A 59,591-nucleotide genomic window follows, 5' to 3' on the forward strand; every position below is an offset into this window, starting at 1 on the left:
ATCTTGTATGAGGTGGTCCAATTGTTTTGCAGATATACTGAGTGGTTTAATAACCATGCAAACATTTGTGAGACTGTGCACATGTATCTCATTGTATTGCTTGATGCTGCTTCTTTAGAGCTAGCAAGAGATGAATAAATGTATCCATTCCCACATAAGTGAGTAACTGCAAACGCTTCTTTATTTTTAAATTATTGAACATTATTTATCTGCAGTGAAGCTAGTCTCTCTTCATAGTTATGATTATGAAAGCACAAAAGACTTAAGATATAGTTTAATTATCCCAAAACTTGTGAAATTACTGTTACATCATCCTTGGTTAATACAATAAAAACAACAGCACAACATAGCCCAGAAAGGTATAAATAAATAAATGGAGCACAGTTAAATATACAAAAAAGTGCTCAATAAATAAAAATCTAATACTCAAAATCTAAGACAATAAGAAGCATAGGAAATAAATGCAGGCATTGTGCAAACGATGCCTGCATAAGATTTAAAACTCAACAGTAGTTTACATGTTGAGCTGTTATCAGTTCAGTCATTTCCTTTCCTTTTCTACAATATTAGATTTAGTGTATCCTCCACATGAGGAGATTAAAAAAAGTAAATGAAATGACCTTTCCTCAGCATATACAGTTCATTTCATCAAGTTCACTCAGCTGTAACCATGGAATAATAACACTGATAAGTTCTATCTATAATACAAGCTCCCAATCTACCCTGACTATACTTTAACTGCGCAAAAGATATGGAATTACTCAACGCATAAAACAAATTGAGGAAATTCACCTTTTATTTTGCAGTAAATGTAAAGAATAAACAGACAAGTTATCAGAGACAGTCACACATGACGATGAATGTGCACTGACATACATTTGTTTAAATACTAGGATGTCACATTTGTTGTTTCATTAGTGTTAAAAATGGAGAATATGATCTCATCAAGGCAATCCAAAGAGGGTGTTCATGTACGACATCAGGTTGTACAAGGTTATAAAAGGTTGTGATGGAAAGAAATTAAGCTAACAAAGGCACTACTACCCTGTACATGCGCTCTATCGATGAAGATCACTACTAACAAACTAAGCCAGCGATTACTAATGGGAAAATTATTTGGTTAAATTAAAATGTGCAGTTTTTGTCACAGCTCAGAAAGAAGTTAGTGCTAGTGATAAGAATAGTCATAGTTTCTAGTTTACAAAATTATGAATTAAAATTAGGACAACAATAATACATTTTTAGAAAGTTGCTAAAGTTAGTAGATCCCTGGTCACCTGTGGATTCATGAAACTAAGTCAGCACGTTAAATACATTTACAAATGCATCATCATGTAACTAATAACAGATAAATAATAACAATGTGATCTTACGATTATTAGACATCACTGAACATTTAAGAAAATGTATTTTATATATTTTACATTCTTTCAGTCTAAGGTAATGGCTTAAAGTTTGGGATTTACTGAATATATTTGCAGGAGGGTAAATCAGATATTGTAGACTGTTTTCATTTCCATTCTTTCATATCCAGTTATGTATGTGTTTGCAGTTTAATAAATATAAAAGACAATGTTATTAATTCTTTGTGCTTAAAAGGCTGGATTTGCAGCTTTAAAAATTGTTGCAAGGTAATGTTTTTAAATACAAATATATGAAAAATGAATGATCATTTTCGACAGAAAGATGATCATTTCATGGTGGAAATCTCTCGAGGAGCTGAGTGATTTAAGGAAGACAACTTCTGTAATGCTTTGACTGGGTTCAAAACCTGTTCCTGTGGTAACTTTATGTGATACACTGGTCCTACTTTTCAGAGACATCAACAACTTAAAAAAATGCAAAGTTCCATTGAATGAGAATCTCGTTGACACTCCACATTTTACAAACACAATAACACACACACCGCATACACTTACTACTATATTTCATTTCATTTCCCTTATTAGTACACAAACTCTACACTAGTAATTAAGAAAATACACCAGGACATTTACTTACTCATAGTTGATAGGTAGCTATGCAAAAATAATAGCTTGAATTACAAAGTGTGAGCGGCTGTAGTGGAAAATGTTCTTCTTTGGCAAAATCTTCAAATAAATAAAATGGCACCTGAAATGTTGTGAATCGCTGTTAGAGTTTAAATCACTTTTTCTGGGCTCTACAAAGCCGACAAGTTCCATTTGCTCGGTAGAGAATGGGTTAAAGAGAGTCAGGGTAAGTTCCTGTTCAATTAAACCTGAAACAACACATTTTGTGGCACTTTGCATTATAGCAGAGAGTAAGTGAAAAAAACACTGACATCCTTACTGAGTTTGTTATGATGAACTTTAGCAAACCATTGCACAATTTATACATTTAGCAGAAATCTCAGCTCAGCACCAATTTGGAGTCATGTCTAATTCTAAATTTAACTGTTAACCATTTCATTTACACAAAAATTCCCATGTAGAAACTTTGCTGTTTGCCTCAGCCCTGCAGACAATCAGTGTCTTTGCTGCTCCCTGTGCTGCAGATAGAGCGCAAAATAAACAAACTGACTGTAAAGAGCTTGTTAAAAGTTCATCAGAGATCAAAGAGCCAGAGAAAGATCTCTCACTCACTAATGGTCTGTGTTTCAGTAAATGCTGCTAAAATGTCCACAATGTGACTAATTAAAAGAAAAGAAAAGGGGAATGTAGTGATATCACTTGCATTTACACTTAATCTTACCATATGCATTTTCTACAACAGGTACTAATAATGTATATTGTTTGTTAAATTTTTACTATAATCAAGGAGCGATATGGCACTCGTGCAAGAGAATAACAGAAATCAACAAGACCGTCAGCTCCTGCAGTTTATCTCAACAACCAAAACAACGTGCCTGACCAGGTTGCAGAATAGTTTATCAAAATTTCAGTTTGAAATCTGTGGAATCTTGAATTTTTTTCTGTTAAAAAAACAGAAAGACCCGTCCAAGCTTTGCACATTAATGCTAGGGACAGAAAGTCTATAAGCCATTAAGACATTAGAGAAAGCCCTTCTCAACAGGACCATTTGGATGGACTGACAGAGGCTGTCTTCATTAGAAAAACTTCAAGTACCATGCTTAAGGTGACAGGTGTGACATTGAAGCTTCAAATATGATTTATACTAGGCTAAAGGTTGAATGGCTTTTCTCAGCATAATGAATGGCTTTTTCCTTTCCTTGTTTACACCCAATAAAGAAGAACCTGGTAAAATAAGTTGAGGATTTATGGTTAATGGTCTAAGGTGGAAAATATATGTAAAATGTCACATGCAAGTACAGCAAAACCTTTGCTGATATTACAAAACTGACTGTTAAAGCTGACTTAACACAGTCAGGTTTTACCTTAACCAGACCGCTCTAACAGCTCAGTAATAGAATTCGCTTTGCTTATTGCCATTTGTGATTCTTTTCCCACCAACCAGCAGGTTAAGAGCAGTTTGCCTGTGAAACAGGGCGTGAGCGTGGCTGTGGTGGACTCTGATTAGCTGACAAAGGAATGGTGCAGTTGTCTTGGTTGTCTCTTGCTGCAAACCTTTTCCCCTGCTCCTCCTTCATGAAGAGCTCCACCATTAGGATCTTCTCCTTGTGGATCTGGAGGCTGATGTCCTTAGGAATATCTGGGATAAGCCAGTCCACAAAGTCACTCATAAGCATCACCACATTCTGCAAAGGGCAGAGTGAACAGAGAACACAGATAATTATAAAGAAATTCTCATTAGTGATAGAACCTTTCTGTGCTTGAAAGAGCACGTATGCCTATTCTGTGGCATATTCTCTTCTTCTCTTACATTAGGAATAAAATGTGCAATAAAGACTTTCCAACAATTAGGAAACTATTAATCCAAGTCAGCTGCAACAGAAGTAGCAAAGAGTGTTAAATTAACTAATAGTTATATCATTTACCTCCTTTTAGAGAGGGGAGGAAGACAGGATAAATAATAACAATTGAATTGAATTACGTACTTGGTACCACAACTGACATAACTGGCAGCCTTGTTAACCAAAGTATTAAGAAGACATTTTGTATTCAAGTGTAAAATGTATATCAAATTATTTTCAAAATGGGAATATGCTGCTATTCAAAGGCTTCACAGAATCAGACCATGAGAGGAGCTCTATGGAAATCTCAAATCTACAAAAGCATAAGTAAAGTTCAACAAGTTCAGAGAAGATCGCTGAAAATGGCAGGAACATAATAATTGATATGGCTCTGTGTAGACTCAACATTATTTTTAAAGCAATAAATGGACTGGTTCTTATCCGGTCTTTAAGTCTGACGTCATTAGCTGTTTCCAGGTCCCAAAGTCAAACCAACACTGCACCATCACTGAGAGTTAAGAACTGTCTAAATTCTTTCATCTTTAATAAAATGATCAGTGTCGCTGCTCTACCAGGTGTAACAATTAAGTTTAACATCCAGGCATCCATGAAAACAGAATGTATGAAGTTTTAGGGAGTTAGCTCACTAGTTTCCACCTAAACATGATATACCATGTTCTGACAGAGATTTCTGAAAAATGTAAATGTACAGTTCTGCTATCACTTCTGACATCATAAATGAAGACAGAAAACTAACCCTACAAACGCCACTGCTGTTGGACTAGTTGGTATATAATGATGTGCTACATGGTGGCTAGCTACACAGCTATGGTTAGCATAATATAAACACAGTGAAGCTGGAGGATGAACGCTAACTTTTTTCCACTCAATAAAAGTTAACGTGAGGGTTCCTGATGGTTAGGGACAAATGCAATTGCATGGTAAATGGATCAAACTTCAGTCAGGAGAACAACTGACATAATGCATCCACAGTACGAGGTTAGTCACAGAAAATTAGTACCTTCAAATGAGATGTCACAGACTATGTTCAGGCCATTTCTATCAACCATTTATTTGATGAAATAAACTCAATTATAAATGGTTTGTTTGCTTTGCGTGATCTTATCTGTGCATTGTTCCAAACCTGAAAAACAATCACGAAGGCGAGACGAGCTGCCAGAATGGCCCAGAATTCCTTGGAAAGTTCATATTTCGTACTGGACCAGGGAGGATCTCTGTAGTCCTTATATCTAGCAATAGAAAACAAAGAAGCATTTTTACATACAGTTTATTCAGACATGTATTTATAAAAAAATGTCATCATAGTTTTCACCAGCCATTAAAAATACATTTCATTATACTCTACTAGTATATAAAAGGCTTTGTTGTTATGCTTTTATAATAGATAAATAAGAAATTTGAATATGTTTTGGGTATATTGAATACTCATTATATGAATAACGTCTGATGACTTTAGCAGCCTCAGTTTCCAAACCCTAGTAAAGCAAAACCTTACCTGCATACTGATACCTTGTAGCCCAGGTGCATTGGCTGCAGAGGTTCTGTGCCTGGATCGAAGTCAGTGACATTAAAGTATGACAAAGTGTGATTGACAAAGCCATGCAAGGTGCCATCAGGACTGTACATGTATTGGTAGACAAGCCGAGGGATGAAGTCAGAGGTGAAAGCGATGACAAAGGCCTGGAAGACAAAAGTTCAATTCATTTCAATTTCTTTACATAGCACCAACTCAAAATAACAGTTGCCTTGAGGTGCTTAAAATTGTAAGGTAAAGACCCTACAGTAATACAAAGAAAAAAGAAAACCCCAACAATCAAATGACCTCTTATGAGAAAACATTTTGGTGACAGTGGGAAGTAAAAACTTTCTTTTAACAGGAAGAAACCAGGCTCAGGCAGGAGCAGCCACCTGCGGTTGGGGTGAGAGGAGGAAGACAAGACAGACATGCTGTGGAAGAGAGCCAGACATTAATAATAACTAATAGTTGAAAGATCATTTGTAACCTTCACTAAAGCTGTTTCTTTGCTGTGATGAACTCTGAAACCTGACTGAAACTCTTCAAATAAGCCATTCCTCTGCAGATGATCTGTTAGCTGTTTGACAACTACTCTTTCAAGAATTTTTGATATGAAAGGAAGGTTGGAGATTGGCCTATAATTAGCTAAGACTGCTGGGTCTAGAGATGGCTTTTTAAGTATCAGTTTAACTACTGCCAGCTTGAAGGCCTGTGGTACATAGCCGATTATTAGAGATAGGTTGATCATATTTAAAATTGAAGCATTAATTAATGGCAGGACTTCTTTGAGCAGTCTTGTAGGAATGGGGTCTAAAAGATACGTTGATTGTTTGGAGGAAGTAATTACTGAAGTTAACTCAGAAATATCAATTGGAGAAAAAGACTAAGGGAACATCAATGGTACTGAAAGTAGCTGTAGATAATGTTACATCTGTGAGCTGTTTATGGGTAATTTTTCTCTAATAGTTAAAATTTTATTTGTGAAGAAGTTCATGAAGTCATTACTAGTTAATGTTAAAGGAATGGTTGGTTCAACAGAGCTCTGACTTTTTGTCAGCCTGGCTACAGTGCTGAAGAGAAACCTAGGGTTGTTCTTATTTTCTTCAATAAATGATGAATTGATATTATAGCTTTGAAGAAGGCTTTTTTTTTTTTTTTTAAATCAAGCAGCAAACTACTTTTCCAGGCTAAATGATGATCTTCTAAATTAGTGAGATGCCACTTCCTCTTACAAGTTATATGCTTTAAGAGAGTTTTGAGTTTTGAGAGTTATACTAGGCCAGATTTCTAGAAATGAGAGCTGCTCTAAAGTGGGATGGACGCTGTCTCATCTAACAAGAGCAGGTTTTCCCCAGAAAGTTTCCCAATTATCTATAAAGTCCAGATCATTTTTTCTAAACTACTCAGACAGCCAGCAATTTAATTAAGGCGAACATGCGGTTACACATGTCACTCCTGGTCCCACCGGGGAGGGGTCAAAAGAAAATGTCTGACATTGTTTTGGTAAAGTTAGACAGCGATTCAGTATTAATATTAGAGTCTTCTGATTGATGCAACTGGGTTTTCATTACATTACTCAATTCATAAGCATATGATGTGCTTTTAATTAAAATTAAATTTGGCCTCATTAACCCATGCAAGTTTAATTCTGCCAGTGGTATATATAACTACTTATAAAAAAGCTGATACCTTCCTCTTCTGCTATGTAAGGTGTTGTAGCTAGTGCTTACTGAATGTGTAGTAGACATCTGCACTTACCACTATCAAAGTCATAGGGGTTTTGGATAAGCCCAGATTTACCAAGACAATGTACTAGTGTAGTCTGACAGTCCTCTCCGAGTGAAAATTATTTTCCAGGACAGCCTTGGCATTGTTTTTATATTGGCATTGTATAACCATACAGATTGCTGATAAGACTTACATTGACAATGACTGCTACCTTGCTGAGGCCCCTCAAGAGGTTGTACCAGATACCTGCAGAAAGACAGAAGAGCCGTTATTCATGAGAAAATAGCAGCTCCAACATGCACACAACTAGAGTTTGCACAGGGTGATTTAGTACAAGTACAACTCACTGGTGCTGAGTGTTCTCTGCATATTGCATACCACTGCAGACTGGTTCTGAGATTAAGCTACTTAATTAATTGGTGTCACTTAACTTCTCTACATGAGGAAAACTAGCTTACAGAGGCTTCAGCCTTGCAACATATAACCCTACACAATGTTAGCTTCATCATAGGTTTGCTGTAGTGTAATTCAGTTGTAAGCCAGAGGAAATTCACATATCCATCTTCAACTGTTTTTTTCCACACTAACAGGCTACTTGAATGGCATATATAGCAGCCCTTATTTTGTTTATGTGTTTTGCCTAGTGTGAGAGTCTAGAAACTATGAGACATAAATTTAATTTGAAATCAATTGAAATGTATTTTATTCATATAGCCTCAAACCACAAGAACAGTCACATCAAGGCTTTTCATATTGTTATAGACCCTACAATAAGCGAGAGAAAACCCCAACAATCAGATGACCCCCTTTGAGTGCACACTTGGCGACAATGGGAAGGGAAAACTCCCTTTAACAGGAAGAAACCACTGACAAAAGCAAGTTCATGGGACGGGGGCCACCTCCAAAGACCGGAGGGTAAGGATAAATGTATTTAGTTTTATTTTGTTGGGACATAGAGTACTGCAAATTCGCCTCTTCTTTTCACCCAAATGAAAGAAATGCTGTTGATGACATCTTAGGGCAGATTTTCTTAAAGTCTGAATAATGAAGTGCTAATTTAGTTAATTAATTAAATTGACTAAAGGCTGCAAAAGAAAAATACACAAACGAGCACTATTAGCAATTGCAATGTGTTACTTTTGCGTGCTGTTTTAAGTCTGTGTGGGATTTTTTGTACTGGGTTTATATTTTTGTAACATTAGTAAAATACATTTCTTAACAGCAGATGTTACTGCAATTTTAAAAGGGTTTAATCTCCTACAATGCTTGCTTTGAGCTGCTATGTTGACATGACATGTAGATAAAGGAGTAGCAATTTTTTTTAAAACTTGTTGGGGCCTGAAGCCACATGCCTAAAACTGGATTTAGGGAATTAAATATTGAGAGGACTTGTGTAGTTTGTTTCTATATTGATTTTTAGTAGGGATAAGAGACACGAACCAATGTCTTTGGCTTTAGCTGCAATAGGCCTGCGAAGCTCGGTAACAAACTTCTTAGCATCTAGGCGAATTTCAATTATGTTATTCAGAAGAGCAAAGAGTGGCGCCAGAGGGAAGGAGGCCACAAACAAAGTCACCATCCCAAACTGGATTACTAAAGGAAAAGGGAAAAAAAACCAGAAAAATAGACAGCATTTAGCAATGATTCATCCTCTATTGGGTGAAAGGAAATTAATACAGAAATTTTTTTTTAACATCTATAAATAAGCAAACTGTTTACAAAATGATGAATTTTTTTCCCTTCAGAATTTCTTTAAAAAAGAAAAGAAAGCCAATTTTGATACTGGTGGACAGTTATGAAAACAAAATCTATTTCTGTTTAAGAGTGAGAAAATGTAAAGACATGGCAGAGTGCCAAGATTCTGGCTGCCTCTTAAAAGAAAATCAGTAATAATTTTAACATTAACTTTATTCTGATCTTAATCGGGTATGTCAGAAACAAACTTTTTATTTGCTCTGCTCGTCTTTGTCCACCACTACTCTTTAAATGTGTTTAGTGCTAACCGGGTAATTTATTAAAAACAGCTGCCTGCAGCTGCATTTGCTAACATCATAATTAACAAAAGTGATGAAACTGTTATTTACTCATTTCCATGTACTCTGGATTGAGGCCAACAAATGGACCTAGGAGCTGGTCCTTCTCATAGCGTTTGAGAGTGTTGTGCAGCACTTGCTCTTGAATGGAATCCAATTCCGACTTCCTCTTGCGGAGCATTTTTTTCAGCTTCCTGCAAATCCCGACAATCCATTAAGAAATTAAACAATGAGATTTGTAAAAGCATCACTCAGTTTTTAAAGTGTTATTTTGCAAATGCATGCACAGCTTTGATTTTTTTGTTGTTGTTGTAGATTTCTCAACTTAATGGATTATGTATCCCAAAAGTTGGGAATTTATTAACCACATTTGGACAAATACAGTAACTCTATTATGAATACTACAACTACGATAAGTGGTCAATTCTTCAAATTCTTCAATTCTTAATTGTTAGTAATGATACAATAATTTGGATATCTAATACTGTTGGAAGAACCAAGCATGGAGTGACATAAACCTCAGTCACAGTGTATGTACACAGGAAGACAGAGCAGACTACAGGCTTACAGTTCAGCAAGGTGCTGTCTGGTTTCCAGGGAAATGTAGATGAAAACTAGACAAGCACTCTTCTCAGACATACATATAACTGTGTGTGTGTGTGCGCATTATGTGTTCTGTGACTTACTGAACCCACACGGCGGGATCTAATGCACACCATTGTTGCTTGTGAAGCTTGAACACAAGAATTTCACTCATGTGCTGTACCAGTGTACCGGCACATGTGATGTGACAATAAAAGTGATTTGATTTGATTTGATTTGATACGATACTGATCCCTCATTCAATTTGTGTTCAAGTATGTTTTTGAGCTTGCTGCAAAGTCTCTGTTTTGCACTCACGGTATGCCAATCTCAAACAAGTTGTTCTGGATGAGCTGTTTGCCTAGCATAGTGATGCACAACTGGATGCACAGCTCCATGAGGCAGCCTGCATGGGCACACTGTAGGAGAGACAGTGAACAATTGTAGAAATAGACAATAGTGAAACATTTTAAACAGACCATTTGAGAAAATAAATGTAAAATTGAACTTAATATTAGTAAGTTCAATTTTACATCTAATCCTCACAACTAACAGCTGTTAACTGTTATCTGAAGACAACTAACTGGCTCCATTGTCTCCCTCCCTCTCTCTCTCTTCTCTTGAGCACATTTAAAGTGAATTACCTCTTCCATCCTGTAAGACCCAACAACATACAAGTAGTTTCCAGGCCTCCCAACAAGCCTATGAAAACAAAACAAAAACCAAAAACACAGTCACAACATTCTTTCAGTCTGACAAGGAAAGCAATGACTATACAGAATCATCATGTTCCCTTCTTCCAGCAAAACATCTTCAGACAACAGTGAGTTGGATAAAACTGTGTGTGCATTGTCATTAACATATTATAGTACTTGATTTCCCTATAGTCCACTTTAGTTTGACTAAAATGATCTGAAACTAATTTATGTGTGAAGCTGTTGTTTTACCTGCCCCTGAAAAAGGCCAAGTAGACAATGGGTGTGAAGGCATTGACGAACTTTAAGATAAAAGTCTTAAAGATGAGGCGTTCCTCAAAGCTCTTGTCCGTCTTTGGAACCTCTGAAAAGGCACACAGTTGATGTAGTGTTAGATTCTCCTAAGATGCAATTCTTGTCCTATGTCAGGGACATTAGTCTGAGATTGCTATGTCAAGCACCATTTATGCAATCTATAGGATTGTTGCAGCATTTGTGGGGGCTGTTGTAGCCCCAAGCAAGTTTAAAAATGTCTAAAGAAACGTTGAGAAGGTGGAATGACATCTGCACCAATGCAGCTGTTGTTCCAGACTGTTGTGTTGAAGAGAATGCTGAGCTGAAGATATTCTAGCTCAAGGTAGTGTCTGAAAGAAAGGCGCTCAGGCTTAGAGATAGAGCGAGGAGCTCAGCAGCTCGGAGTAATTGTTGCATGTCCATAAGGGCTAGATTTGGGCATGGGCAAGTTTACCATGCACACCAAACTAAGAGAAGACTAAGAGAAGACTCTTTATTATCTCTCATGTGGTCTGGAAGGGAACTGGTATCTCCGCCCAGGATTAATGAAAACACTGCTGGAGAAAAGGGTACCAGGAATACCCTCCTGCCACCACGACCCACTTCAGATAAACAAATAAAAAAGGATTGATACAAAGAAAGACAAACTTTGTGTTCTAAAGTTGATTCCTTTTGTGTGGTATACAAATACTACTACAAACAGTAGGAAGAAAATAATATTTGGTAAGAACATCAACCCAATAAAATGTGCCTCACCGAGTCTAGTGAGCCAGCGGGCAATGGCTCCATAGATTTCATCCAAGACAATGATGATGATGAGGTTGATGATAGCAGCAGTGGTTTTGACTGTGGCTCGGATATTATACCGAACTACAGGGTGGCTGCTCATGTGAAGCGCTGCCTTAATGCTAATCCGATACAGGATGACTCCAAAGACTATAACAAACGTCACAGTTATCTAAAATACAAGAGAGGTAGAATTAATTAAGTGTGTTTTTCCTGTTAAGTTAAATTCATCTTTGTGATGACACAAAAATATGAGATGCTGGTTAAATGTGTCCACACAGAAAAAGGTTTTCACAAAGCTACTGAACGTGTTGCACACAGTGAACACCATGAGACCCAAAAAACTTACCAGAGAATGATCTACGCTCTGGGTACTAAGGGGATCAAGTCCCTTTCCAACCCTTACATCAAACTCTCTCTAGTGACAACTTAATGGACAGGCCTTTTTGATAGCACTTTTCTAGTCTTACTGCCCTCTCAAGCACATAGTGGATTATTCTACATGCTTTAAGCAATTTCTCTACCTCATACTGAGGGGCGAGTTAGAATCACCAGTTAACCTAAAATGCATGTCTGGATTGTGGGAGGAAGCCAGTGTGTTTGGGGAAAAAAGATGTCTGATCTCACCAAATAAACACCATATTGAAGCATTAAGGTTGGTCTTGATGAAATTTCAGTAGCAGCTTATGTTCAGTATTTTGATTCCAGTTGTTTGTAGAAGACACATTTATTAAATACCCACATCTTCATACAACAACATAATCAATCACCGTCTTCATTTCATTCCTGATAATCACATAATACCCTATAAAGTGCATTGCAAAGGTAATGTATGCTCCATGGCTAAATTGTTTGATGACCTTGTAAATCTAAGGACCTTGTTATGGGAATGTACTTGCATTTGTTAAGTGGTATAAAAGACTACTTTTAAGACACTGGCATAAGGAGGAGTTAATATTGCGTTTAGGGATTAATGACTGAAAGTGGTGCTAAAGGTAAAATGTCTACAATTTCTTTGAGATTGACAAAAGAGAATGCTAACACACTAGTAGATAGAGCAGGTCATCTACTAATCATAAGGTCGGTGGTTAGATCCCTGCCTGCTCCAGTCTGCATGCCACGTTGTGTAAAGTGCTATATAAAAATCACTCCATTAACCATTTAAGTAGTGTATAACTTCATGTATTTTATAATAATAACATTTTAAATTTCAGTAGTACAGTAGTATTATCCCCTCAAATCTTTCCACCAAATTGAGGGATCTAGGACTCAGCTCATCACTGTGTCACTGGTTCCTCAACTTTCTCACAGACAGACCCCAGTCAGTGAGGGTGGGAAAACATATAGGACTGGACTCTCTACACTGTCCATGCACTTAATAACAAAATAATGAACAATAACCGTTTTCTACTGTTCACAGTCAATCTGAACACTGTTGATTTGCACATCTTTTTAATTTTGATTTTTTTTTTATTTTATACTTGATTTTTAATTTTACTTTATTCTTGTAGTTTGAATCAGTACAAGATTGCACAACAATAAGCATTTCCCTGTATGTTGTACTGTGTATGCTTGTGTATGTGACAAATGAAACTTTCAATCTGAAAGTACACTGTACGTTTCAGGGCATGTTTCGAGGGGCTTAACCTTGCCTAAGGTCCAGGTATTTTAAAGGAAAGGAAACACTCTTTTTGAAAGTTACGTTTGAACAGTGAAATGTATAAAAAAAAAGTTAGACTTGGCTTTATTGTGATAAGGTCACATCAGCTAGGAAAATTTGATGGTATACATTTGATAAAATGAATACCAACATTGATAAAATGAAAGGTTAATACAACATCCATCGAGCATATAAACACTGACTATTAAATAAAGATGTAAACACATACAGCCCCTGCCCAGAAACTACTGCATATTTATGATGTGAGATGAGGAAGTACTTGTTTTTCTGCAGTCATTTTCTGTAAAAAACTGACTTGTCACCCACGTATTGAAGTGTGCCTATCTTCAAGTATTTGTAGGCAAATATAAATACATTGTAGATATTCTAATTAAGTAGATGGGAATTAGCAAGTAACAGCTGGAATTCATTTTGTGATTAAGCACATTATTGTAACCTAATTTAAAGTCCAAATCTTAAAACTGATGCAGTAACATTTTATTTTCGTTTTTCTTATTTACAAAAACCTTTCAACATAGTATTGCCAGAAAAAGAAATAATATGGGATAATGACATTATCACTCATGTTTCAGAAACACATGCTGGTGAACATGGTGGGGACACTGCTGATACTTACCATGAAACCCATCATGACCACAGTAGTCATGTAAGCAGGCAGCCTATCTGTACATGTCAGCTTCACCTTTTCGTCCTACACACACACACAGCGAAGGGCATTAAGACCTGATGGTGTCAGCAGATGTTCTGTTAGTATGTGTGATTCCCCTCCCACTGCCTTATTTCGGTCTTTCCGTAGCAGCCTTTTATACACTGGTCATGGAGTTGCACAAAGCACATATAACAAACATAGACAAATCTGTGGCTCCAGTGGAGCAGAGTTAATGCTGCCTTCAGCTAAAATGTCACATTTAAGCCACTTAAAATTGGGTCAAGATGCTGAGATGACTCCATGTTTATAGGATGAAAAAGATGTGTCCTCGATATAACAAGGATTTTTTTTGTTTTTGCCTCAGGATATCTTATATTCCGAGCCTTATCTTTATTCAAAAGCAAAGTCTTATAAAAAAAATCATTAATAACCAATTAGATCAAATCACGCTGTACTCCGAAAACCAGTTAAATCAAGCAAGTTATCACTATGTAGTGACCTCTGTGGCTTGGAGGTCATTACATAGCAGAACACAAAATATTACATAGTGATTTACATTAAACCCACACTGACCATTTTGCACACAGTGCTTTATCCTATGTGCTCATATCTACATCCAATGCCAATTTAGAATAACCAGTTAACCTAACATGCATTAATTTGAACTTTGGGAAAAGGTGAGGTGACAACAACAACAAATTTTGTCAGAAAAAAGTTGACTTAATTTTACCATCAAGCCCGAATGTTCCTGTTTCAGTTTCTTTTGCATGACCCGGAACTCATACTCAGCTCGATTGTGGTCCTGGAAGAGAAAATTAGCTTGTTACTTTTATTGATGGTACTTTTTGTTGGTTAGTACTAAACGTGCAAGACGTTAAACTTGCAAGAGAAGATCCCATTTGGAATTCAGAATGGAGATAGGAATAACTTTTCCAAAATAAGCACTTGGTGTTTAGGTTTCTGTACAACTCTGCACAAGAAAAGGAAGATATGTATCAACTCACCATGAAAGAAATACACCTGCTTGCAGTTTAGTGCGCACTTTTACCCAACTAGTGTTAATGATATCAGGTTGCTTTCCAACAACACGTGTGTTAAGCACAGATTCAGTAGTTGTTTGGCCTATTTAAGCATGTACCAGAATTTTAAGGTGGAAAGCATTAAACCATCATATTTTTAGCTCATTTAGATATTTATTCACACATAAAGGCAGTATTTTTGCGATTTCTTATATCCCCCCCCAAAGAACAAACAAATATTACATAAAGTTGTAACATTTTGGGGGGGTTAATAAATGACACATGATGATGATGATTAATGAGGCATATAATTTTCCCTTTAGGGATCAATGCCGTTATTTTTCTTCTCGGTATTCTTAAACCATTTAACCATTTAATTTACAAATTAAATTAAATGGTTGTGTAATAGTGATGTATGTGTAGCTGATGGTAAGATGTTCCTTTGATGGTGAGAAATACATGTTTATATCTTAAGGAATGTGAATAGATGTGTACCCAGCGGACTGAGGAGGAGCTGTGCGTAAAGAGAATTTGCATCACTAGAAGACAAAGCTGAGGGTTAGACAGTGGCCTAAAGGTACATGTGTCAGACTAATGTACAGACACACAGGCTCAGTAAAACAGACAGGAGCAAGCTTCCAAACAGGAAAAATGACAATGTTGTCCACTACAGTTGAGTAAGCAGAAGAAGAACTGGTCTTTAGTGTGCTGAACATGGCTATTTTTCATGTGGACTGATCAACTAGAAATAGCTTGAACTTCTTCAAGTAACTATTTTTTTTTAATACAATCTCGTCTAGATATTTAACAAGACATTAATTCAGAACCTGCTTTACATTATCACAGTGTCGATATCCAATTTCAACACTGACGTATGACCTACAGAATGACATGAAGAATGTATTTGCTTCCATGTTTCCACTGAGATTCTGTATTTTAATCCATTTTGGAGAAAATACATATATTTGACACAACATTATCCTACCAGCCAACATTTCCACTGAGGTACCACCAGAGCTAAAAGTGATCTAAAAGAGTCAGCATTTTGAAGCTCGTAATTCTGTATTATGTGGACCTACCTAAGCCTGTGGTTTCTTGTGAGGCCAGTGCTTTACTGAACCCCATAACCTGCAGACTTGGATCAAGAAAGACCAACATATTTACCTCTTACACAAATGATACCATGGAAGCACTTTCTATTACAGCTCGGTAATAAAGGGGTAATAGTAGGGTAACAAGAGTGTGATAATATGGTAATTTCTAAGTCATTACTATGCAACTATTAAAGTAATAACCACTTAATATGCAAGCAATATCATGGTAGCAACAGTGGTTACAGTTGAGTATTATTACCATGAAATTAACGTAATAAAGCCCGAAAACTGGGGGTAATAATATGGAAATACACTCCGTAATAACATCGCAATAGTAGGGTGCCAAGGAAGAAACAAGAATGTCATAATGTGGTCATGAAGTTAAGCTAAGTTATTCCCGCTAAAAATAAAAAGTAACAGTAAAAACAAAACAAACAAACAAAAAAAAAAAAACCAGGAAAAAAAAAGATGAAAGTCAAGTCAGACCACTTCACTTCAGTCCTAGAAGTACCATGACTGCTGTATTGATCAACTAATTAACTCGACCACATCTTCAGAACAAACCTGAAAAGATAGTCAAGCCAGATGTACAACATTTTACTGAACCAAAGAGACAAAGAGCATGTCAGGTAAAGAGACCACAGGGAGACTGTTAGACAACTTGAAAGCGAAGATCTTAATGTTGGAAAAAGTAGTTTCAGAACAGATCTGTAACAGTTAGTGAAAAAGAAGCTAGATGCAAACCTTATGTTCCTCCTGTGAAATAAACCAAACACATAAAAACATATAAAGGCGATATCAGTTTAGTGTGTCAAGTTAAAAACATTTCATGTTTTTTAAAAGTAATATAATGAGGTGAAATGCATTATTTCATTCCATTAAATTGTAGCATATGATATTATATTGAATTGTACTATGTACATTATAATTTAAAAGACATTCAGTACTAAAGGTTTGGTTGGGAACCTTATCTTATCTCAACCATTATGTTAGTTATTACTATAGGTATGCATTTTTAAGATAGCTGCATAGAAGATTTCTATATCCTTCATATCTATATTTGTCTCTGTTTAAAGAAGAGTGTTGTTAAACCTTAACATCTGCTTTCATTTTTGACCAAAGCACATTCTAAAATCAGCAAAGATCAACTGGAACATATGGCACTGCATCAACAAACTTCAAGTTTCAATTTAATTTGTGTTTCTAGCATCTTGTGTCACATCTAGCATCACACATTTATACTACAAACTGTGCAGGCTTTGTAGTTATTGTGGTCCTAAAAATGTAATTAGCACATTAACGTTAAAAAGACGTACAGTAATATTTACACAGAAAAAGAACTTGTGCAAAAAGTGCAAACTTATTATTCATTATCACCATTTACTAATTAACACTAGGTAACAATTGTGCTCTGTGCATGAAAACGCATACATGTGGGGTTATCTCACCTCCTCCTCCTCTCCAAAACCTGTGAGGTCCCAGACATAGTTGAGTCTCATCTGCCGCCTCTTCCAGTGTTCCATAAAGAGAACAGCTACATAATCAGACATACACAAACTCAACATATGCTCGACACCAGCTGTGACATGTTTCTTGCTATTTTCCGTATATATGAATGACAATCATAGAGGGTATGAACATTTTATGTTCTTATCATACACGCGGTATCTATTCTAAGGTTAAGCAGTTTCAGTATATAATGTACATAATCAACAGCAAGCAGTGTCTTTATTTAAAAAGTACAGATCTATAAAGATATTTGGAAATTATGTATATTTTACAATCCTCCAAACTTTTTTTAATATAAGGGGTTAATAATAAAATGTGCTGATGTTACATTGCTGACAGCTGATGACTCCACTTGTATGATTGCACCTTTCATATTTCTTAATATAAAATACAAAATATAAAGTCTGGCAGTATTTGACTTTGCAATTGTCAACACTAAAAATGCACTGAAACAAAAGTGCTGGTTCCACAGATCGACATTTTAAAATAGTACAGTCTTATATTTGGCACAGTATCAGCGATCCTTTGCTGCACAAGCTTTATTTGTTGGTCTACATGTATTCTGGTTGTTGCCTATATATTTGTACTTACCCCATAGAGCCATGAAGACGGAGAAGAACACAGTTGCTGCATTGTCAAACAGATGGCTGGCTCGGGCTGTGCCACATGCTGTCACCAGCTTCCAGTAGCTGCAGGCTTGGTCGCATAGTGGACACATAGTAATGTTGTTCCTGGGATCACAAATTTCCATGCTAACAAAAAAGAACAGATGGCAGATGTAAATTAGTCTAAGCCAAAAGTTGGAGAGACCTTCCCGTCTGTTACTGAGACCTGCTTCTCTTTTCTTTTTCCATACCTCCACAGGTATATCAATCATCTGGACCAACTTCCTATCCACTCTTCATCCTCTTAATCACTGCTACCCTCACTTCTTCCTTACTAATGCTCTCCACCTCCTGATTTACTAACAGTCCTCCAGTACTTTGTCCATCTTCTCAACACAATTCCTTGATTTCTTAGCACATTTTCATTTCTGTCGAACCTAAAATCTGTTGCACACCCTTTTTGGCTCGATCTACTTACCAAGCCAATTGGTACAAGTCTTTTTCTCGTTTCTTAGCTTCTAGCTCCACATGCAACTTGCTATAAGCCTTTTCCAGTGCCACCTCTCTCTTTGCTGTAGACCTATGCTTTCCAGTATTCCTGTCTACGTTCTTCTTGTTATTAAGACATGAAAATGTGAAATTTGTTCACTCCATTTGTGATGCAAATGTAGTGAGTATTAGACAAAATTGGAATCATATCAAGCTGACACTTGCAATAAAGGCAATAATAAATAAATACATAAATGTGTCCAGCATACCTAGGTATGTTATCATCGACAGTAGCGCAGCCATAGAGAAATACAATTACTCCAATGATGGCAGCAGGGATCAGCATCTGTGTGTAGACTCCCAACCAGGCAAAATACAGTCCAACCTTTTCCCCAAAATATTTCCTGGATGAGAAGAGATACAGAGGCCACAACACTGCAAATCCATCACTGCGAAATTAACTGTGATACCTTAATAGTTGAGCTTAATGGTCCATGTAGATAGGTCATGTATGCTACTATTAAAGTCATAATTACAAGACCCTTCTGATTAAAATTAATTTCCTCAATTTAAAGTCATAGGGCAAATAAATTGTGGTTTTGCACTCTTGCCCGAACTAAGATGCCTTAAGACAGACTGCATTTCCTATCAGCAATTTTATGCCAAATATGGATCTCACCTGATAAGTCCAATGGGCTGGTACTTGTAGAAAACACTGTAGCTTGCCCATTGTTCGTACAGGAGCTGTGAACAGTCAATAAATATATCACTTGCTACAAATATATATATTAAAGAATTAGAGGCTATTTTTTGCAGATATATCAGTTTTTATCAGTTTCACATTATGTGTGCTGATGCAATAACATTTATTGTGCCAAAAGAAGAGTTTCCAGACTTTAATTTCACTATCATCCATCCATTTGTTATTGGGGGTTCAGGGATCAGAGGTCTATTACATGGCTGACACAGAAACAGACAACCATTCATATATATAGTCACACCCACAGCCAACTGCTATATGATGCAGTTATAAAGCAGCTGACTGCATTAGCTCTGTACATTCTAATTTCCTAATTCTAGCAGGTGAAAAGCACATGACACCTAGCCCAAAAGGTTGATTCTGTTCATCTGGACGTAACGTTTTCAGTGGGAGAAACGTTTCATCACTCATCCAAGCGGCTTCTTCAGTCTCAGCTGACTGTCACCTTATAAACAGTACATTTGCACAATGACTGAAACTAGCCCACTAAATGAACAATGGCTGTGAGATCAGTTTTTTGATCACTAATATAACCAGAGGGAAGCTACACCAAGTCTGAAAGGTTTACCAAAGATACATAAACAGGGTGTACCCTTTAAGACCAATAGTCTTGTATGATCCATTCGGTCACCTATAACATCTCAAAGTTTCTGGCTTCAATCCTCAACCCGTTGGTAAGCAGCTCTAAACACTACATCCACAACACTTCAGATTTTGTTTAGAAGGTGAGAGATGTCATTATGGAGGCAAATGAAACAATGGTGTTGTATGATGTTACGTCTCTCTTCACTTGTGTTCCAGTCACTGAAGCAGTAGACGTAGTGCATAAGAGATTACAGGATGACCCCGACCTCAGCAACAGGACCACTCTCAGCACCGATCAAGTGTGTTTGCTCTTGGAACTGTGTTTTCATTCCATCCATTTCACATACAAGGGTCAGTACTACAGACAGAAACGCGGGTGTGCCATGGGTCCCCCAGTTTCACCTATTGTGGCCAACTTGTACATGGAAGAAGTAGAAAAGAGGACCATGTTATCCTACCCAGGGACACAACCAAGTCATTGATTTAGGTATGTGGATGACACCTACAGGTGGACACTCTTTCAATGAGAATGTACACATCCTGGACAGGGAGGAACGCTGGTTTAAGGGGGAGTCAAGGAGGCCATTTATGTGAAAAGGGAAAGACCAGCTCTGAATCGAGGAGGGGGTTGTTAGGTTTTTGTATTGTTGATTGTCATTTATGCTTAGAAATATTTACTCATATATGCTTAGAAGTATATAATCATTTGTAGATTGAAAGAATGTCTCATCCTAGGAGGTCTATAACAACTCTGTGTAGCATGAAGAGGGGAGTGCGTTCACTCCTCTTCAGAGTGTTCCGGCATAGATCACACACCTCCTAGGAGAGGTCGTATCTTCTCCTGCTGATATATGGTATAGCAAACACACGTATATCTGTTTGAGTGTAAGAGCCTTTTGTTCAGATGTACCGCTAGACTCCTGGCACCAGCTTTGGGGAGTCACATCACTCTCTCGCTCTCTCTCTCTCTCACACACACACACACACACACACACACACACACACACACACACACACACGGTATTCTTTGTTCACATGTATACCTATGTAAGAGGTCATATGTTAATGAACCTATGCATATTCATGTAACCACAATAAAAGAGCAGTGTTACGGGAGAGCGGACGAGAGCAACTGGGGTCAAGCGAAGGAACGGCGCCTGTCCAGTTCTCTCCCGTGCACGTGAAACATAAAGAACTTGCCTACTCGTGTCTTGCTTGCTATGTAATTACATTGTCTTCAACGTTCCAGCGAATAGGTTCAAGCTACAAACCTATCATTAATTGGTCCTTCGACGCCGGATCCCTGGAGTCGACATTCACCGAGGGGAGAAGAGACACGCTGAAAGACTGACGTCAGCCAGGAAGTTCCTGTGGATTAGCTGTCTGTCTTTCCTCTACGACGAATGACGATCGGCGGGATTCGAGGCTGATATTACACGCTAAGCAACACCGAGTAAGTTCAAAGAGCCCGACTCTATAACCGTGTGAGTGTGTAGTTCCTTAGCCGCTTTGTGGGGCTAAGAACGGTGTTTGTCGCTGCTTTGTGGAGCGATAAGTGAGTCCTCTGCCGCTTTTTGGGAGTTGAGTGAGTTCTCCGCCGCTTTGTGGGGCGTTGAGAAGTTCCGCGGAGTCCAGACTGTGCTGGACAATAGGCCTATTTTGTGTTGTTGTTGTGTTGAGTGTGTTTGTGTGAGTGAGTGCGGAGTAGAACACGTGGTCTGTGACGCTGACTGTTGTTGTTATCATGGGTTCCTAAGCAACCAAGAGTGCGTCAGAGGGTGACAGACTGGACTTTGCTGCTGGAAAACAGCAGCCTTGAAGAGCGTGTGGAGAAGGCCAGCCCACATCAGCAGCAGTTAAGCTATGCTCTGGTGAATGGCTTCCCCCACCCCTTGTTGACACAAAATGTTTAGATGATTCTTTAGATTGCCCTGATCAACAACAGCCTATGCTCCAGACCATTAATTTCACCAATTGTTAAAAGTAATCTGCATTAAGCTTAGGGTTGCTCAACTTCAGTACAATCACATATGAGATGAAGTAAAATAGGTAAATATTTAAATTAATGAAGTGCATAGAGGCACTTGACCTGTTTGAAAGACTGTCGTTTTATTATGAGCCATCGTTGAGATATAGAGCACACCTATGAAAACAACTAATATGCTGAACCCTGTATGAAACAGCTGAAAACTACATGATGGAGAAGTTGAATTGAATATGAAAGTGCAAGTCTTTGCCACTGTGGGCAAAGCACGCAACCACTGTGTGAGGTTGCGTTGCGGTCTCTTCTGAGCTGATGAGCAAGCTACACATTATCAGATCGGGAGCTGGCTGAGAACTCATCAAAGAGAGAGAAACAGAACCATGATAACTCGAGTATGTAGCGTATCCGTGAGTTCAGCTTCTTCTTTCAGATGCACAGCAGTTTTCCTGTATCTTGACTCATGTGTGTAGAGTGTTCATAGCATCAGCATCATGTTTTTGTTTATTTGTTTTGTTGGGTTAAAAAATAATTAAATAAACTTGTGATCATACTTATGGATCACCATGGCACATATCATCAGCCATCAGATTTATTTATGCAGATGAAAAACAGTGAGTGTGAATGTGCCTGACGTCGCAGTGTGTGTGTGCGCTGTGTAAAAGTAATTATCTCCAATTGTGAGACCGGTGATTCTGCAGGTCACCAGTTATAAGAAAAAAAGAGTAAAAAAGAGACAAAATCTACATTGTAGATGAAAAATAATAGGAAAAAGGTTTTGTGTCTATTAGCCAAGAACAACTACAATCTCATTTTCTGCTTTTAAGAAAGGAGAGTTCAGAAACAGAGAGAGATGTGTGTTGGTAAAGCAGTGGTGATAATAATGAAAATGTCTTAGTTTTGTCACTTTCAGATGAAAAGCAGACCTGAATCAATTTTCCACATGCAGCAGTCAGAAGGAAGTTATAGTTTAACACCATTGGAAATGTTCAGGCCAATTTTTGGCTAACTTATGTACAGCACCATGTGTCCCTCATCCTCACAAGCGAGCTCTCACTCCTCCCTGAAGACAAGGAATGCAGCCCCAAGAGCAATAACATGGCAGATAAAGAGACAGCAGCAAAGTCCTGAGCAAAGAGACCCAGCAAGCAGCAGCAGTGTGGACAAACAGCAGTGGAGAAGAAGAGCAAACCATCACCCTGACTGGATGAATGGCACTGTGTTTCCAACAAGCTGCAAATTCACTGTGTATGTGAAAAGAACGTTTGAGGAGAACTGAGGAGACTGTTGGAGTTTGACATTTGCCACCTTTGGAGAAAATGGCAAGAAGAGACAGTGAAACAGGACAAAGCTGAAGAAGAACTGCCGGCTATTGGACTGTTGAAGTGGGACAACAGAGTGAGAGGAGGTAAGAACACAGAGAGTGCTGTTGTTTAATGTGGGAAATCAAAATTTGGGTTAGCCAACCTGGGGAAAAGAAAACTGACTGTTTAAGTGGAGAATTGAGAAGAGTCTGAACCACTGCAAAAAGAAACATATGCAAAATCACACACACAAGCAGAACATGCATTAACCCTACTAACACAAACAAAAGAGAGTCCATGAAGATTAGACACCATTTTGAGCATTTGAGTCTGTTTATCATCTTGTCCAAGTCACCTCGTGTGATGCAAAGACCAGTGGACTCATAGCACATTAGTTAAAAATGATCAATTAATAGCAGAGAAGTGTGTAGGAAAGGCAGCTTTAAGAACATGGCCTTAAGAACATGCAACTCCACAGACATTGATTAAACCTGCCTAATAACACAAACACACATGCAATGAAGATCAGCTTGTTATCTTTCATCAGTGTTAAAAGTGTGTCAATTTAGCAGACGCTTGTTATCAAATGCTGAATTTACCCAATGCTGACAGTTAACTCTCTAGGTTACAGGACAACATTTTAGTTTTTGTGAAAAAAAAAAAAAAAAAAACAAAAAAAACAGGATTCTGTTGACCAACCAGTGATCAGGCAATAAATTTAGTTGTTAATATAGTAAATTGGGAGATGCTTTCTGCCTGATTGATGCAGCACAAGTAATTTACTGTATGAGGGAAATTCTATTTTTGTGATAATATTTTGAACATGCATTTCTGTTGTCCTGTCAACTTAGTGGGTTAATAGCTGATATGCAAATTAGTTGATGGTTCTTAGATTAATGAAAGGTGATTGAATTCTACCACAAGTGAATGGGATGTGTTGGAGTTTGTTAGAATGGAGACTCTAAAACACTGAGTTTCCTGTTGTGATGTGCGAGTGAATCCTGCACCCAGATACACAACTCTGAATACATGAGAAACTTCTTTTGTGAAATGCATGACAACATGTCACACGTTTTATGATGACGGGAAAAAGGAAAACTGAATAACATGGGTCTGTGGCCTAAATGAGTGAAGAGCACAGACATAGGGATTAAATTCATAGCTAATAAGACATGAGGCTTATGTTGTGTGTTGTGCGGCTGATGGTTGGGTTGGAGTTTATCTAGCTGATGATTTTTCTTTTGTTGTGAAGTTGAGCCTGCCAATTAGTATGATGGTATGATAAACCATGCTAATGGTATGATTTACCCTCCTGAGATGAGGAGCGTGTGTCATGACTGAACGAGGCCTTTTTATTTTGATACTTTCACAGTGCACTGAAAGTTTTGTTTGATGATCTCTGTTTGAGCAGATCTGCACGATTAGAACAGAAGCGCTATACAACGTGTCGTCGAGAAAATTGTTGCAAGTGAGTTTCTCCACATTAAAATGGGCTCAGGAGAAAGTCACTTATCTGGGACAATTAGAAAATAAGTTCCTGTCCAAAAGGATTCAACGAGAAAATCCAGTCTAAATTCTTTTCTTTTGGAATGACGTCATTTTGCTAAGAGTGGAAACTAAATGCGACGATAGGTTCCACTATCAGCAAAGAAAGAATGAATGCATGAATGAATGAGTGGAAGAGAGAAAAAGAAAAAAAACTGACTGACTAGTAAAAGCTGACAGAAGCTGACAGACATCACTGTGCGAATTTAACCCCTGCCTGACAAAGGTGCAGATGAATCTATGTGTGTTTCTTTTTACAAGGAGCAGGAAGATGATAGCAACATCCGAGGTTGCGTGACGATTTAACCTTTTAAATGCCACTTTCTGTGTCTGTGCATCTATCAGGGGTGTTATTCACTACCTTGTGTTGCTCACAGAGGTAACTGTGAGAAAGTGTGTATACACCTGCGCAGCGCTAACATTTCTACAGCATTACAGTTCTTTATATGAGTTGATCATGTGATTTATATCAGGACAGCTGGTTGATGTTTTCTACTACATGATTTTTGGGTTCATGTATGAAGAAACCTGTGTTTACAGGTTGTGGGTTGGTGATGCTGTTACACTGTGTTGTTGGGAAAATGTTAAAGGTTACTTTGACAATGTGAATAACATGCGAGACATTTCCTGTGTTGAAACTAGTGTCACTTCTTTCCACAGCTATAGATGGCTAACTTTATGGTCTTTTTACAGCACCTCTGGAACCTGTCAATTTGTGCCTGACCTCCAGGATTGTCCATGTGTGTTGCTAATGTTTGTTTTTCTAAGAGTGCATGTAGAGGATTCAGCAGAGACGGACAAGTAACATGGGAAAGCAAATAAGAGATGCAGTGTTTATGGAATAGTTTAATATGGGGCTCATTAGCTGGCCACTACTGAGCTCCTAGTGTTAAATACATGGAGTGACTTTGCTTAAGGGAAGTCACCGATTACATTAATGCTAACTGAGCACATGGGATGATCCATGTCTGAGGCAAATTATGCCAATAATTGTAGTCTACTGATTTGAGAAAACCTGCACATGATACTTGTCCTGTTGATGCTGAATGCTTTATTACTCTTATTATACAATTTTCTTTCAGACAGGAATCTGGTTTTGATGAGTTGACTCATGGGAGTGTCCATGCGTCAAGAGGAGGGGTCCAGAATTAACATTAAACAATGTTTTCTATGATTTTTGCAGTACTTTGTGTGATTAACAGTTCATTTACGGGTATTAAACCTATGCAAAGTGGTGCATCCATGTTCAGATGAGGCTTTGATGGTCCATAAATGAAGCTCACTGAACTAAAGAATGTGGTTTGATGATGGTTGACATGCTTTCCAAATAGAAGTTTCTCCTCCTAGCAAGGAAATACAGGTGCAGCAGTCAGAGTATTGCTGAAAGGAATCTCCTGAGAAATCTTCTGAGGCCCAGTGAGAAGCAACCCATTCCAGGCATAGCTGACAGTCCAGGCAGTGGTTGAGGTCAAAGGTCAAGCTTTTTGGGGCCCACCATGGGATCAGATTCCTGAGCCACAGCAAGGACCATGAAGCTGCGTTGGAATGAGAGCTGTGCCAAGGGGGCTTTCCAGAGGCCAACAGAGGAGATTGTGGACGACAGACGGGCACCTGAAGGATGAGGGGAGTGTGCCAAGCTCCATCGACAACGCAGGGGGAGTCCAAGGATGGCATCATGATTCTGTGAAAAGCACAGGAACCAGAAGCTATGGTGGTGATGACAGCAGTTTCCTATGAACATCACCTAATGCTGTGTCACTGTACTGTGCATACGATGGCACACTGAAAACTGCTGGGACCATAACAGCAGTAAGATAACTGGATCCAGCACCCTTTTCACAGAGGGTTTTTCCTGTAGAGGATGGACAATGGAGGAGTCATAAATATCCCCCACAGTACAGAGGCCTGAAGTGAGGTGATGGGGGTTGGCAGAGGCCGTAAAACTAGAGTGCTGAAGAGGTCTGCAGCTTTCACGATAGCTGAGACCCATGTTGACAAACAACAAACTCAACTGGTATGTTTGACTGTCTATTCTACATACATTTGGACTCTGGTCCTATGGACAGTGATGGGAACAACTGGAAGAGACATTTATGACGCCCTGCAGAACTTAAACCGCTCTGCAGAGAGATGTGCGATTTGCATGTCTTGCGGAGGAGCACAACCAAGCTGGAGTGTTTTGAAAATGTTAATTTCTTATTTTGACCATTAACAATTCATTGGTTCACTTGTAGGATGCAGTTTACCATTGAATGAGATCAATGAGAACTTGGATAACTGCTAATGTATTTGTCAAACTGTGTACATTGACATATGCTGAGTATAAAAATGTTTGCATTGACACTGTCAGACATGAGGTATTCATAACTGGGTACTTTTCTAGCATAATTGTCAAAAGGGGAGAAATGTTAGGTTTTTGTATTGTTGATTGTCATTTATGCTTAGAAATATTTACTCATATATGCTTAGAAGTATATAATCATTTGTAGATTGAAAGAATGTCTCATCCTAGGAGGTCTATAACAACTCTGTGTAGCATGAAGAGGGGAGTGCGTTCACTCCTCTTCAGAGTGTTCCGGCATAGATCACACACCTCCTAGGAGAGGTCGTATCTTCTCCTGCTGAGATATGGTATAGCAAACACACGTATATCTGTTTGAGTGTAAGAGCCTTTTGTTCAGATGTACCGCTAGACTCCTGGCACCAGCTTTGGGGAGTCACATCACTCTCTCTCTCTCTCTCTCTCTCTCACACACACACACACACACACACACACACACACACACACACGGTATTCTTTGTTCACATGTATACCTATGTAAGAGGTCATATGTTAATGAACCTATGCATATTCATGTAACCACAATAAAAGAGCAGTGTTACGGGAGAGCGGACGAGAGCAACTGGGGTCAAGCGAAGGAACGGCGCCTGTCCAGTTCTCTCCCGTGCACGTGAAACATAAAGAACTTGCCTACTCGTGTCTTGCTTGCTATGTAATTACATTGTCTTCAACGTTCCAGCGAATAGGTTCAAGATACAAACCTATCAGGGGTCTAATGGTACGTCTTTCACCATCTTACAATGCTGTGATTGGAGCCATTCCCCAACTGTGAATGGTAATCATGGCCATTGACCAAGTGTCATTTATGTACAATCATCAGAGGAAGAGGAAACCTGCAGTCAGCTGAGACTGAAGAAGTCACCTGGATGAGTAACAAAACGTTTCTCCCACTGAAAACGCTACGTCCAGATGAACAGGATCAACCTTTTGTGATTTCCTTACCTAGAAGATACATGATAGTTAATTCAGTATCTGTAATGCTAAATAGACTAGTTATTATGTAGTGCTTTTCTACTCTACTTGAGCTTCCAAACTCCATTAAGTTAAAAATAGGGTGTAAGAGCACAGTTTTGTCATCAGTCAATTTAGGTTGAAAATAAGTGAGATTTTTTTTTAATAGACTATGTTTTGGTGTAATACTGTTACAAATAAGTATTTGAATTCTCTACTTACCTTCCTGTCATTAGGTTCTGCATTCACCCCTACAATGTCTCCCTGTAACACACAGGTTTCATATTCAGTATTATACACATTTCCGCTGTATAAAAGCTTCCCTAGTTGGCTTTAGGTTAAAATTTAGAAAAGGAATATTTGTAAAAATAACAACAATAATACATTTTATTTACATTAAACAACAAAATCACAGCAGATATAAATAAAACAGTAGAAAGACACCATGGAATTAAAAGTCAATACATCATGAACTAAAAACACACACAGCGCTTTACACAACTTGTACATTCACCAAGTCACAAGTTTCTTTTTTTTAATAAAAAAAGAAAAAAAAACAAAAAAAACACAAGCTACTGTACAAGCAGCTTAGTATTTGTAGATTTTCAGAAACCCACTGAACTGTAATCATTATCTTGGTGTATAAACATCAGCCTTCTCAGTCAAACATGGGAGAGATAGCCCAAAAGTGTGATACTCACATCATGGAGGGGATAAGCAGATGTGTACACACCATTGGCTAGCAGACTGGTGAGCCCTGTATGAAGACATATTTAACAGAATTATAATTCAGAAACACACACACACACACACACACACACACACACACACACACACACACACACACACGTAACATCAGTTACTCATGCTCTGTCACCTTGTTGTATACTTAAATGCAGAAAAGAGTGCATGATCAACCATTAGTTCATTATCTGAAGCCCTTGATTTGCATCGAGTATAATGTAACAATCAGCTCTTATCATCAACACATTTAGTAAATCGCTCATAAATAAAAGCCAGTGCAAAGCTGCTGTCCTACAGAGTTTCTGTATTTTGTACAGTTGTGCAATACTTGTACTTTCTTAGCAGATCACTGCCACTTTTGCCGATAATAACAGTGCCGGTGGTCACAGTTTTATTATCATTTGTTGTGCAAATCTGACTTTCCTGTGAGTTATGTGCAGTGTTGGGGAGTAATGGAATACATGTACCGGTGTTACGTATTTAAAATACAAAATATGAGTAACTGTATTCTGTTACAGTTACCGTTTAAAAAGGTGGTATTCAAAATACAGTTACTTTGTTGAAATAAAGGTATTACATGGGGGTCTTTTCCTGTTTCATATGTTAGGCTCACTATTTTTGGTAATTCCACGCTGGTGGAAACCCAAACTAAACATGCATTAAGAGGTTCTAATGCCTGTGTGCCAATCTCGCGGCCCATGTCACCTCTACTTGCAGCCGCATAATGACGTGACGAAATAATTTTGAAAATTATTGTTCAAAAAATGATTTAATATGAAGGCAATAGGCAGAGTGTTACAGACATAGCCCTAAATAATGTAGCCTCATGCGCAGTGTAGCAGAGTTGTAAGTAAGCCATTAAGACTCGACTGTACACTGTGTTCGTGTTTTCCTCCAAAACAATAAGTTCCGTTGGAGCAGCCTTTCAACACCTCTTTCTGTGTCTCGCTAGCAAAGTTGACCCAGACAACAAAGTAAAGGTAGTTTTTGGTTACGAGCCCGACACGGAACCCAATGTATTAGCCAGAGGTGCCTTTACTACGGTTCGGAGCCCTGGATCTGTTTTGTATACACGCGGAATAGTTTTCTATACAAGATCGCTGCAAAAAGTGCAGCCTTACCTAATGTCCACCCTACTGTTACTCATTTTATATTAAGATTTAAAAATCTAGTTGGTATTGGTATGGTGAGTAACCTTCAGTAATAGTAATAAATGGTAAATGGACTGATTCTTATATAGCGCTTTTCTACTCTCCCGGAGTACTCAAAGCGCTCTATACAACATGCCTGATTCACCCATTCACACCCACTCATACAAGCACTTCTAAACTCAAGTGCAACGTGAACTACATTCATACACATTCATACTCGGGCAACTCGGGGTTAGTATCTTGCCCAAGGATCGAACCACCAACCTTCCGATCAGTAGCTGATCTGCTCTACCACCTGAGCCACAGCCACCCCTAAATCACACAGTAACAGTGCATTTATGTAGCTGTAAAAAGCATGATAATATATTAAGTAAAGTATTCAGAATACATTACTCTCATTGAGTAGCGTAACGGAATACGTTACAAAATACATTTTGGGGCATGTATTCTGTAATCTGTAGTGGAATACATTTTAAAAGTAACCTTCCCAACACTGGTTATGTGACTATCACCTACATTTTATATTCTTAATTTAATATTCTTACGGTTTAATTTCATTTCATATTTTTCTTCAGGTGCTCTTAAAACCTAGAAGTGGACTTTAAAAATTATTTTAGGTAGCTCCATGCCCTCCTGGGTTTTAAATGCACCTTAGAACACACATGCATCAACACTACATATGAGCGGGCGGAGGGAGGTTTGGAGTCTTCTCACATCCCCGTTCTCTGCGGCCTGCTGGAGCGTGGGGGCTAGGAGGAGGAGTTGGCCGTCCAAGTGGGGTCTGTAATGTGGGGCCTCCCTGCTGCTGTGGAGTCGGGGTGGTCTGCTTCTCCTTACTGTAGGGAAAAGGATAACACCACCTGGGTCTGGGTGCAGTTTCCCCCTCCAGGGGCAAGGATACCTAGACCCGGTTCTTAGAGTACACTTGGGGAGTGTGATTGTGTGTACAGTGTCTCTCTATGTCTGTCTCCACGTTGGTTGAGTGTTGAGTAATTGCATATGAGAGCATGAGGGTGGGAATGGATGTTTGTATCTGTGTCTATATGTCAGGTTGGGTATCAGACGCCACCTCTCTAGGGACATCTCAGGCCCTCCAAGGTATGGAGGCCTATCTCCCCCCACCACTTCCCCTGCCAGTGGCAGACGCCCTCAGAAATCGGTGCGTTGGTGGTTCTTTGTGTCCGGGGATGGGCGTCCAGGTACACACCGGCTCACTCCTTAGCAGCTGCTTATCGGGGCCTGGAGCCTGGGGCTCGCTCGGGCCACTTCGGAGGTGGGGTGCCCTCGGCCTCTCGGCCTGGGGCTCAGTCACTCAGGCACAGCTGGCTGCCGGCGGAGCTCACGGGCACGTCACTGCAACCCCCCCTGGCTTCTGCTCCGCGGCTGCTGAGTGACCCCTCATCTGGGACGCTCCTCAGCTCTTTCTGGGATAGTGGCGCGGCTGCCCCTCTGTTGGTCTTCCTTGGTCTCTTGTGTTCTGGGGGCCTCTGGATGTCTGGAGTTTTGATCTCCTCCATACCTGCTTCATGCCCTGGAGGACGGGGTTGTGGCTCCCCACACCCTCTACCAGATCATTACATGAAGGAACCTTTTAAATACAAGCGTGCTCATGCTCACAGGTGTACACACGGGTGATCACACACACACAAACTACACCTTTTTTGGCTCCTATTTCAAAGCACACTGTGCGCTGTCGATCTTATGTGCTGCACAATAATGTTTAATATTTAGTATTTACTGTTATATTCCCATATACCGTCGTGATGTTGTTTATTCTATTGCTCTTGTTTTCTTCTGCTTGTTTTCTTTTTTCTTTCTCAACAGGTGATCCAGGTGATTGATATATGTATTTTTTGTCTGCTTATTTTGTTGTTTTTTGTTTTTTGCCCTTTATCCCCGTCCCTCTTCTCCGCTGTTTCCCCCCCCCTCTTTCTTTCTCCCTTTTCTTTTCCTCATTCAAGTCTGTCCCGTATCTAGCAAGTGAAAATAAAAAAAACAAAACAAAAAAAACAATAAAAGGTGAATCAAATAGACCATTACGGCAAGGCTGGGATGGTCCATTTGGTAAAGTAAATCCGTGGGGCATCTTTCTTCGCCTTTAGACAATAATTTTGATGGCAAAAGAACCAAACGGGACAGGCAAAAAAAAAAAAAAAAAAAAATTGTTTTACTGTGTTAGGCTGTTTTTTCGTGTTAGAATAAAGGAGTTTTTTTCAGTACAATTCTGTTTCTCACACAGTCAAAAATCCTCTATGGGAATATTGACGTACATCTAATATTTTAGCTATTGTACTGATATGGTTAAAATGGACATGATGGTGAATTCTATATGTGTCAAGACCACTCTCGACCTGTGGAACTAATCAAAGAGAGACTAAGATTAATTGCACATTGATTCATTCCTAGTATCAGAAAGGCAGATGTCTTACCCAAGGGATATTTGGGTTTCATGCATTTTGTCCTCTTCAGCACCTCATAGACCTGACCATTAAACAACAAAAAAGAAAACTGTAGCAATAATGCAGTTTCTATCTTTGAGGATGAGGAGCTGAACATTTAACAGAGACAAAAATTAGGCACAGAGGAAAACAAAGCAGGGAACTCCGATTCATGAAGTGTTTTGGTTAAATGCCAGCCACTCTCTTGTTGTACAGAATTAAAATAGGAAACCTTATAATCATATGCCAAACAATGGTTTCTTTATTTTGACATGTAATTGAATCAGTATATCCATCTACTAAAACAAATACTTACTATGGAGCTCCGAGTCTTGCTGTCAAAGAACTTGTTCTTGTCAGAGAGATCAAATCTGATAAAAAAAAAAAAAGAAAAAAAGAAAGATGAGTTACAGATGCAAAGAAAGAGTTATGGTATGTTTTTGAAATGTTCTCTTTTTCACTATCTAGTCTATATAATAGATACAGGAAGGAAAAACAGAGGAAGTCTGAATTGAGTGAATCCGTTACAATTCCTATATTAGACAGGAATTCCACAAATCTATTGCTCTTGTTACCTGGATAAGAAATGCCAGAAATGCTTTTTAAGATACATTTTGTAATCTAAAACTAGGAAAGTTGCTTAGGTTAGAGTGATTTCAGAGCTGAACATTAAGTAATAGAGAAAATGTGGAGGGATATCTCTTGCAAGCTATTAGTCAGAGCTGCAAATAAAGCTACTCACTGCCCACTCTCTCCTCCATACATCCCCATCTCCACATCTCCATACATGTCATTTCTGGGAGTTCTCTTTCATTGTGCTGACAAAATATATGTCTGCTGTAGACTAGCTTTATTTGTTTCGGTGGGGTAAAGAAAATTGATGATGATCACTATACGCACCTGATCATGATGAAAACGTAAGCTTCAGCTTTCCTGTTATAAAGTTGTAAAGTTGCCAGTTCCAACTTCAGTTCAGTTTAGAAAAACAACATGAAATATCAAAGTCTATCCTGTTAATTTTTTTTATCTCTGAATCCAGATTTGTGCAGTTATCTTCTCTCTGGTGTTTAATACTAAAACTGATAGTAATGTTCTTGTTTCCTTCGAAGAGCACTCAGAATCCATGAAAAGATATTACCTCTCTGTCAGCTAACATTTGTCATTTTTTCAACTATTTAATGTTTTTGAATGAATGCACTACATCGAGCTTCCTTTCTTTATTATCCACATTTCAAAGGTGTTTAAAATTAACACACAACTGACATCAAACACAATTAGCATTTGTTTAAAATTAGTTTTTGATCTCCTGATAAATCTAAAACCGACATTTTCATTTTGTATCACCTCTGTTTCAATCTACAGCAGGTACTGAAAATTATTATTTAACACTTGTTCAGCAACATCCTTATAGCTTCTTGTTTTAATGCTATTTGCTACTGAGTATAAAGTGGGTTTCTAAAGCACTTCTGCTACCTGCAACTGATGAGATGAGCTCTGTGTAGGCTGTCTTTATTCTCTCTAGGCTCTTTCTAGAGAGCAATGAAGATACTTGAATTTATTCACTTGGGGCAGAAATTCATTCCCAACCTGGAGGTGGCACTGCAACCTTTTCCAACTGAGAACCATGGCCTTAGACTCAGAAGTTCCAATCCACATCCTAATAGCTCTACTATTGGCTGCAAAAACCCCAGAGTAACCTAAATGCTTCATGAAGCCAACAGAATCACACCAACTAGAAAAAGCTGGGATTAGATACAGAGACCACTGAATCCAGCATCCTCAACCCCTTAGCTGAGCCTAGAAATTCTATCCATAAATTATGACTAAAACTGGTGACAAAGACCAGTGATGGTGCAGTCCAGTACCTTCAGCGAACAAGCCTTACTCTTTGCCAGCAGTACAAAACCAAGGTCCCACAATGGTTGCACTGGGACCAAATAGCCAAAAACATTGAGCCCAGAACCCCATATTCCCAAAGCACCCTATAGTGTACATCTCAAGGGATGCATTTGAAAACATTCTTGAAGTGCACAAAACATATGAAGACTGGCTGGACAACCTTCCATGTATCCTTGAATAGCCTTAAGTGTTTGACGACTGGGACAAAAGCTACATTTTTCTTCTGAATCCAAGATTTGACTAATGGGGAGACGTTCTTCTCTAGTATCCTTAAATAGATCTCCTCAGGGAATCTGAGGACTGTGACATCCCTGAAGTTAGAACACACCATCCGTTCCCCTTTTTTAAAAGGGTGGACCACCACAATTCAGACAATCCAAGGGAAATGTCACTGATTTCCAAGAGACTTGTCAACCAGGATAACCCCCAACATTTAAAGCATTTTTTAACCATCCCAGTGATCTCAGCTGCCCCCTCGTTTCCAGACTACCTTCTCTACAGCAGACATGTCTGCCAGAATTACTTTGAACCAAACAAAAGCCTTTCAGAAATCACTAAGGTTTTGTTTCGGTTGGTACCTAACAGGTGCGTCCAGAATCCCAAAAGCCAACAAAGCTCAACAGGACTGCTTTAACCTGACAGCATCTTTCATTTCTGGTGTCCACCATGTAGTTCATGTGCTGCTGCTACAACAAGTAGCAGTTACCAAATAATGAAAGATTTGTGCAGCCTCCTCAGCAAAAAGGCTGTGAAATGAGGTTGAGGTTTCTCAGCCATAAGCTCAGGCTCCTTCCACACCAGAGAGGTGGCACTCCATTTGCCTAAAGGAGCTGTATATTAGATCACCAAGACTACCGCTTTCAACTGCACACCAATCCACAAAGTACAGGATCTGTAGGTCTTCACCTATATAAGCAGAGCCCAGCCAGGCCCTACGGGTTAAGGCCTCAATGCTTTTAAATGAATTGGCTCTAGGGTGGTGCCCTGGGCAAGGTTTGAATCCTTGTTGAATATATCGTCACTGAGTTTGGAAACTCAAACCAGTAAGCAAGCTTACTTGCAAATTTCACTTGCAAAGTAGGGTCAACTACTTTGTTGTCTTCATTTTAATTTTTTATGTTGTTTTAAATAAAGAGGAATTAAATGGCTTGGAAGGGTTTTTTTTAACCTTTTAACTATGCACGCAAAGGTTTAAATGATCTTCTAGGGCATGGGATACGATTTTCCAGAGAATTGATAGGTCAGTAGGCATTGGCTTCTGTATAACCTGCTCTTGAAAAGAGGAGAAAACCTCCTTCGTAACACAGAAAACCCAGGGTTAAACCTGAAGCTACTTCACTATGTCTTAAAACAGTGCTTTAGAGTAGGCCTCAGGTACAAAGATATTCTTGACCCAGTGTTCGAGAATCATTCTATTAAGTCAAACTAAAATAATACTGATAAAGTGATAAACACTGAAGCAATAGAACTTCATGCAGACCACAGCCTCCATTAAGCCAGAGTATTAAACCAAATATCACAGAATTATCCAGAGCAGAGCTTCTCATAAATCACATTATATCCCTAAATTAGTTGCAAAAAGCTCATAATTCATATTGAAAATAAAATGCCTTGATTATACATGACGAAATTGGAAATTAGTAACAAGCTACAAATTTGTGGTTGTCTTTGAGTTTGGACAACTCACAGACAACACACACAGGTTCTATAGTGTGTATGCCTAAGCACATTTATAAAAGCCTAAGTTTGAGAAATATTATTTGTCAATTGCCTTTATAACTATAAGCAGATACTTTACTTACAGGTGCTGTTTTTCTCTGGAGAAGGCATGACAGAGGGGTTTCTCACACTGTGATCGGCTGGTATTGACTTTTGGGTGGAGAGGGGCTGTAACTTTGTGAATGAACATCCTGATCTTCTCCACCACATTGCTGCCTTGTTTCACTTCGTAAACCTGCAGAGGAGATCCAAATAAAAAAAAGTAAATTAAAAAAATAATAATAATAAACAAACAATCCAAAAACTACCCAAAAGTAGCAATTTGATTGAATAATAATTTCATTCCAAGAGCTAAAATGTAATATATACACTTTTTCATTTTTTGTTTAGCAGCCATTCACTCCAAGAGCCTTGAAAGCTTTAGACGTAGAGAGCTTTAGTTCTTTCTGTTGCTGTGTTCTTTCACATAAGTTTTGCTGTCAGTTTATTAAAAACAGGCTGCTGGTCAATAAATTTAAAAATAATTTACTTAGGTACTACAGCAATTATAAAGAAAACTGGACTACATTATTGGAGATACTTTCAAAAAACTTTAAGAAAAGCACAAAGCAATACATATAGGGGACTGTGTGATAACAGTCTAAAGAGGATGTATTACATTGCCTCCAATTATTTGTTTTACAGTGGATATTTTTGGACTGAGTCAGCTGATATTTTGTATTTTGTGAAAAGGATTGTGCAACAGGAAAGCATCTGTACACTTCTGAAGTCAAAGCACAGCAGCAACATTGAGTTTACGTTTTAGAAATGGGAAATAATTGGTGGAGTACCTTCTTTGTTGGCATTTTGAGTTTCATGAATTCAGCCTCTCGACACAAAACATTCCAAGGAGCATGGATCTTTAAGAAGCCAATTCCAGGGATAGTACTCTGAAATACAACAGAGGTTTTGATATTTAAAAAGTATCAGTAAAAAAAACATAATTAAAAATTCTAACGGATTAATTCCAAAAAAAGAGCACATCCTAAATGGCAAAGTGCACAAACACAATATATACACACTACTGTTTTCTTAGCAGAAATCAAGTTAAAAACATGCTTATGTGTTTCTGCAGAGAGCCTTCTTGAGAGATTTTCATCATTTAAAGCAAAACTCAATTCAGTTATATCCATAAGGGCAGAGTTACAATCACTTTTATATATACCATTACTTTATGCACAGTGAGCAATAACAAGTACAACTATAAGCAATTATAAAAGGATGCAAATACCTCTATGCAATTCTGAGCCAGTGGGGCCTTTAGGTACCAAGATCTAAGGCTAGCATCTCAACAAAATTCACAACCCATTTACACTGACTGAGGTGAAGGATCCTGATGTATTTTTTCTAATATATTTTTTTCATCAGCTACAAAAGTCAGGAAACAGAGTGTTCAGAGTATGCTTTGATTTTGATCATTATCATGATAGCCCATACCCCTATAAAACTCTGTGTTCATTTATGTCTTAAAGGCATTCCTGTTTTAACTAATTGATGTGTTAATATGGCTTCATGAATAGATAAAGCAGAGTATCACCTGCATAGTAGTGAAAATTTATGCTATGTCCTGTAATGACACAATTTTACAAAAAAAAATTGAAGCATGCATTCAAAAAAGTACACCTTTGTGATTTTGTTTTTGTTTTTTATCCAGGGCCCATCCTTATCAGGATTGCAGGGGGGCTGGAGCCAGCCTACCCCAGCTACCATATGGCAAGAGATGGGGTACAACCTGGACAGGTTGTCAGTCTGTCCCAGGGCTCCCACAGAGACACAGACAACCATTTGGACTCACACTTCAAACTTAGGGGCAATTTAGATTCACCAGTTAACTGAATGTCTTTTGGCTGTGGGAGGAAGCTGGAGTACCTGGAGTAACACGGTGAGTATGGAGGACCACAAGAGTCACATATATCGAAATAAAGAATTCTGTGCTTGAATAATGAATTATGTAATAAGATATGCATTTTTAAATTCATTTACGAATTCATTATTAATTATTTTATGTACTTAAACATGACTAAAGTAAAGTATTATTTAGTAATTTAATTTAAAATCAAAACACTTATTTATAAATCAATATTTCAAAATGAATTATTAATCCATAAATAAATACTTGATAGCAAAAATGGATTTCTAAAATTAACAATGAAACTCTCAATAAAAACCTCATTTCAAAAATCATTTTAGAATTCCCAATTAAAAAAACTGATTTTCAAAACAAAAACAAATACAATTTAAAAGGTAAATGGGTTCAAAAAATCAAAGATTTATTTCTGACATTAAAAATGGTGATTCCACTCCTCATTTGAAAATCAATTTCCTTGCTCCATTTCCTGTTAGCTCACAGATTTGCTATTATATTTTGCGAATCTGTGAATGAACTTTTCAACTAATAACTATGGGATTAGCTATCTCATTTCAGAAATCTCGGAGCAATGCAAATTAGCCATGCATGTAATGTAAGGAGCTCTCTGATTGGTTAGACAGACACAGGCTTGTTGCCTGCCTTTTTTACACTCCTGTTTGTGCTCATAGCTTTGCACAGTTAAGCTAAGAAGTGTGTGTGCTTGTGCAAAGGTCATTCAGCTTCAGCGTTTACACTCTGTCCAACACGGATATATGAAGAATGAAAGGTCTTTGCAGTGAAATGAGAACTGTGCTCCTGTTGAATGTAAGGTGCTAACATGACTAATGTTAGGTAGCATCACAGCATGTAGCCCCGCTCTTTTAAGATCTTTTTAGCTTGTGAAAATATTACGTATTCATATTTCAGTACAAGCTAGCTACTGTTTTTGTAAGCTAATGGGCTTTTCACAAATAAAAGTTTGAACCAACAGTGAGCCCAGTTACATTTATACAGGGTTAGAGCAGTGGCTGCCAGCTACAGCCTTTAAACTCGTGATTGAAATGCTACCTGTAAACACATCAGTCCAGATGTTTCCACATTACTTTATGATACTTGGAGTTAAAAGAACTGAGACAGGGTGATTAAAATAATAGCTGTCAGTTCTCTTGTGTCCTCTGAGACTGGAGATGACACTATTTAAGTTCATTTATTTTAATACTTGAGTGCACACATTAATTCTGAACTGCACATAGATGATGATCAGGGGCAATGTGCAGTTTTATCTTTTATATGATACCTGTCTTTATTAATGCAATTTGAAAATTGATACACAAAAGTTGGATGTTTTATGAATTTATCTAATCCCAGCCACAAAACACAGAATGCTGAATCTTATTATATTTCAATCAGTAGAATTTGTACAGTACCTAAACCTAGTCAAATGTGTGGTAAAGATACAGAAGATAAGATACACCTTCAGTTGAAGTTATAAAGCTTTACAAAGCATTCAGGGCCAAAGGCCCTCTGCTTATAAAGGCCCTGAATGTTGTATCATTTACAGTAAATGATGTGGAAATAATTTTCACAGAGGTCATAAAGTTATTAAATCACTGCTGATACTTTGGTCGATGTTTACATTTTCAAATTATTTTTGTGTCTTTTTTTGTTGACAACAACTTGGAGATGAGGACACACCCACATCTGTTCCCTACCATACATATAAAGCTCTGAGTCAGCTTTGTAGCATCAAACACCCACCCATGTGGACTTAATGCAGAAGAGACTGTGTAACCCAGTAGAAAAAAAACATCTTTTTTAATTTTATTTTAATTTTTTATTTTTCTTCTTTCTTCCTTCCTTTTATTTTTATAAATGCATACGCACTCTTTAACCTTGAAAAATATTTATTTTGAAAAGAGGAAGTGTGATCCTCTCTCTACCTTTATTTTGCTGTTTTACAGTTTAGAACCACATGCCTTTAAAAGACCAAATCTGTGCAAAAATGTGGATTCACTGTCATTTTCTGTCAGGTAAAAAAAATGTTCCCCTTTTGCACGTTGTCGGGTTGTTGAACTGCATAAGCAGGGTCTCTCGCAGCGTGCTATTGCTGCTGGGACGGTGGGACGCAGTAAGACAGTCATTTGGAATTTCTTAAATGATCCTGAGGGTTATGGAACGAAAACGTCAAGTGGAAGACCCCCCAAAAATGTCACCAGCCCTGAGTCAAATTAAGGCTGTTATCAGATGGTATCTGACACTGAAGGGCTTCAAATACAAAAAAACGTCTGCAAAGGCCTCGTCTCCTTGAAGGCCACAGGAATGACCATTTGGAGTATCTCTATCTGTAGAGATACATTCTAAATATCTGGGGTTCCTACTATACAATAAACTAGACTGTGGCCAAACCCCAACCTTCTCTACAGGAAGGGCCTCCCTATGGAGGCTAGTATCTTAACATCTGTTGGAGTGGGTTTAACAGTCGATGGTTCCTAGCATGCTTCTCTATGTTGTGCTGGGGGTGCTGTATCAAAAAGGAGAATATTCACAAACTAAATAAAATAATCAAAAAAGCAAGCTTAGTTGTTGGGCTGAACTTGGACCCTCAGGAGGAAGTGTGTTTTTATTTTGAATTATTATCAATTAATATATTTTGGTTTTGTTATTGGATCAACTCATTATAGAGTCAACTCTTTATAGAGTGAATGTTTTCTTTTATTGTGTGTGGGAGCAGCCGACCAAATGTATGAATTTCCTTAGGGATTAATAAAGTTGTCTGAAGTGCAAAAGAAATGAAATGAAATGTCACCATTAGCTGATTATCCAGAATCAGCCCAAACTGCTTAGAACAATTCAATTCAATTTTCTTTATATAGCGACAGCAGTCCCCCAACCCCCAGGCCACGGACTAGTACCAGTCCATGAGTCGTTTGGTACCGGGTACCAGGTGTGAAATTTATAGTTTTCAGGGTTTTTATTGGTTTTTATTGTTGTTTTTTGTATCGTTTTTATTGTGAACTCTGTTTCCCTGGGTCTTTCCTGTGTGTTATGAATAAATCTTCTTTTATTGTTACCGGTACTGGTTTTATTTTGTTGTAGTTATGTCCGACACCTTAAAGGCCAGTCCGTGAAAACATTGTCGGACATAAATCGGTCCTTGGCACAAAAAAGGTTGGGGACCGCTGGCTTAGAGGACTTTTTGTTAGTAAATCAGTTCTGTTATTAATTGAGAGCAGGGATAAATGTGAGCAAAAACTAATAGGATTATGTTAAAATCAAATAATTTGACTTTTGCAAAATGTCATCATTAAGTTATCTTAATAAAATCCCCATCCCAGCCCTCTCCCTTCTCACCTCTTCATCCTTTTCCAGCTCTAGTCCTGTCTTCCTGAGGTTTTCCTCAAACTCATCCCGTTTAAAGCGCTTGTCATCCTCATGATAGTCAGTCTGATGCTCCTGTGCGGCAACCTCTGGGTCTTCTTTTGGTTGAAGCGGAGCTCGGCTGCTTCTTGTGCTCAAGCTGCGCCAAAGTCGTTGTATGAAGTTGTTATCCCCAAACCTTGACGACCGTCTTCGTGTGCTGCCAGACTTTTGGATGTGGTAAGTCAGAACATAGTCCACACGTCGCATCCCATCAGAGAAGTACGGGCCAAGTACTGTGTCTGGGCATAGATCCTTCATTGGCTGGAAGCAAGACAGAAATTCAAAACATCTCCATTAAATTGTATTTATATAGCATTATATAGCACCAAATCACAACAACAGTCACCTCACGCATTTTATATTGTAAGGTGAAGCCCCTACAATAATAGAAAAAAAAAATCCCAACAATTACCCCCCCCCCCTTGAGCAAGCGGTGTATCAACAGTGGGTGGGGGTGGGGGTGGGGGTGGGGGTGGCATTAAACACTTTTAACCTTCAATGTTTAAAACCTTACTGAGATACTATTATTTAAACAGGACCAATGTTGATATACTAAACAGTACACAGGTAGCTGTTGGGTGTCATGTTTACACAGGAGCTACATGAGCTTTGAAGGCCTGGGCGTTGTGTGAAGCTGAGCTTTTTTACATGTAGCACACAGCAGATGATTCTGTGTCAAATGGCATCTGCATGTTTGTTTTTCTGACACTAGCTCAATATAATATAAAACTGATACAATGCAGCTTAAATTATTCTGTATGCTGAAAAAAGCACCTGGATATCCTGAACTAAATGAGCAAATTAGCCTTTTAAAATACTTCATATTAACAATAACTATAGTATTATACAAAAGTGTATAATACTTTAATTTATTTATCATCTTCCATCCAAATCATTGAATTTAGGTGTTCACCATACCTGCAGACTGCATCTACAAACATTTGTGAAAGAATGGGTCACTCAGTTGGTACACCTAGGTACAGTGACAGAATGCCACATGTGCAGCAAGTCTAGTCATGAAGTTTCCTTGCTACAAAACTTTACACAGTCAACTGTTAGTGGTATTATAACAAAGTGGAAACAATAAGGAATGACATCAACTCAGTCACAAAATAGTAGGCCAAGCAAAATCACGGAGTGGAGGCGCATAGTGCACAGAGGTCGCCAACTTTCTGCAGAGTCATTCACTAAAGATCTCCAAACCTCGCTATAATGCGGTTCATCTTTCGTGGCCTCGCTGTCTTGCAGGTTTTTTTTGTGCAATTTTGCATGCTTTTTTTTTTTGAAAACAGGGCTTTGTGTTCTGCGTCCTGATTGGCTGTAGACCATTGTCAATCAGTCTCGTGCCGTGTCTCCTGAACAGTACAGACTGTGTTCAACTTGTCAAATTTACATAAATCTTCGATTGCTCTTTCACTTCATTGACTCTGAAGTGCTGTACTGCATGCTTGTAAGTTTTCTCCCCAACAAACACAACAATGTCGACGAAACGTTTTGCACCATCAAAGGCACCTGCGGTAGCACCCAAAAGCCAGAAGAAGATGCTAACCATTGCACAAAAAGTTGGACTTCTGGACATGGTAAATGAAGGTAGAAGTTACCATATTTTTTGGACCATAAGGAACACCGGATTATGAGGCGCAGACACAGCAAAAAAAAACCCTGAAAATATACACTGGAAAAAAATAACAGCATTCATCTTATAGGCAAACTGGTTTTGGTGTAAAAAACAAAAAAACAACAACAACAACAACAACAACAACAACAACAACAAAAAACAAAAAACAAGTGTCTCTGACAAATGGCATTGGAGGAAAATAGGCTCAATGCTGTCATATGCTGTCCATGCTGTCACGTGTGCGTGTGTGTGTGTCTAATACTAAAAATAACAACAAAATTAGTTTAAAAAGTTCCTCCACTTCTGTTTTAATGTGAGAAGAGTTAAATTAACAATGGAATGAACAGGAGAGATGGAAGAAACTTTTGATACTTATAGACTCTCAGTTTAAATTCTGTAAGTCAGTCACTGTGTTTTTGGAAGGTCATTTTGTGAAATCACAGAAAAATGCTTACTATTTGAAGAATGAAATATATGGGTAGATAAAAAGTTGTGGGACTAAAAAGAGCTGAATAAACAAGAAGAAATTAATGGGGAAAATAAAAGGTTTCAGCTTCTCGATAGGAATCCATTAAAAAATTGGCAGAAAAAGTCATAAAACTTTCGAAACAAAAAAGTAATATCCAAGTAGTACTGAAAAAGCTGAACATTTTGGTACCTGAACAGTTATCTTCTTCTGCAAAACTTCTGCTAAGTGCACAAAAGTTGCAAAGTACGGAAGCTAAATAAAAGGCACTAATAATACAGATTTGGATACTATAATAAATATTTCATTTATTAATGTGCTTGCTAATTAAACAGTCACATTAATGAACATTTTTGGACAACATATATTGTTTGCTTTTCAAAAATAGTACCAGTAAATAAGGCTTAAAAAAAACGGAGTAAATATTTGCATTCTGTCTGTATTTTACACAGCATTACAATCTTTTCCAATTTTGGGGCTGAGAATGGCACGTTAGTGAGGGTTTATTCTCGGGAATGTCTACACCTGATGTGACGATAACGTGGCATGTACGGGGGGGGGGGGAGAGAAAATACAAACAAAGATGGAGACTGATAGGTGCTGTCAGTACTGAGAAGGGAGGGCAAAGAAGATAAACATAACTTAGAGAACTTATTTTTGTAACATCACATAGTGATGTGCAAAGTTCTTGTTTCTTGTTTCTTTAAACTTTGCTTCAAAGCAGCAACTTTCTTATAATTTTTCTAAATTATCGGTTTTTGTCATGACCAGTTGTTCTTCAGGATTTCTCTTTGTCAGTCCGGTCTTTGGGTTAGGGTTAGGGATGGGTTAGGGCACCTGAGTGTCAGAAGAATGTTGTTTTTTTTTTCTATTGATTGATTTATTTCCCTTTTGGTTGAGAAATCACTGAAATCATATTGACTTGCAAATCAAAAGAAGCTAACTCAAGTTATGAACCAGTGTTGCATCTACATATAACAGAAAACTTAGTAAAGAACCAATTTTAAATTGTATATATTTAGGGAGTTTGTCACTAGTAGCTTGTCAGAAAAGCAGATGATTTGCTCCCAGTTCACATTTGTTCCCATGAAAAATGCCAAAGACAATGTTTGATAGGCATAAAGTAGTATTTTCACACCAACAAGGCGATTCCAGAAGAGCTGTTAGCCAAACGTTTGCATGTGTCAGCATGCATTTGCAGAAGTGGAGCACAAAAGTAGAAAAAAGTGGCGGGGCTAAAAAAAATAAATAAAAATAAAATCTATATCAGGTGAACAAAGTCATAAAGTCATGTCCTTAAGAACTAAGAAAAAGCACCTGGAGCTAACTGTTGTTGTGGTTTGGTAACAATAAAAGTGAAATAAATGAAAATCTGTTTGAGAACTGATCATTTTTCAACATTACAATGATCACAAACACACCATCATTGCATTAAATCAGATATGGACAGCAAAGCAAAAAAAATTTGACCCGGTCCGTCATGGATTGGCCTCTTCACAGCCAAGAACACACCATTATTGAAGAAGTGTTGGATCAGCTTGACAGAGAACAGAACAAAAGGCAGAAACACCCAAAGAAGAGCATGTCCTTCAAGAAGCCTGGAGAACTATCCCTGAAGACTGCTTAAAGAAATTAGAAGAAAACTGCATCAGAAAGTTCAGGCTGCGTTAAAGAATAAATGTAGTCGTACCAGATTTAATTTAAGCTTGTTAAAACTGTAAAAACTCTGTGGTGCCTTATATACTATATCTACATGTATGTTTTCACATTTTTCAATAAATCTATGCATCCATTTCCAATTTTTCTAGCAACGTATAAAGAGAGCAGTGGCTCAAGACGTTTGCATAATACTAGATAACACAGTGTAGAATAGAACTAGATTACACAGATTAGTCAAATGTCAAAATCCAGTTGAATACATGTGAATTCTCTTCATAGCTGTAGGTCAACAATGAAACAATGTGTCTGCGATAGGAAGCATTACAGGGAGATGGTGCATACACAAGCTGATTATGCACACACACCCCAGTTAAAACCCTCTTAAAAGGAAGTAGTCATAGCTGCATAGGTCAGAGGTTGCTTCTCTGAGGGCCCATGAGGATGTAGTAGTCCATGCATCACTTACCGAAAGGATCCCATTTCTCACCAAGCCACCAGGAAATGTGGTTCTCCTCTCCCCAGGGCTTCAGAATATTCTTTATGGTGTTTGTATTTGGTTTTGCTCATGCTGTGGTTTGCCTGTTGTGGTTAATTAGACTAATGAAAGAATTCAGTTGTAAGTGCAGCTGTTAAACAGCACTGCATTACGCTGAATCCTTCCTTTTTATTCTGCTGACTTATGCACACAGACACTGACAGAGATTCTTCTGCAAATAGATTAGGAATTGCTGGCTGTAGGTCAGCTGTTTTTTTAACATATGTTGCAAGCCTACTGTTGACTTAGAGCAGCCAGTGATTACCTCAACGGTCTAAAGAAAAAAGACGGCAACTGGGCTTCTTTAAGTTTGTGAAGACGTTTCATGTCTCAGCCACAAGGCTTCTTCAGTTCTAAAAACAAAAGTTGGCTAGTTGCAGGTGTGGAGAGGTGGTGTGAGTCGTCACATCAGCCATGGGTTGTTACCATCACTTATCATGTGACCTACTGAGGTCACCTAAAGCACTTCAGGAGGGATCGCAAGATTATTGTAGGGTCTTTACCTTACAGTAGAGGACCCAATTTCAGGCAAGCTTTAGCTGTCAGACAGATGCTTCATATTTGACTCTAGAATACTTTTACATGTATTTTATGAATACGTTTACAGCATTCAACTCAACTTAAAATTAGTAAAGTACTGTACAAAATCTCCTTCATCTTGACAGCGAGAAATAATAATCAAGCTCCAAGGCATCTTATTTTAGTGCATAATAATACTGACCACATTTTTCAGTGCTTTGTCTTTTACTGTGAAGAGTGTCTGTGTAGCATTAACTGGTTTTATTAGTAACACTGGGTGGAGTAAAAAAGCTCGAGTGATTTCACGGACATAATTAAGGAAAAGATATTCACTTCTGTCAGTTTGGAGCCAGAAATGCATTACAATTTGAGCTCTAGGCCTTTTTAAATTTTTGTTCTTGTGTCTACTTATTCTGTTTTATTTTGTCAGATTTTTTTTTTTCTATTTCATTTGTTTTTGTTCTTTGGAAATTTTCATCAGTCATAACTGCTTATTTTTTTTCTTTATCAATTCACTGCAAACATCAGTCATCCCTTCATTATCATTATTATTATTATTGCAAATGATGCATCACGTCAAACATCTACGTCCAAACCTCTGAGAACAAAACTCTCAGTCTTTGGTATACCCAATTCAAGCTTTTGCTGCTGACAACCTCTTGAGTGCAGCTGTGTGATTTGCCATTGTCTAGGGTGCTTGCTGAAACAAGAAGTCCCATCTTATCTCAAAGACCTCGTAGTCGGAGAGCCCTTCATTCCTGGTTCCTAGGATATTTAAAAGTAGAATGGGAGGCAGAGCCTTCAGTTTTCAGGGCCCTCTTCTGTGGAACCAGCTTCCAGTTTGGATTCAGGAGACAGACACTATCTCTTCTTTTAAGATTAGGCTTCAAACTTTTCTTTTTACTAAAGCATATAGTTAGGGCTGGACCAGGTGACCCTGAATCCTCCCTTAGTTATGCTGCAATAGGTCTAGGCTGCTGGGGAATTCCCATGATGCACTGAGTATTTCTTCTTCAGTCACCTCTTTTCACGCACTGTGTGTTACAGCTCCATGAATTTACAGGTTAGGGTGCTATAAATTTGGAATTGCACAGCAGTTGCAAACACATTCCTGAGCCATCTCCTTCACATCATACAGTTTCTATGCATTTCTGAGACCTGTGGAAACCTTTATAGCAGATACGTACTACAGACTCATTGTTCCTGGCCGTGGTGACAAAATCCACATCCAGGTTCCTCTCCTCACTAGAAACCGGCTCATAATCAGCACTCTTCATAACTGTAGGATGAGTCTGCTGCATGCTGCTTGAATGCTCACAAGATGACAGAGGGCTGGAATCTGAGGAGGAAATTGGAAATGTATTTAGAGCTTGTGTTTTAAAATACAAATCATGTTTCTGCTGAACATTTCACTTTTGATGAATCCTGAAAAAGAAAGTCCAGTTAAATGTGCCTCAGTAAACAATAAGAATACAATGGTGCGGCTCTATTATTACCACTAATTCAAGTTACTAAATTTTGTAGATTTTCCAAACTGTCTCAGGAAATTTTGCCTTTATTGTCTCACCACATTTTGATGTATTGCACACTGCTGACTTTCATTTCTGCATTGCTGACACCACCTCTATTCTCTGAAATTTCACCAAAAACTGTCAAAAATGAACAGTGTGATAATCAGCAGTGTTCGCACCATCTTTTGAAATGAAACCACTTTCCCAAGAAACTGCTCATATCACTTACACTGAGAAGCATTCAAATAATCCAACCTGTCACTGTGGCTCATCAACAGACCCTGACATCTGATTGGTTACCCTGCTACATCCCTGATAACGGAATGAAGCATCCCGGAATGCATTTAGAATCAATTGGCCCAATTGTGTAAAGTTTGAAAGTTTTTCTGCTATACACTTAAGATTTTTTTTGTAGATTTAATCTTCAAATATTTGGTATTTAGGATTCGTCAAAGCTCTGAAACCCCCCTACAGACAGACATGTCTCAGTGAATCATATCCTCTGTTTATCCCCAATTTTGGTGATATCTAATGGAAAATGGACTTATGCTTATATAGCGGTTTTCTACTCAAAGCACTCTATACAACATGCCACATTCACCCAAGCACTTTCTTCTAAATTTTTTAGTGCTTCCTAGCTAACATTCAAACATATTTATACTCCCATGGATGCATCGGAGAGCAACTTGGGGTTAGTATCTTGCCCAAGGATAACTGGCATGCAGACTGGAGGAACCAGGGATCGAACCACTAACCTTCCAAACCTACCTCCTGAGCTACAACCACCTCATGCGCTGTTAGTATATTTTTACCTGAAACATTGGCTTGTCTTTATTTCCTGATGATCAGATGAGTTATACTTCTTTATTAAAATATTTTAATATAGGTAGGAAAGCATGATCACTAGAAGTATAATCATCCGGAATACCATGTTGACACTGTCTTTGGATATCCAAAACAGCGATACCAGGCCTATTCCAGAAATGATGACAAATTGATTCCAGAAAAGGTTTTTAATATTTATTCAACAGTATTCTGCACACCAGCCGTCTCTTATAAATTCTGTGAGTCTACCACAACAACAAAAAGGAGAGAAAAAAAATCTGTTTTTTTCTTTGAGCAACAGCAATTATGAATATATGTATAATGTTTTTAAATATGATATGCTAAGCAGTCTGTTGATCAATAAGTAATATTCAGCTCAATATGCTAGTGTTCAGTTTTTTACCACCTTCAAATCATTTCACATTAAAAGGCTCTCTATAGCCTGCCAATGTGCTTATACTAATGTACATACATTTCAAAGAACACCAGTAATTCAATCTATAATGTTTTTCCTTTTCATTGTAAATAATAAATATAAAAGGTAGAAAGGCAGTAAAGTGAGCTGATATCATCCCGTTTGCTGCTGTCTCACCTTCTGTTCTGAGAAATTGGGACTCTTCAGTGTACTTGCCAAGTAGCAATTAGCAAGTATGCAAGTACAAACTCTGTGTACTCGATACCGAGAATTGCCTACTGAATCAACTCAAGAGAAAAGCAAAGGTTTTGATTATATCCGTGTTAACGCAGCCCGCTGATTTTGATTGGTGAGTTTGACAGCTAAAATAAATTCACAATGCAATGCTGTGCAGGAACAATTACATGAAAAGTGAAACTGAATTAATATTACATGAAATTAATTATGGATTTATTTAATTCATCAATCCTATGCTTAATTATTTAATGATCCATTTCATACAAGAGGTGTTAATAAACTCACTTTTTAAAAAATGAGGTCTTAACTCTGATTGCATAGCATTCCACGTGGCATTTTACAAAGTTGATGTGATGATTCAAATTAAAGCCTACAGATGGAATTTGCGAATGTGTCTGAACAGGAAATACATCACTGTGGACACTGATAGGTCCTTTTTTGTTGTTGTATGAATTAATAGCTAGTATTCCAGTAAGAGAGGGGAAGGTCTTGTATTAGCGATGACCTGACCAAACAGTCCAGTCAAATTTCAGATTTTTGGTGACATCCACATAGAACAGTCTGCTGCAGCTAACAAGAGTTTCTGAATATCATTACGATTGGATTAAATATATTTTTATTTCATTATTATCAATGTTACAGTCCCATGCATTATCAGGGACTGTAACATCTAGTCCTTTTTACTGAACCTACCAAAAAGCTGTGAAAAGCCACAGCACTCTACCTGACCTGACAAACAAAAGGAAAGATCAACAGGTGAGCACAGCGTAGCACTCAGCAGCTGAAGATCCAGGGAGTTTTCTCAGGAACTAACGGGGACCAAGACACGGTGAGACACTATGTCAACGCAACTTTTTGTATGTGGTCATGCTCTTGTCTGTAGAAGCATGCAAAGGAAGTTTTCAGTAATTCCATTAAGCCAGAGGACCTGCGGGCTAAGTCAGAGAAGCCATTCAAATGAAAGTGGCATATTGTTTATTAACTCTAGGCTGGTAATAGGAGTTCACTTCGGTACTAGCAGGCCTGCGTGCAAGTTAAATGGACATCAAGTCTACGGCACTCAAAGCCATCAGCATCTTAATGTAACAACCTGATTAGAGACTATGGCGCAGCACTCATACAGCCCCCATCGATTCTGTATCAGTGCGCCTATGTGCCCCCCAGTTACAGCCACAATACAGCGAACGCCACTGAAAGGGCTTAAAGGTTTTCTCTGGGTGAAAAAAATAGAGCTTTATTTCATTATCATCAAACTCATTCCAGCGAAAATGTTAAATCTCTTACCGAGCTCCAAAGCGCTGTCATTTTGGTCCAAGCTATCCGTCCGCTTCCCCTGACACTCCATCCTATCTATGAAGGCGCTCAGGGTTCCACAGATACCCTACCAAATCTACAGAAACATGGCCCTCTGCTGCATCATCTATTCCTCACAGCCGCCCGCGCTGTTGCATGGAAACGCTGGACGGAGAGCTACCACCTACCCATCCTTTGGACAGCTCGGAGAATAAAAGCAACTGTTTCCAAAGAAACTGTACCAAAGAAGCGACTGTGTGACTGCGATGAAATGTAGAGGTCCTTCAGATGTTAATTAGCCCTGTCTACATGAAATGTGTCAAAATGAACATGCCCTTTCCTGTGTGTGTGTGTGAACACGTCCTTCAGATCAGTGCAATTTGCTACCACACAGCACAGCAGTAACGCGCGGGCGCTCTGCGAAAAATAATCGTGCTGGAAAAAGCTCCAGAAGCATGTTGCATTCAATTCCCTGATTAAAAACAGGGAAACGTTTAACTCGCGGTTGGGAATCGTAAATATTTCCAAAAAGAAAACCTTCATTAACATACATTATTATTAGTAGTACTGGTAGTTTATTTAATCATTTGTCTATTAACTTGTCACACACACCCTAATATATATTCGACAAGTCTGAACTGTCGGGCCTCTCGGATGTGTATATATATCAATTGGAATAGATAAGTGCTGATGGATAACTGCTTACTATACTTACGATATATAAAGAATATGCATGGGAACTTGACAGGTTATCAGCATATGCATATGAAAGAGATCTTTAGAAAAAATATATATGTTTAATTCAGTTTTATTTATACAGAGCCAAATCACAACAACAGCCGCCTCAAGGTGCATTATATTGTAAGGTAGACCCTACAATAATACACACAGAGAAATCATATGACCCCTATGTGCAAGCAGTTTGTCGACAGTGGGAAGGAAAAACTCCGTTTTAAGAGGAAGAAACCTCCAGCAGAACCAGGCTCAGGGAGGGAGAGAGGAGGAGGACATTTACATGTCCTTTACAAGCTGAGAGGGCTTGTAAAGTACACTACTGCTCAAAGCACAAGACAAGTATTAATAAATATGGATGTTGATTTATGGCAGTGAGAGGGTGATTTATAAGACAACTAAGCAGGTAAGATTCAAGATTCAGAATTTTTATTTGCCATTTGCGCACAGGACCAACAGTCCATGCACACTCGAATTCGTGTGCAGAGCTCTCCAGGTCAAGTTACATTCATGCTGCCATTACATTAAATGACAGCATATAGAAACAGAAGCCTGTACAAATACCTGACCTTGTCCCACAGCCCTCCATTTTGGTGGATGCAAGATTAGAGACTTGATGTACAAACAGCTGTGGTGTCAAACATTTAAAATGTGCACTAGCAAATTTTTACCGAGGAATGCAATGGGAGCTCAGGAATTGCTTCAACTGTAGAGCTTATGATTTCCTATCAGATATGAACGCCGCATTTTTCTCGAGCCTGAGCGTCACTGAGTCAGCTGGTGCCGCCTACTCGAGCTGGGGTCTTCCAGTGGGTGCGAGGTGAGCGTAAATAGGCAATCAGGCACAGACTGATCCAAGCCCGCGGGAAGCAGTTATGGGTGTCTATAAACGCCGCCGCAGTCTGAGATATCGGTCTGCTCTAATGTCCGTGTCAAGCAGCACAAGATGAATGCTTGCCAGCCTTCAGTGTGAGACCTTCTGGAGAGTTAACACGAATAATGAGGTCTAAACTCTCGGAGACTGGAAACGACGCTAATGAACCGCAACCAATCTCGTTTGTAATTCATGAAGCAAACAATTGTAAGCGTTTCTCCGGCCGCAGTCCAACACAAATACTCGTTCAAACACGAGTCTCGAACATTTAAATGAACGCGTAAAGGCAAACACGTATCTCGTCATTTGACGCAAAACAGACAATTAATGCATGTTTTTTTAAAGTGAATCAAAGAAAGAGAGATCAGCTATCATAGACAATATAGCCAAAGGACATTAAAATAAACAGGCTAAGCTGCATTCTACAAAAAGCACAAAGAAAGCAGGAGACAGCAAGTGCAGTTTAAAGGAAAAGTGGCTCGTTGATGATAATGAATATTTACCCGTTTTCCCGGAGTTACAGAGCGGAGTTTAGCAGAAGGTAAATGCAAGTACTGACAAGCTAATACTTCCCTCTCACCTGTACAGAGAGGGTGGAGGAGGAAGTGCTTCTGGTCTTCTCAGGTAAAAACTCTCCTCCCACAAAAATTAAGTCATTGGTGGGTTGTGTAATGTGACAGTGTACAAGCATGGGACTGAATGGCGAGGAGCCAGTACATATCCCAAAGCAAATAAAACATGCATCCTGTCACTGTCAGGCTGATAGATGTGAAAACATTAATTTATTTATTAAGGATGAATGGGCAGAGGCAAGACAATATCACAAACACAGACTGGGAGGCAACTCAGAAACGCAGACATTCCCAAACAGGCATGTTTAGACTTGCAGTGGACTCCCGGGTAGTTTTCCAGTTCTGAAACACACACACACCCTCTGAACTCATGTTTAGGGTCAGAGCAAACTTTTTAAAGAACAGACAAACTACATATATGTAGAAAACTGTCTGGTTTTGTTGACAGCAACCAGGCAATATACAGTGCGTTGCAGAGAAAAATGAACAACAGTCGGGACCTCTCCTTAAATGTAAACCAAATGTTTCAGCAGCTTTTGTATTTCCCTATTCAAAGCGCAACTTTGTGTGCATGACGTCATCCTCAGAGTTTTCCTGTTTAGAAAAGTAAGAGATAGTGGTTCAGTAAAAAACCCACTAAAAAACAAATGCCTATCTTGTGCATTGCTGGTCTAGAATCAGTGATCTAGATCCTTAATGCCTGTGGGCCCAAAGCGTGCAAAGGTAGTGTCCTGTTCCTCCATCCTGATTGTAACACTTCATAATGACTATAGAAAGGGTGTGGTGCATCACTAAAGATAGCTTAGTCTTAAGTGGTGTGGACAAGCAATGTCATATTATTTGCCATTCCAAACCATATACTTTATCCAGTCCTATTTCCATCCATTCTACATGTAGTCCTTTGACCTCCTGCTTCCTTTAATAGGAACAACAACAGATGCAGTTGTAGTAGCAGTATTAGCAGTACCAGTGTAGCAGCAACAATAGCAGAAGCAGTAGTAGTAAAAGCAGTTGCAGTAATTAGAGTAAGTAGTAATTAGACTTTTGCCCCCTACAAAATAAAAGCACATTCTGTTTACTATTTGCAAAGAGCTGCAGTGGGAGGAGCAGTTGTGGTGGTATTCAGAGTGTGGAATTTTACATGTACTCGCTGTCAAGAGGAAGAAGCTCTTTCATCTGTAGAGCAGAACTCTCTGGGTGCTGCTGCTTACATGCATACATCTGGACTAAATGCATACAAATTCATGTATACACTGTTGGTGAATGCACAATTCCTTAATGCGACAGTGTTTTTCAGAAAGAAACCAAACCTGACCTGTGTGGTGTATAGTCTGATGTCAGACCATAGCATCAGTGCTTTTAACCCAACAACAGCTGCTTAAAATCAAACCGGGGACTGCTGTTTGCAAAGAATTTGCCACATTTTCATCATGACTGTCAGTATGGACACTGGTGGTGAAACTCAAGCCTTCACAGTGGTAATTTCAGACCAGGCTATGCTAGAAGGGAAAAGAGGTGTGCATTTTAATGAGCTTAGTCTACCTACTTTGTTTCTCAATAATCCAAAGACTTTCATTGCCCTGGGTGTTGCTTTACGAAGCCCACACCCAAGTTTTTCTTAAGACTTCTCTGCTGAGACAGCACTGCAATCATGGTGGTTGGTTGCTGAGTTTCTTCATTTAACCACCCCCCAGTCTGTCGTCCATATATGTTAAATATGTCTGGTTTTTGTTGGCTTATTTTGGGTTTTCTGGCTATTATTGACCATTCTAAGTTTGTTTTTCATTGCTTTGATAATTAGTTCCCATTATTATTGTATGTTGATTTTTGTTCTTGTTTTCAAGATTATTCCTGCATTTCTGGGTTCGGTTAGAACTGTCATTTTGTTTTCAGTTTACTCATTCTGGTATTGGGCTAGTTTCTACAGTGTTTTGATGCCAAGTCCCTATCTCAGTGTTAGGGGGTTCCTTTTTTAGTTGCTTTCTGTTTTATTTTGGTACTTCTTTTTGTCTTGTCATGCGAGAAATTGGACCCACAAAGGGATAAACAAAAAGAGGGTGCCTTATTGCTGTAAAAAATCCAAACAATCCAAACAAAACAAAACCTAAACTAGAACCTAGGAATGATAAACTAAGAAACTGGGAACTAGAAACTAGGAACAGGGAGTAGTGAGGAAAATGAGGAAAAGGGAGAAACACACAGCAACAAGGGACAATGCAGCAACAGAGGACTTAAATACATTGGGGATGATGGAAGAATAGGAACCAGGAGGGAACACTTCTTGAAGTTTAAGGAGCTTGGAAAGAAAAGTGTCTGGACTTCTTTAAGTTTCCTTGAAAAAGTTTCAGTTCTTTAGAACTGAAGAAGCTTCTCAGATGAGAGGTGAAACTTCTTCAAGGAAACTTAAAGAAGTCCAGACACTTTTCTTTCCAAGCTCCTTAGACAGCAATGACCTAGATGACTGAGAACCTTCACAGACACATCTTGAAGTAATCAGACACAGTGAGACGGGGAGGAAGCAAAACTGAACACAGGATGAGAGACTTTCAAAATAAAACAAGAAACATACTGAGATGCAAACTAAAATACAAAAGCTTGGCACTGGGACTGGGGGGACAGAAACATGGGAACAAGGCAGACTGAGGAGACAGAGAGGGGGAGAGAGTGAGGGACATAGAAATGGCAAGAGATATGACGGGCTGGGGAGAACACAGACGAGACCAAGACAACCAGAATATGAAAGAGAACAGATTAAATGAACAAGAACCTAAGAACTAGAAATACAAATGATTAAACAAGGAAGAGCAAAAAAACTGAACCATGAATAACACAAAATCAAGTCATTTTAATTAAACTAGAAAGCATACACTGGGCCACAGACCCAGGGCTAAGACCATTTAGTTTTACTTTCTCCTTATCTTTTTAGCTAGATTCTGATCACCTGTGCCTCACTTTCCCAGCTGATTCCAAAAGGTTTATTATGTTTATCTGGACATAGCGTTTTCAGTGGGAGAAACATTTCGTCACTCATCTAAGTGACTTCTTCAGTCACGGCTGAGTGTCACAAAGCTTAAATCAACCACACTATGTTCTTGCATTCTGTACTTAAAATGGCCTGGAATCAACAGATCTCAATCTAACAAAGTATGTTGCAACATGGGAGGTGGTGGAATGGAAGATTTGCATCCTGTAGCTGACATATCTACAGTGACAACATGATCGTATCGCGTTAGAATAGACCAAAGGAATTTTTCCAAAAGAAAGCACCTCTCAAGGCAGTAGTTATTCCAACCGGGAATTAGCAAAGTGTACACAGTAAAGTGTCCCAAGTGTGTAAATACAGTTTCAGAAGGACTTTGTCTGTGAGAGTTCTCAGTCATCCAGGTCATCGTAGTCTAAGGAGCTTGGAAAGAAAAGAGTCTGGACTTCTTTAAGTTTCTTGAAGACTTTTCGCCTCTCATCTGACAAGCTTCTTCAGTTCTAAGAGCTTTACTGACACATCACTCTGTGACAATGAACTCTTCTGTGGGTCTGTAAATCCCCTGTTTGCAGGAACTGGCTTTTCCAGTAATGTTGCAATGTAATGGGACATGTATGGTTTTTACAGTAGGTGTGTCATGTCAGTTTTGTCATGGCAGGCCGGCTAATCTCACCGTCTCCTCACCAGTAAAATGGTAAATGGCCTGTATTTATATAGCGCTTTTTTATGGTCCCTAAGGACCCCAAAGCGCTCTACATATCCAGTCATTCACCCATTCACGCACACATTCACACACTGGTGATGGCAAGCTACATTGTAGCCACAGCCACCCTGGGGCGCACTGACAGAGGCGAGGCTGCCGGACACTGGCGCCACCGGGCCCTCTGACCACCACCAGTAGGCAACGGGTGAAGTGTCTTGCCCAGTGTCTTGCTACTGTTGAACAAGTGTAGTAACAATTGTTCAACAGTAGTGCTTTAGGCTAGCTGTCACCTAAAGAGAAGCAGAACGCATATCAAAACTTTTAGAAAAGGTAGCAGAACACTATAACCGTATAGAGTATGTCTGGGCAGTGCGAGTGTGTGTACACTGTCCATTTCTGTTTGTGTCCGTGTTGGGTGAGTGCTGAGTATTTGTATATGTGTGCATGAGGGTGGGAATGCATGTCTGTGTCTGTGTGTGCCTTTGTGTCTGTGTCTATATGTCAGGTCTTAGACTCTACCTCTCTGGGAACACCTCAGGCCCTTCCAAGTATGGGGGGGGCCTATCTCCCACCCACCACACTCCCTGCCAGTGGCTGATACCCTCAGACATCGGTTCTCTGTGTCCAGGGCTGAGGGCTCAGGTATGTACTGGCTCACTCCCGGTGGCTGCTTGGAGGGGCCTGCCACCCATGGCTTAGTCGGGCTCCTTCCAGGGGGATAGGAGGCCCTTGGACCTCGGGCCACTGGCCCTGGGGCTCGGTCGACGTTGCAGTAGTATAATCTAGTAAATTTGGTTCGTTGTCTATGCAGTTTCTTGCCTCATTTTCCAGTCACCTCAATAGAGTGACCAACTCTGCTTTTAGCAGGCTTTCAACATAGCAGTGGATAGTGCCCAGGTAATTGAGGGAATTTGAGGAGGTTATCCTTTTGGTGCGTAAGGCTTTTGACAGGTGAATTTAGAGGAAGTTGTTGTTATGAGACAGATTGGAATGCCAAAGAATATCTGAGACATAGGACAATGCAGGTAAGAATCAGCAACATTTAAAAAGAAAAAATGCAAGCAACAGCAAAATATTAAAGCCTACACTGTTACTAGGTAGCTATAACAAGTTGTTGATGAGTGGTAAAAGAATTAGCCTTAAAACAGACAGTATGATAAGTTGACAAGAAGCTGTCAGGGGTAGAATGCCACATCGCCCTAGGTAGCTCCTAACACCTTTAGACCTGTGGCCCATAGAAACAATTTTGCCATTTTAGCTCTAGTTTTATAATCATTTAAGGCTGACCAAACTATACTGTTGGGTACTTTTGTAAGGCGTCACCTTACTGAGGAGCTTTAGTTAAAAAAAAAAAAACTTGTCTTAACAAAAGAGAGTGCTTTAAAATTTGAACAGATTGTCAATTCCTTGCAATGGGATGGCTAAAAGACCAATGGCGCTGTCATCCGCATCTAACAGGTTGGGTTGCCCAAATAAAATAATTTCTGTTTTACTTTTGTTCAAATTAAGAAAGTTTATCTCTTACCCTGATTGTACATCTCTGAGACAGTTCACTAGTGGCTGAATAGAAACATGGCCATTGGTTTGTATAGGTAAATATAGCTGTAGGTCATCTGGAAAGCAATGAAGGGAGATGCTTTTTAAAAATGAGGTGGGTGTCATTTTTAAATGGCACCCATCTCAAGCTGTGAAAGAAGAAGGTTATGATTAGGAGTGTCAAATCCCACAGTCAGGTCCAAGAGCACAAGGACAGCAGAATTACCAGCATTAAGAGTTAAAAGCATTTTCTTAGACTCTTAGAAAGGCTGGACCTTCACAGAAATGTCATTTAAATCCAGGTATGACTGTATTTTTGTATAAACTACCTTCTCTAAAACCTTAGAAATGGAGCTTAGAAATATCCCTGAAATTAGAAAGAACATGTCACAACCCTTAGTATGGAACTGTAGGAGGCACAAGGTGTAACGAAAAATGTATAAAGTAAAACTAGCAACCCACAACTTAAAAGTACTGAACAAAACCTAGCTCAGCTTAAAGTTCAGTGTTTCATAAGTGATTTAACAAACAGAAAGGAAGCTATACACTTCAGGGTCTCTAACGCCAAAATAACAAACAAAACGACCCCCCTCTGACTGAAAGTAAAACAGTTCTTATCTAATCTCTCTGGCTAGCTGCAAAACAGGAGAAAACAAGTTTAAAGAAAATGGTAAAACAATATATCTTAACACAGTTCAACAAAAGAAAAACATCTAATTACTCAGTACACAAGATTAAGTTTCACGCAAAATCACAGTGGCAGAGACACCGCCACATGGATGCCCAGGGGGGAAAAGGCATGGCGCTGGATGAGTGTGGCTTTTATGCAGTCCCCTGATGAGGAAGAAGTGACTTCAGCTCTACATCAAGCTGTGACAGCAGGTCTGCAAACAAACAAGAGATGAAAAGAAAAATACTCCCTTCCAGTAAATAGAGCCCTTAGAGGACAAGTGGACATAGCAGAACAGACGAAGACAAGTTGTCTTTTTAATGAGGAACTGTATAAAAGTATGTTTAAAAGCAGCTGGGACACAGCTAGACATCACTGATAAATTGATTTGGTCCACAAGGATATTTAAAAACCTCCTTGAAGAGGTGCAATGGTGTTTAGGGGGCAATAAAAAGGCTGCATATGCTGAACTATATCAGTTTAAAAAGGGGAGAGATAGCTGTTCTTAAAAGTAATGCTAAGTTCTCAAAGACAACTGGGCAAACAGGAGAAACAGCAAAATTTGGGGCTGGAGAAAAGACCTGACAGCAGAAATCTTTATTTTTTTTAATGAGAGAAATTTTTCACAAAGTGCAGATGAGTGCATAATGCAAGTAGCACTACATGGATTTATGAGAGAGTTAAGAGTGATAAAGAAAGTGAGATTTGTGGCTATTTGAAATGAGATTTAATAAAAAAACAAAATTGGAGTTTTCAGCTTTAACGAGTCTCTGATGCTCCAGTAGGCTGCTTTTTAAAATATCTTATAAAACTTGAACACAATCCTTCTTCTGTCTTCTATCTGCATGTTGGCAGTTGCTGCTTAGAGGGCACATAGTGTAATTCAGCCATGGCTCTGTCACCGGCTTAGACTGTTTAATTCTAAAAGGAGCCACCATGTCATAGGGTAGTACAAGAAGAATGAAAACGTTCTCAGTACTAAGATTAAAATAATAATCCTGACTGAAAAGCAAAAACCCATTAAAAACTAATGCAAAAAAGATGCTGTTAAATAATTTTTTTTGTGCACTCAGCGGGTCAGAGAGCATGGTTTGGTTTGAGAGCTGGACAAAGTAACAGTAAATTGTTAATTGTTAATTGCCCCTTGGGGATAAATAAAGTCTTTCTGATTCTGATTCTGATTCTGA

The 59,591-nt window shown here is 38.7% G+C and overlaps 1 protein-coding gene across 6 annotated transcripts; it reads right to left on the reverse strand.

Moving 5' to 3' along the window:
* Positions 1–778: 778 nt before the first annotated feature.
* ano1a (anoctamin 1, calcium activated chloride channel a) lies at positions 779–52,580 on the reverse strand. 6 transcript variants are annotated; one of them, XM_019354823.2, is made up of 26 exons: positions 52,447–52,580; positions 47,244–47,395; positions 41,191–41,520; positions 36,782–36,880; positions 36,035–36,186; positions 32,650–32,704; positions 32,325–32,376; positions 28,702–28,757; positions 28,223–28,264; positions 19,213–19,277; positions 18,803–18,937; positions 18,031–18,191; positions 17,379–17,464; positions 16,675–16,686; positions 14,548–14,619; positions 13,785–13,859; positions 11,458–11,659; positions 10,660–10,771; positions 10,357–10,414; positions 10,031–10,131; positions 9,182–9,324; positions 8,538–8,690; positions 7,291–7,343; positions 5,349–5,533; positions 4,977–5,082; positions 779–3,676 (listed from the first exon to the last, which is right to left on the reverse strand). In XM_019354823.2, the coding sequence occupies exons 2-26, from the start codon at positions 47,355–47,357 to the stop codon at positions 3,440–3,442; spliced, it is 2,856 nt and encodes a 951-aa protein (XP_019210368.1). In that variant the 5' UTR covers positions 47,358–47,395; positions 52,447–52,580; the 3' UTR covers positions 779–3,439. The 6 variants fall into 6 exon arrangements, with proteins under 6 accessions (XP_019210368.1, XP_019210366.1, XP_025765630.1 ...); XM_019354821.2 differs by lacking the exon at positions 52,447–52,580 and adding an exon at positions 50,329–50,763; XM_025909845.1 differs by lacking the exon at positions 52,447–52,580 and adding an exon at positions 47,624–47,701.
* Between the last annotated feature and the right edge of the window lie 7,011 nt (positions 52,581–59,591).

Source organism: Oreochromis niloticus, linkage group LG1, assembly GCF_001858045.2.
Source record: "Oreochromis niloticus isolate F11D_XX linkage group LG1, O_niloticus_UMD_NMBU, whole genome shotgun sequence".
In the NCBI taxonomy this organism is placed as follows: domain Eukaryota; kingdom Metazoa; phylum Chordata; class Actinopteri; order Cichliformes; family Cichlidae; genus Oreochromis; species Oreochromis niloticus.

Excerpts from the sequence above, each read along its gene's own strand:
- ano1a (XM_019354821.2), bottom strand. The coding sequence starts at position 50,389 with ATGGAGTGTCAGGGGAAGCGGACGGATAGCTTGGACCAAAATGACAGC. Across the intron at positions 11,660-13,784 it reads TGGTCATGATGGGTTTCATG|ATAACTGTGACGTTTGTTAT; the intron begins GTAAGTATCAGC and ends CTTGTATTTTAG. Across the intron at positions 10,132-10,356 it reads GGTCTTACAGGATGGAAGAG|TGTGCCCATGCAGGCTGCCT; the intron begins GTAATTCACTTT and ends TCTCTCCTACAG.